Raw genomic sequence first — 69,332 nt, 5'->3', positions numbered from 1 at the left:
AAACCATAAATATTAATATATGTTTTTTAAAATTATTTTATAACCTCAATTTCAAAAGCATTCTTAACCAAACACATTAAACTATTTTTTATTTAACCTCAATTCCAACCACAGTTTTAACCAAACATATATTTTTGCAACCCAACCTCAACTAAAAGTACTTTTTATAAAACAATTTTTTTCAAACCACAACCATAACAACTACCGCAATACCAAACACACCAGACTTTTAACTAGGGATGCGTTTGACAAACACACTATTAATTTTTTCAGCAGTGTTTCATTTTTTCATTTTTTAGTGTTTGCCGAACACAACCTTTTTTTCTAATTAATTAATTAATTCAATTTTATATTTACAAGGGACCTATTTGCAATAATTGTTTTATGTTTCTTATATTTTGTTTCTTATTATTTTATATTTGAGATTGTGATCTACACGTGAGGTGTTTTTCTAGTATTAAATAAACCAGTTTTTTAAGAAAAAAGACAAAAACATTTATTTCAAAAATACATTAAATATTTTTATTGCATATGGCCATATCTCTCAAATAAAAAACATATTTACATAAAAAAATAAATACAAGGCAAGATTTAAAATTTTTTTCAATACAAAAAATTCAACCAAAATAGTTTTGTTTATATCTTTGCATGCATATTTGGATTTAATAACAAGTTTATTAAATGTATGAGAACTTAACCTACATTTCAAAAATACTAAAAAATATATTATATTTTCATTTCAATATCAAGAATTACAAAATTATATGTAATACGTATTTTCAGCATTAAAAGAAACAAAATACAAAAATATATTTAGATTTTAGAATGGCTAGGCTTGACTTATAAAGTCATGGTCTCCTCTATTGAGTGGACCGATTTTTAACCAATAGACAGATCAATAATTAAAAAAACACAACAATACTTTAATAATAAGACAAATAAACAACATAGTTTATTTTAAATAAAGTGTACTAGGGGATATATTATTCTTCTTATACACAATTAATTATTTTATCTAGATTTTGAAGATCAATTATGGTTCGTAGTGATTAAAATAACAGGTGATAATTCCAATCCTTGTTAACTGAAAAACAAATTTTTTATTTTTTCCATCCACATCTAAAGATTTTGATCTAGAAGAATAATTACCTCAACACCGCGTGCATAAGACAAGCCGAATGACTACATTGATATCTAATTGAAATTTCTCGATGGAAGTTGAAACAATCGATACATTGGTGATGAATAGGATTCACCCCAAAACATTAGGGGATAAATTAAAAATTAACTCTCTCTCTCTCTCTCTCTATATGTATGTGTATATATATATATATATGTATGTATATATATATATGTATGCATTAGTGATCAGATGACGAACAACTGAACAAATATCGCTACGGCGACAACTACTTTATCTTATGGGCTGAGGCATATAAAACATTCAAATGACATGGTCCAATGGTCCTTACAGCCCAAAACATTCAAAGTTGGATTTCTGCAAACTTTAGGGGTTCAGCTGGGCTTCATTTTTAAGTTCATTGGATTGTTCACAACTCAGGGAGAGTTTCGTGCTAAACGATACCAATTGACGAGTAGCTTCGAGAGTTTTTATTTTTCGCCTAAGAAGCTTTGAGAGTTTTCTCAACAAGAAACCACCGATGAATTCTACACCAAGGGAAAGCGAAAAATCGCTGACTACAAAGCTCGTTGCCAAACAACAATTTTCACTCGCTGCACCACTTCAATGGGCTGTTTAGAAGATATTTGGGAATGAAGTGTAAATTATTTTTTAAGTTTTTTTTAAATTTAATATAATTTATATATTTTGAATCGTTTTGATATACTAATATTAAAAATAATTTTTTAAAAATAAAAAAATTATTGAAATGCATTTCAGCATGAAAAGTTATTTGAAAAGCAACCACTACCACACTGCCAAACATACTCTCAATTAAATATACTCAAATGATTAAATTATCTTTATAAAAAAATTTATTTAACTAATATTTATGGTTTTTTTTATATTTTCATTCTAGTTTTTTTTAGTAATTATAAAATTGATTTTTCTCAAGCCTTCATGCATTTTCTCAGATCTTAATTAAATTTTTAATTCATCTCTTATTCAGCTTCAGGTAAGCATCATAAATTATGCTTTTGTTTTTCTAACAAATTCAATAAACTCAACTAAGGACATGAGATTACAAGGTTCGGGGTAAAGATAATCATCTTTTATGTATTCAAAATGTTTTTTGTCTATATATATATATATATATGATGGATATTTGTTTTCAGGCACATGATAAATAATGTGCTAAACAGAAACAAATTTTAATACAATAAATATTAATTATGCAAAAATATTTGAAAAACTAATTGATGAATCATGAAAATGATATAAAGTTCAATATTTGAAGTGGTGATCTTATAATGATTATAAATAATTCAGTATTCAGAACTGACCCAGCCATACGGGGCCATGCCTCGTGAAAATCTAGCCAGGAAAACACATGGTCTCTCTCACCGTAATTAAATACAAATATCATGCTGGCATAATATAAAGTCATCGTCCCCTTCCATTTTACGAAGACCAATTTAACGACGGTTGCCATGGGACCCTGGTTAGCGTCCTTTCGCTGATGGCAACAATCTCTTGCTTAACGGTCGCTGAAACATCTAAAAAAAAATATTGTAAATAGTTTTTATTACCTATTTTAGGGTTTATATAAACAAAAAACAAATGAAAAAAAAGAAAAAATTAAAAACTTTTTGGAAGAAAATAAAAAAATATCAGTGAGCAAAACATACCAGAATGCTGAGAAAAATGTCAAGGGCTGGTTAAGAAAGATCAAAATATACAACATTGAAAAATTTAACATTGTATTTTCAATTGATGAAGGCTCTATTGATAAATAAAATTCAAAATTGAATATTAAAGGACTCAATTGGATTTTGCAAGGTTTTATTGAATTTATTAAGGGCTTAATTGCAAGAAAAAATGATTTTAAAGTCAATTTAAGCTTTAATTGGAATAAATTAAAGTTTGGGGGTCGAAATATAATTTTTAAGAGTTAATTTGATCAAATTAAGGGCTTAATTGCATAAATATTAAAGTTTGATGGGCAATTAAGGACTTGATTAAGAAATCCAAAACCAAGGACCAAACTGAAAAGGGCATGTGAATGTAAGGGTTGAAATTAACTAAATCAGGGGCCAAATTAAAAAAACTAAAAGTTTGTTAGTCAATTGAGGGTTGAAATGCACAAATTCAGAACCAATGAAAATAGCGATCAACTTTGAGGCCAACTATTAGGTTTGACAGGGAAATTGCATGAAAATAAAAGTCTGAAGGCAATTATAGGTACAATTAAAAGTACTTGGAAGAATAGGGACCTAATTAAAATTTATCAATCCCAAATTAAGAACACTAAACGACTTGTCGTTCAGACATAATGAAAAGAAGGTGAATGACATGTCATTCGTCAGCTTGCATCTCTATTTTGATTGATTGAGTCGACAACTTTAAACTAATAAATGTGGAGTTACAGACCTCTAAATTGAACAACGTTATATCTAAATGAAAGCTGTGCACCCCCTTTACCAATTTCAGGTGGTCTTAGGCAACGATGACGTCAAAATTGCGCCGACAAGGCCTCGAAAGTGGGCAACTCACTCAGCCCTAATAATGAACTATCATGCGAAAATCGACCTTCTTTTCATATGCTCAGGTCCTCCAAAAACCCTAGCAAGTTTGTGAATGGGAAGGAAGGATTCAAAACCTCCAAAAATCCTAGCAAAACCCTATAAGTACACCTTCAAGATAAAAAAAAAGGAAACAGGGAAGAAATAAAAAAAAAGGAAGGAAAAGGAGAAGAAAAAAGTAGAAAATATTATCGGTTCAAAATACCAAATAAAAAGTTTTCTAAAACTTTGCAAGTTTATGAGAGGCAAAATTTTTTTAAAAAAAAGCTAAGAGAAAATAGTTGTTCTAGATATACCTTATTAATCCAAAAGTATATCTTTTATGGCCTGTTTTTTTTTTATATATATTTATATTTACAAGTATAGAAAAAAGGTTTTGAATGCTCAACAAGTGATGCTACATTTATCTTTTTGTTGTTGTGTTTTTTATTTTTTATTTAATGATGTTTTTTTGAAGTCTTTTTATGTTTTTGATATATTAAAGTTAAGTATTATCTCTCTCTCTCTCTCTCTCTATATATATATATATATATATATATATATATATATATATATATTATCTTAGTTTTTATTTAGCTTAAGCTATGTATGTTAAAGCAAGGGTGTTTATCCTAAGTTTGCTATGTTTGTTCATGCACAAAATGGGCTCAAAAACCAAAATTTGAATCCATGTTGCATTAATATGTAGGTTGTTTTAGGTTGGTAGTTTTTGGATTGGGTATTTCATACTTGATTTTGGTATTTTGATTTTTTCTTGTTAGTTTTTTGGATTTAAACATGTTTGTGTATGGTATTGTGACTTGTTGGGATAAGAAAAACATGTTTTAGAAGCAAAAAATACCCATTTATGTGGCTTGGCAGTGGCTAGGCATTGCTGGGTTTTTTCTGGGTTTGTGGGCAATGTTCTTTGAGTTATTGGGAAGAACATTGTCTTAAACCCTTGATTTGGATAAATTTTGATCTATTTCTTTGCACATAACTTTTTTTTATGCATGATTAATCAATAATCTAGTGTTTATTTGCATCAATAACATGATTTTAATAGTTTTTAATCATAGGGTTTCGATTTAGAACCAAAACTTATTTTGACAAAATCATGATGTTAAATAGATCATCGAAGTGAATAGATACCAGATTATTTATCCTTGCATGATTTTTAACATGTATGTGCCTTCATTTTGACCAAATCTGGTTTGTTTTGGAACCCATTTTCTGGGTTCATATTCGGTGTTCTCCATCTTTTTTGTGTGTTATCCGTTTTGTTCAAGAATTTTTATGCCTTTTTATTTTTTGGATGTTTGACCTATTTTTTAGCTTTGAGTTGTTTTCAGGTCAAATCAGGATTTTTGGTTCGGTTTATGGTGAAACCAAAAATTTCAGGTCAACTCATTCGGATCAACTCTGTTGGGTTGTCAAATTAGGTTTAAAGGTTTGAGACCTTGTTTGATTTGCCATATTTTTGTTAAAGGGTTTTTTTTTGGTTAAAGAGTATGTTTGACAAACACCTCTTAGGCTTATTTTTTGTAGTTTTATTATAAAGAAAAATGAGTTTTTGCCAAAGCAAAACCTAAAAAATATAAAAAAATAAAATATTTTCTTTTTTCTTGCATATGGCTAAAAATCTTAAAATTATTCGAACATTTTTTTTCCGGAGAAGATTCAAAATACTTTGGCATGTTTTTTTTATTAAATATATTGCATGGATTTTACAATAATTTTGTAAAATTCCAAAGGATTTTGATTTATATTTAAAAAAACATTTTGTAATGTCTCTTGAAGATAAGGAAAAAGAAGAATAAGATGAAAATAATATCAATGAATTCATAAAATTAATAGAGCAACATAAACATACCTAGAAACCTACTACAAAAGAACCTTTGTCATGTCTCTTGAAGATAAGAAGAAAACAACCATTGTTATATCCTGGGGAAAAGTCTGCTACAATGTTATGCCATTCAGGTTGAAGAATACAGGGGCCATCTACTAGAGGGCCATGATGACTCTATTTCATGATATGATGCATAAAAAAATTAAGGTGTATGTGGATGATATGATTATCAAGTCCAAGAAAGGAGAAAGTCATGTTTAAGTTTTAAAGAAGTTTTTTGAGAGATTAAGGAAATACAAACTGAGGCTTAACCCTGCAAAATGTTCATTTGGAGTTAAGTTTAGGAAGTTGCTAGGAGTCGTGGTAAATGATAGAGGGATATAGGTGGATCCTGATAAAGTAAAGGTCATTTAATCTATGCCATCTCCAAAAAAAGAAGAAGGAGGTGAGGGGATTATTAGGGAAGTTGAATTATATTGCCCGATTCATATCCTAGTTAATAACAATATATGAGCCTATATTTTGGTTACTGAGAACAAAAGAATCCTAAAACTTGGAATGAAGAGTGTTAAGAAGCCTTCAATAAAACTAAGCAGTACTTACTATCGTGGGGGGCGCGACGTCGTCTAGCGACGGTGAAGGATCTCTAATGTGCCTCCTGTGTGAGGTGTGTTGTGTGTTGGGAAGGTTTTTTGGATTTTAATCATAAAATTATGATTAAGGTTCAGGAGTTGTCACCTAGTATTATGGTCACTAGGAACCTATGGTCTGCGAGAGTCTGGGTAAGAGACTGGTTGTGCAAGGGGAAGATGCATCACCCCCAGTACACCCTACCAAAGGTAAGCTGCATTGTTGTTTGATTGTTTTTTTTTTTAAGTCGGGTTTCTATTCGTTGGCCTTTTCTAAAGCTCAAGACAGAACTCTCTTTATGAGAAAGTCTCTCCCTTATTGGGTTAAATCCTAACCGTTCTAAAGTCTGAATTTTAGCATTGCATTTGTTTACACCTTGTATCTTTAATACCCGAGGGGTGTACTTTATCGTGTAATTTTACACCCTACAAATATTAAAGTCTACATCTGGATCCTAAAAAAAAAATTAGAGAAAGATTTTTGACATGTTGGCAAAATCCTAATGGATAATCATCAATGTCATCACCTAATTTTGGATGATTCCCCAAAATTCACTTTTCTTTCAAAATAAAAAAAAAATAAAATAAAGGATGGCAATGTGGAGAAAGCTGACCAAGAAAGGCTACAAAACAGGCAAAAATCAAGCTGCAATTTTCGGAGGAATTTCAAGGCCTAATTGTACGTTATTATGCCCAAAAATAGAAAAAATGCAAATTCAAAGGTTAAATTAAATGAGTATTGGACGAATTTGCATAAAAATTAAGTCCAATGACATAATTAAATTTTTAATGGGCCAATTTGATTTAATCATGGGCCAAATTAAATTTTAATTATGTTCAAGAATTAATTTGGGTCCAATTGAAGGAGTTAATTAAGTGCAATGACTTAATTATACTTTAAGCAGGTCAAATTAATTGGAGGACTTAATTGGTGAAAAATTAAGTTTGGGAGCTTAATTTGGACTTAATTGAAAAGATTGGAATTTTAAGAGATCAAATTTAATTTTTACCAAGTGAATTGATTGAAATTAGGGGCCAAACACAAAAGTTCAGGGACCAATATTGAAGCCCGAAAAAATATTTTGCCTATAAATAGCCTACAATTTCAGCTAAGCGGGGGGGGGGGGGGGGATTTTGACAACATAAAAAAAATACAAAAAACCCTAAACTAAAAAAAAACCCTAAAACCATCACTCTTTTCTCCATTTTTGGCAGCAGTCGCCGCCCCCCATGTAGGATTTTCTGTTCTTTCCTCCTCAACCCGGTCTTATCCCCTCTTCCAGCTGCACACAAGACTCCCCTGCTCAGCTATTCCCCCATCTTCTCATGACCTCCAGCTCCACCCGACAGAGGCCGGCCGCTGCTCCTTCTCGCCCAAACCGGTCAACCGTGAACAGACCGTCCCCCTCACTCTCCTCTCAGCCGGTCTTCGCCAGCTCACCACAAGATTATTCCCCATGTTCCTCTTCTTCCCTCTCAACCGCTCATTTGTCTCGGCCAAAAACCAAGAGGCAGTGGCTCCATTTTCCTTCATCTTTGCATTTCCTCACTATCTCCTTGGCTGCTCCCACTCCAGCCTTCACCCAACGCCATTTTCCTTCACCAGAACAGTCGGCCGAACAGCCTCCATCGGCAGCAACAACACAACAGCCCCATCTCTCCTCAGCCAACCGGTCTCTCCCCTTGCCTCCATCATTGCTTCAGCGGCCACAGACCCACGTTCTTCACTATCGGTCGCAGCGGCGGCCGAACACCAGCAACAGCACCGTCCGTCTTCCCTCTCTCCACTGCAGCTCCAACAGCCACAGACGACAGCCGCGCTAGATTTGTCTCCGGAGCAAACCATAACTTAAAAAAGGATCAAGAACAGATCCGAAAACAAGGAAAGAAAAGATTAAAATCAACTGCCATCTGTTGTGTTTTTGTTCTTTTGCAGGTGACGGTGGGTGTCACCACTGGCAGAGAAGGGAAGAGAAGGAGAAAGCAGGGCAGATCCGCCCATTTCCGGCATCAGCGGCGACGCGTTGGAACACGCGCTATCAGCGTTCCTGCACGAATTTCTGCAGTTCCTAAAGCACTTCCTTTGCAATTCCTGGATTTTTGAGGACTGTTTTGTAAAGTTTGAATTATTTGATGTAATTTTTATTTATTTTTGAATATTATAATTTGTATTGTGGATGTAAAAAAAAGAAAAAAGAAAAAGCAAAGAAAAAAAGAAAAGAAAAAATTATAGTAAAACATGTATGTGTGTGTTTGAATGTGTGTATATATGAATTATAATTCACGTCCATTGTTCACTTATGAACAGTGGAACTTTCATGGAGAAGACGAAGAACCAGGGGAAAGGTAGCGAACCACCTGGCGTGGCGGTGATGGCTGGCTGGGGGAGGACGACCTGAAGCCAGCGATGGAAACGACGGTGGAGTTGGCTGGAGTGGTTGCAACTGGAAGAGGAAGAAAAGAAAATCTGTAGAGGAGAGGTAGGAGAAAGTCGCGACTGTTGTTACTGAAAGAAGGTGTTTGGGCGACGGCTTATAGTGGAAATGATGATTTCCATACCGCTGATGGTGGTGGTGGTTGCTCAAGGCGGAGTTGGAGGAAGAAATGGTGACGGTGTTGGTTTCCTGTGGCGGAGGAAAAAAGAAGAAGAAGTAGAAGAAGAAAATCTGCAGCAGGGAGAGGGAGGAAGGCTGGTTTTTTAGCTTACTTTGGACCCGATTTTCTCCTCCCTCATGTCATCAATGGAGCCTCTGTTTATAGTTAGTAGAAGAGGGTAATCTCGTCTATACCGGGATAAAATTTCAGCCCTTGATTTTGTTGGGAAGGATCCCATCCGTTAGCTCAAAGTAAGTATGGTGCACTGTCAAATCTGTAGAAAAAGCTGCATGAGTTGGCATGTTTAGGTCGACGCCGACGCCGATTAATTGTCATTCACACTGAACTATTGACATGGAGGTGTATAGGAACTGCAGAGGATCATTTTTGTGCATGTTTGGTTAAATTTGGTGGATGGTAGGTACATTAAATGCACCTGCAAATTAGGTAACCTGAGCAGTTATTTCAGAGATTTAAAGAAGATGAACAGTATCAAAGTTCTGATTTTGACCAAAGTTCATTTTAATCCTTCCTCTTTCAATTGCTTTCAATTGAACCTGTAATTGACCCTAAACTTTTGCAATTAAAACCTTGATGAACTTCAATTGGAGCCCTGAAGTTATGCGCCTATTGCAATATGGTCCTTGGTCTCGGATTTCTTCAATTTAGCCCCTAATTGTCCAAAAAACTTCAATTTTCTTGTAATTTTGCCCCTGATTTCAATCAAATAACTTGGTAAAAATTAAATTTGGTCTCTTAAAATTCCAACATTCTCAATTAAGCCCAAATTAGGCTCCCAAACTTAATTTTTCACCAATTAAGCCCCAAATAAAATTAATTTGACCCATTTAAAGTATAATTAAGCCTTGCACTTAATTAAATCTTTCAATTGGACCCAAATTAATTCTTAAACATGATTAAAATTTAATTTGGCCCATGATTAAATCAAATTGGCCTAGTAAAAATTTAATTATGTCCTTGGACTTAATTTTTATGCAAATTCATCTAATAATCATTTAATTTGACATTGAATTTGTATTTTTTTTCTCAATTTTTGGGCATAATGGGGTATAATTAGGCCTTGAATTTCCTTCAGAAATTACAGCTTGATTTTCCAGCTTGCTTTCTCCATATTGACAGCCTTTATTTTATTTTTTGATTTTTATTTTGAAAAAAGGTAAATTTTGAGGAATAACCCAGAATTGGGTTATGACACTTACTAAACATGTATCTGTGTGTTCCTCCTATATCTTTTGATATTATATTTGACAATGATTGAAGTAGATATGAGATGTGTACTAGTTCAACATGATGAAACCATAAAGAAAGAAAAGCTATTTATTATGTGAGTATGAAGTTCATAGAATGTGAGTCTAGATACATAATGTTAGAAACGCTATATTATACGCTAGTATGTGTGGCAAAAAGATTACGACATTATATGTTGTATCATATTATGTGGTTGATTTCAAATGTGGATCCCTTAAGGCATATTTATGATAAGCCCTCTCTATCAAGTTGAATTGTATGATAAAAAGTTTTGTTGGTAGAATACGACATAGTGTATATGACGACAAAAGCTGTGAAAAAGAGCAAAATTGCTAACCATCTGGCTGACAACGTCATTGAAGATTATGAGCTATTGGATTTTGATTTTCCCAATGAAAATGTACTGTTAGTCGAGGAAGGAAAAAAAAGACAGATTGGTGGACAATGTATTTTGATGGGTTAGTAATTGTATATGGTAATAAAGTTGGTGTAATAATAATATTTCCTGATATCAAGCAGTACTTGATTTTAGTTAAGCTAAAGTTTGAATGCACTAACAATATAGCTAAGTACAAGGCTTGTATCCTTGGTTTGTAAGTTGCATTGCAGCTGAAAATTAGAAAGATAGATGTGTATGGTGACTTAATACTGATTATCTATCAGGTGAAAGGAGAATGACAATTCAAGGAAGAAAAGTTGAGACCCTACCAAGAATATCTATCCAAACTAGTGAAAGAGTTTGAAGAGTTAGAGTTCACCTATCTTAGAAGAGAAAGGAATCAATTTTATGATGTTTTGGCCATACTGGTTGTCATGGCTAGAATTGATTTTGGATATAAGGTATAATTGGTAGACATTGATATATGAAAATTTCTCAGCTCATTGTCACTCAGTTAAAAGAGAGATAAATGAGAACCCTTGGTACTACAATATCAAGAACTTTGTGCAAAACTAGGAATATCCAATAGGAGCATCCAAAGTAGATAGAAAAACCTTGAGATGATTGACTATGGATTTTTACTTAGACGGAGAAGCCTTATATAAAAGATCATTTGACTAAACTTTACTAAGGTTTTTAAATGAGGTTGATGCTAGAAAATGCATTGCGAAAAGTCCATGAATGGATTTGCTCAACACATACTAGTGGGCATATGATGGCAACGAAAATACAAAGAGTTGATTATTTTTAGATGACATTAGAAATAGATTGCATCGACTATGTCAAGAAATGTCATAAATGTCAAGTGTATAATGATAAAATCAATGTACATCTAGCTCCATTATTTAATCTAACATCTTCATTGCCATTTACGATGTAAGGAATTGATGTGATTGAGCCTGTTAATCTAAAAGCTAGTAATGAGCATAGGTTTATCCTAGTGACTATCGATTATTTTATAAAATGGGTAGAAGTTAATTCATATGCTCATGTAACACAAAAGGTGGTGAAAAGGTTTATAGAAAAGGACTTGATCTACTGATATGGTTAATTGGAATAGATAGTAACCGATAATGCTCAAAACTTCAACAAGATGATAGTGGAGCTCTATGCCAAATAAAAATCAAGCATTTCAATTCCTCACCGTACAGGATGAAGATGAATGGTGGTGTAGAACTTGCCAATAAGAATGTTAAGAAGATTATCTAGAAAATGGTGATCACTTACAAAGATTGGCATTAGATGTTGCCATTTGCCTTTCACGCAAATTGTAATACAGTCAGAACTTCAACGGGAACTACCTATTATTCTTTAGCATATGGAATGGAGGTTGTGATGCCTTTAAAAGTGGAGATCCCCTCGTTGAGAGTATTGATAGATTCTGGGTTAGAAGAGGTCAAATGAGCCTAAGTCAAATATGAATAAGTAAACCTAATCAGTGAAAAAATAGTAGCTATGATTTGTCATCACCAACTTTACTAGAAAAGAATGGCTAAGGCATATGAAGAGAAAGTTTGACCATAGGTGTTCCAGGAAGGAGATTTAGTGCTGAAGAAAATATTTCCCTTACTAGGAAAAGATCAGAGTAAATGAGCACTAAACTACGAGAGGGTCTTTATGTGGTGAAAAAGGCTTTCTCAAGAGGAGCTCTAAGATTGTCTAGAATCGATGGAGAAGATCTAGTTAGACCTGTGAATTCTGATTCTGTAAAAAGATATTATGCCTAATGTATCATTTCCTCCCAAGTTAATAAAAATAAAGTTTGGCCATGATTTCTTGTGTAAAGAACCTTTCTTGTTCTTTTTAAATTGTAAGATCTCATAGCATTCAAAATCCTTTTCCTAAAAAAAAATCTTGAAAGAATTGATTTTGAGCATAAGTTCGAGAAATGGATCATAAAAACATTCAAGATAAGTTTTTTAAGCAATTCTCGATTAAGAGGTGACCAAACAAACCAAACCAAAGCCAACTATAAGATAAAACCTTGTCTCTGGTAGTATTTTGAATTGCATGGATAAATGGTTGGTAGTCACTATAATAATCCACAAATTCTTTCAGAAAAAGGACAAGTTTTAGCAATACTAATGATGTATGTTTGAAATAAGAAAATGCCATCTTTGTTATCCTTTCACTTTCTAAAAAATATATATCCCTTATGGTCCCCATTTGAGCTTAAATAAGTCTTTTTTCATAAAACCCCTTGACTACGATCACATCCCATAATAGGGGGCAAAAGAAATGTGAGCAAAATGCCAAAATAAATACATGGATATATGAAACTCCAAACCTAATACTAGGAGGCAATATCATAAAAGAGAAGGACAAGAAAGAGAAAACAAAAAAATGTATATAAGAAAAGAAGGAAAGGAAGAAGTAAAGGAAAGGAAAGGAAAAGAAAATAATGGTTTGATGACGCTTTAAGACTTAGGTAAAGATACTGAAGGATGAATCTTTATTAAGAAAGGGAGTTTATCCAAATAAAGTTCATAAGACTATTTCACAAAGAAAAAGAGGCAGAAGTAAAGCGATCCTAAGTCTTTTAACCTTCAAACACCTTTTGAGCGTAAAAAAACATCTATTTCTTTCTTAGCCCATTACCATAGCCTGCGTTACATACCTTTAGAAGTCTTTTCTAATCAAACGCACATAACCTAGGTTGATAAACAACGATCTTACCATTCATGCAAAGTGATAAATGAGTGGCAACCCGCTTTTATTTATGTAAGAAAAATATAAATTCTAACATGAAGCAAAACTTTTTTTCTATACAAATTTCTTCAAGTAAATACTTGAAATCTTTTTAAAAAAACTGAAACAAAAGGTCACCTCTAGTAAAAGTTTGACCTAAAGGCAAACTACATTATGAAATCTGATAAAACCTTTAGTAGGAATTGCATAAGGAACTGTTTTGAAGCATACATTGAAAGTTTCAATTTTCATGAATAAAACCAAGCCTTTTAAAGTTTTTCTTCTTAAGAAATATTGATGTGTTTGAAACAAAACCAAAAAAGCTCTTAAAATGGAAAAGGCAATTAAAGCATTATCAAGAGCATGATAGAAAGTAATGTCAAATTATATATTCAATGGAGTAAGAAAGGGCCTAACAAGAAAAAAAAGCTGGAACTTTTTCCTAAAAATGTGTTGGATAAGAGGGGTAGCATAAAAAACAGATCCTAATTCAAGCATACAATTTCGAACACATAAACGAGCTCATACTAGAAAACGAGTTAATAGGCAACCAAATAAAGGGTGGGATCTATGTTTCCAAACCAAGTAAGAATGCATGCATTCAAACCCAAAACATAGCACAAGTTTTTATTTTAAAAACAATTCTTAAAATCAACTTCGACGAGTCAAAAGACTAATAAAGAAGGAGTCTTTGGGAATGCTCTAGTTGAAGGGATCATTGAGATTCAAGGTTTCAGGTTAGCTAAGCTGAAAAAAAAGAAAAATTTTGGTTCTGATTAAAGGGAATCACCAGATTGAAACTTCAAGTTAACCGAGTTGTAGATAGAGATTTTAGCCCTGGTTAAAAGAAATCCCAGATTAGGGTTTCAAGTTAACTAAGCTACAACATAGAATTTTTGTTTTAAGGGAACCATTGAGATATGAAATTTTAGGTTAACCCTGCAATTAGGAAACATAAAGAAATTTAACCCTACAATCAGGAAGCACCAAGTTTTTAAACCTTATAATCAGGAGGTATTAGAGATCAAGGTTTTGTTTAAAAAGAACCATCAGATTGAGATTTCAAGTTGACTAACCTATAAATAGTTTTATCATAGTTCTACTTAAAGAGAACCATCATATTGAGGTTTCAGGTTAACCAAGCTGTAAACAGTTTCATCATAGTTCTGGTTGAAGGGAATTGCTGTAAAGATAGAGTTTTAGATCAATCGAACTAAAAGTTTTGAGAAGATTAGTTTTGAAAAAAAATTTGTTTATCTTTCCAAACTTACTACGCAAAGCACTCAACAAGTATTTACTCTATAAGTATTGTAAAAAGAGGGAATCTGTATTTACTCATTTTAGGGCCCCACATAAACAACAAATTCAAAGAAAAGGAAAAAAGAGAAAATGCAAAAAATAAAAAATGTTGGAATAAAAAAATATATATATCAATGAAAAGAGTATACAAGAATGCATAGGGAGACTGATTGAGGAAGATCAAATATATAAGATTGAAAAATTTGACAATGTATTTTCAATTGATGAAGGTTTTATTGATAAAGAAAATTTAATTTGAGAAGAAAAATTCAAAATTGGATGTTTAAGGACAATTAGAATTTTTAAAAGTTTATTTGAATTTATTGAGAATTTAATTGCAAGAAAAAATGATTTAGGGTTTAGTTGAAAGAAAATAAAGTTTAGGGGTCGAATTGCAATTTTTAAGAGTTAATTTGATTAAATTAGAGGTTTAATTGCATAAATTATGAAGTTTGATGGACAATTAGGGACTTGATTGAAGAAATCCAAAACCAATGACCAATATAGGGGCTGAAATTGACCATATTAAAGGCTAAATTGAAACAATTGAAAATTTGAACCAAATTAAGGTAAAGAAGCAGAAATTCAGAACCAAGGACCAAAAGACAAAAGTTAGCCAACTTAGGGTCTCACAATCTAGTTTGACGGGGATTAAATTGAACATAATTAAAAAGTTTTTGTGTCAATTAAAGGGGTATGTGCCACAATTGAAAGAATAGTGACTGAATTGAAGGTTTGCCAAATTCTAAATTTAAAACCCTAATTTCTAGGATTTTAACCTAGATGATTCATTTTCTTCCCTAGCAGTTCATAATGATCAGGTTGGCACCTTCCATATGGCATGATATTTTTTGCGATTGAAAGAGGAACATCCTTTCTACAACCCTATTACCATGAAATTAGACTTTTACATCCCAATGTTTCTATAGAAGTCCCTAATATCTTGTCCCTGATCAGCCATCACTCAATTTTCAGACTTGGGGCTGATAAGGTTAACAACTTTAAACGCATGAATATGGAGTTACAGACCTCCAAATTGAGTAAAGTTTGATTCAAATGAAAGGTGTGTGTTGCTACCCAATTTTTGACCCATGTTTTAATAAATTTTCAGAAAAAATCCAAAAATAGCGAAAAGCATTGAAAACTCAAAAAATACATTTTTAATACATTTGCATCGTTTTTAGCATTTTCAGCGTCGTCTAAAAAGAATTTAAATTTTCAAAGGTCTTTCGAACTCGTTCAACTTTTAACGCGTTAATTTTAAAATCATTGATTTTCCTCATTGAGTAGACGTTGATATTGCTCGTTTTCAAAAATACAAAAAAATTAAGAAAAATCAAATTTACAAAAAAAAAGAAAGTTGAGGAATCAATTTTGAGGCCCAAACAATATTTTGCCTATGCATAGGGAATTTTGAATGTTGGAGGGAGAGACAACACAAAAAAAGAGGAAACCTAAAAACTTTTTTTTCTTCACCCGAAACCAACCGCTCCCCCTGGCCCAAGACCATTTGATCCCTCTCTTTCAGCTGAAAATCAAGAACTCAGCCCCCCACTTCTTTTTTTCCAGCCGATAATGGAGGCTCCTCACGAGGGAGAACCAACTATTTCTTCTCATCCCCAGCTACACCAAAGGAGAGATTTTTCCATTTACTTCTTCCCCACAGCAGTGGGTAGAGACCCACGGTCTCCTGTCCCTCTTCCTTCCCCTGGCACACAAGCCTCATTTCTCCCCCTGCAGCCACCCAAAAAGGTAAAAAAACCAAGCTTTCATCTTCTCTGCAGCGGTCACCCTTGAAACCAAGACAAGCCGCCACCTTCCCCACTTTTGGCCTTGGGGACCAAAACCAGAGAAACCCCTGGCTGAAGGGGGTCCTGATTTTCAGTTTCTTCTCCCTTCAGCCGGGCAAGTCTTCCTCTCCCTCACTCAAAAAGCCAACACTCCCCCACCGTCTCTGCTCACTCTTTGGCCAAAACACAGAAGGAACCCAAACAGCCGCCCCCCTCTCCTGGGATTTTTTGCTTCCTTCCTCAGCAGCCGGCAACAAGGGACAACTCCCTCTCTTTCAAAACCAAACCAGGGCAGCTCCCCCTCCCTTTCCTCTGATATTCAACAACAGCCGCAACAGTTCCCTGTCACAGAAACCAAGCCGGTCGTCCCCACTGACTTCAGCCTCTTCTTCTCCATCAGCGAACGAACCAGGTCCTCCCTCCAGTCGGCCTCCAGTAACAGCGGCCAAAGCAATAGCCACAACAGCGTTGCCATCACTGGAGACCCAGTAGCTTACGGACTCCGTCTATTCCCTCACCGTCGACCTCAACGACGGACCAGCCACGACATCCCTCTCCCCGTGCAGCGCCGTCGCCCTCTACACACTGCAGTACCGCCTGATCCGCCACCCGAAGCAGAGGAGAAGAAGATGAAACCCATACCAAACGGACCCGCCTGAAACGAAGAAGAAGGTGAAACCAAAAAAGAAGCAGATCTGAAGAAGAAGAAAAAACAGATCTGGAAGTAACAAAATTGAAAACGACTGCTTGTGTTTGTCTTTCTGCAGGTGACGGTGGGTGTCACCGCGACAGGGAAGGGAAGAGGGGAGGAGGTTGTTATAGACCCCCTGTTTCGCTGTTGTGTTTTCACGGCGGCGCGTGAACCCACGCGCCTCCAGTGGCTGAGGCGCATGGAGGAGACGCACCGCCACTGTCCCGGCGCCCAGAAGCCTCCGGCACTGTTCACCCGTGGCTACACTGTTCCTGATTCTGTTTTAGGGGTTGTTTTGTAATTTTAAATTGTTTGATGTAATTTTAATTTTTAGTATTGAATTTTTATCATTTGTAGTGTGGATGCAAAAAAAAAAAAGAAAAGAAAAGAAAAGAAAAGAAAAGAAAACGAAAAATATAGTGAAAGTTAATGTGTGTTTGTCTTTTTTTATGTATGTTATTGAATAAAAAAAATGAATTTAATATTTTAATTTATATGCACAAATATCTAAATGACTGATAAAATCATGTTGTATTTTTCATGAAAATATAGAACATGTATCTACATATATTTTGGGAACTAATAACTGATTTATCAAAGCCTTAGAATTGGGCTAAAATTTTATTTTTAAAACTTCTTTAACACATCAAAGTCATGAAGCAGCTTACCTCAGGTAGGGTGCGTTATGGGTGCTAATACCTTCCCTAACCACAACCAGTCCCTTACCCATGAATCTCTGACAAGACCAGTACATCTGGTTTCCTAGTAGCCCGCAATCAATTACTAGGTGGCGACTCCAATGATCAAATCAAAAGAGAAACAAAAAATCACCAGCTGACGCCGTGCGGATTTTACGACGTGCGACAGTGTGCATGCTTGTTACCAAATTTAGGTGATGTCAGGCGACGATGACATTATAATTGCTCCAACAAAGCCTTGAAAGTAGGTAACCAGTTAGCCCTAATAATTTTGGCTAATCGAATTGGCAATTTCAAACGTTTCAATATGGAGATATCGACCTCGAAATTGAGCGAGGTTGGATTCAAATGAAATGTGTGCATCTTCTCTACCGAATTCAAGTGGTTTCAAGCAGCGATGATATCAAAATTGCTTTGATAAAGTCTCGAAAATAGGCAACCCAGTCAGCCCTGACAGCTTTGGCTAATTGAGTTAGCAATTTCAAACACCTTAATATGGAGCTACTAAACTCCAAATTGAACAAATTTAGATTCAAATGAAAGGTGTGTGTGTATCCTCTCTACCAACTTCATGTGATCTCATGCAATGATGTTGTCATAATTGTTCCGACGAAGTCTTAACTTAGTTATCCCTTGATTTGGTTTTCGTGAGTTCACACACAAAGGCTACACATTGGGTCCTTATTAAGGCTTCACAACATTCCTATCAAGATCAAGATGTCAAAATAGATTTAAGACTTTCTAAAACCCTATAAATACCCCTTCTCAAGCATGTTCAACGAGGCAAAAAAAAAACATAAAAGAGAGGGAAAAAAAGAAGAGTAGTAACAGTAAGATATAAGGTTAAAGGTCTAAGAGTATAAACCAAGTTTTTCTTAAGCTTTGTAAGTTTGTAAGAGGCAAACCTTTCCAAAGGAAAGCCCAAAGAGAATAACTTTTTTTTAAATCAAATGTAAGTATATATAAAGATATATAAAAAAAGAAACAGTGTCGGGAAGCCAGCAAGTCATATATACAAACATGTAAAACCTATAGGAACATCTTCCAAAGAAAAGCAAATTAAGTTAACATATACAGATTACAATGCAAAGCTAGAGAGGGAAACAGGATCCCTTAACATAAAAATATAAACAAAATTGGTTAACTAAGAAACCTATTACTAGAACAGGTGCCAAGAGAGAATAACTTGTTATAGGTATACATTGCAAACCTAAAAGTAGGTCATTTGCTGCTTACTTTTGTTGTTTTTATTATTTGTTTTGTTTATGTTTATGTTTAGAAGCATAAAAAGAGGTTTGAATGCTTAACAAGAAATGTTGTATTCACTTCTTTGTTGCTTTGATTTCAATTTAATACAATTATTTTAAAGTTTTTTTTTATGTTTTTAATGTATTAAAGTTTTTGTTTAAGCTTTTTTTTTCTTTTGATATGTGTGTGTGTGTGTTGTTTAAAGTTTTGGTTTGGTTTAAGTTTTGCATGTTAATGCAAGGATGTTTATCCTTAGCATGTTGAGTTTGTTCATGGACAAAAAATAGATTCAAAAAACCAATTTTGAATCCATGTTGTATGAATATGTAGATTATTTTAAGTTGTTAGTTTTTAGATTTGGTATCTTATGTTTCATTTTGGTTGTTTGAATTTTTCTTTTGTTAGTTTTTTAGATTTAAACATGTTTGTGTATGATACTATGACTTGTTAGGATAAACATGGCATGCCTCATAAGCAAAAAATACCATTGTTTGGGCTTGAAAAGGGCTACCTTTGCTCGAAAAATTTTGAGCTTTCTGGGTATCTTCTTTGTGTTCTTGGAAAAGACCATTTCTTTGCACAAAATCCTTTCTTGTGCATGAATAACCAATAACCTCGTGTCCATTTACAACAATAACTTGTTTATAATGATCTTTAATCCTAAGGTTTTGGTTTTGAACTAAAAACCATTTTGGCCCCTGTGCTTTTGATTTCTTGAAATTTGATCTAATTTGGAACTCATGTTGCTGGGTTCATTCGGGTTCATGTTTAGTGTTTTTCATGTTCTTCATTTGTTTTGGTGTTTAATCCATTTCATTCAAGAATTTTTTTTTAGGTGTTTAATCTATTTTTTTACTTTGGTTTTGTTTTTTGGGCTTTTTTGGGTTAAACCAAGATTTTTCGATTGCTTTATAGTCGAACTAAAAATTTTAAGTCAACCCGGTAAAAAAAACTAGTTCTTTTTTTTTCTTTCATATGGCTAAAAATCCTAAAAAAAACAATTTAAACATTTATTTTAAAAAACTGGAATATTTTGAATAGATTTTACAACAAATTTGTAAAATCCCAAAGGATTTTGGCTTACATTTCGTAAATACCAAAACAGTTTTTATTTTTAATATATGAGATTATAAACTTATACGTAAGATATATTCATGATATTAAATAAAATGACAATTTATTTTTTATTTTTTATTTTTTATTTTTTATTTTTTATATTGACATTAGAATGATTATGTTTTTTACCTAATAAGATAATAACCTCTTTACTGGAGAGGAGTAAGGAGAACTTCTATTCAACCTTAAACATAATAACAGTTAGAAAACACAATATTTTCTTAGTTTATATCATACAAATAAACAATGCAGCTTGCCTCAAGTAAGGTGTATTAAGGGTGTTAATACATATCATTTACGCAAACAGTCTCCTCACCCGAACTCTGAGAGTAGTTAGGTTTCTAGTAACCAAAATACTAGGTGACGACTCTCATTCTTTTTTTTTTACTAACAAGAATATCTTGTCCTTTCCTCCCACGTCATTCTCGACTATCCCGATCTAGAAGGATGATCGTCATGATGTTGCACACGTGCGACCTACGATGTAGGATATAAGATAAGGATAAACCTATAGAAAAGAAATTAAAATAAATTATAAAGCTCAATCACCAATACATAAAAATATTAAAGGATGAAATTAAAACAAATTAAAAAATAAATATAAAATATTATTCAAATGAATAGTGCTTTATGAGGAGGTTCTCTTTTAGTTTGTATTGAAAGTTTTTTGAATTACATAGTTAATCAATAATTTATGTTATTCATATATCAACTTCGGTCATTATTCTTTTGATTTTTATTTTTTGGTATTAGCCGTATTGTAAAAGTTTTATTTGTTTTTCAATTTCATCCTTCAATCCTAATTCATAATATTTTATTTTTTCTAATTTGGTCCTTATTCTTTTGATTTTTTTCTTGACCCTTTTATACAAGTTTTTTTTTTGTTTCATATTTCATCCTTTAATTCAAATTTATGATATATTATTTTTTTCAATTTGGTCCTTGTTTTTTTTTGTTCTTTTGTTACATTAATTTTTGTTTTCAATTTCACTTTTATAGTCCTCTAATTTATGTTTTATTTCAATTTTGATCTTCATTATTTTAATTATTTTTTTTTTATTTTGGATATTTTTGTATAATTGATTTTCTTGTTCTCACTTTCATCTTTTAATATTTGATTAGTTAAAGATTGGGCTTCACAACTTTTCTGTGTATGGTGCTTTTAGTCTAATAATCCGGGTCACGAGTTTGAAAGATTAATGTAAGTTGATATCTTCTTCTTTTTACGTATTTTATTTTCTGATTGTTCAACAATTTTATTTTTTTAAAAAATAGGCTTTATGATTGTCTTTGATTTATTTTCTATCGGGTTATTCCGATCTCATGATCTAAACTGTAGGTTTTGATAGATTAACTCGGGTTAACTAACCCCTTATTAACTAGATTACATGTTTATCTTGTTAACTTGAGTTGACTCAAGCTAATTTATATTTATTTTTTATTTTTATCTAATTTTATCATTTCATATTTAATTGAGTGAAAATTGAACTACATTATCTTTTTTTTTAAAAAAAGTTTTTTTTCCCAAATTATCGTGATTGTTATTTTAACTTTCGGTTCTATCATTGCTATTTTTTTTATCTTCTGATTTAAATAAAACTAACTTAATTATTTGACCCATTCCAAACTATAACCCAAATAGAAGTTTTTTTTTTTCTTCTCATTTTAAAACATACGTGCGACATTATTTTTATAAAGAATAAATAATACAATCCTGTAACATAGCTCGAGCAACATCTAATTCAGAATCTATGGCTCAAACATCATGTTGACATAATATAAAGAATAAATAATTCAATCCACGTTAAACTAAAAAAAAAAAATTCAATCCTCGTTCCCTTCCATTTTAATATCAAAGAGACGAAGACCAATTTAATGAAGGTTGCCATACATGGACCAGGTGCAGCATCCTTTCACTGGCAGCAATTTTAAAAGACTCAACGCATTAACTCTTGTTTTACGGTCGCTGAAGCATCTACAAAAATATATTGTAAATAGTAATAAACAAAAGGAAGGGAAATCTAAGAAGCAAGAAGAAGGAAAGTTCTCATCAACTATCTTCACCTAACGACGGCTTGGCCATATTTGCTCGTGAAATTAACTATTTAATTCTAATGTCAACAGAACTTTTATAGTCTTAAATTAGATTAAAAGTAACCGCCAATTCCTTGGATAAAATTTATTCACGCATTGGAAGAATTCGACCAAATCCAGTCACATTGATCAAGGAACCAGCCAAAGGTAGTCTGGCCAAATGGGAATAATAAACTATCTCCATATAGGTCATACAAGGAGCAACAATTATTTGTTGAAAAATCAATATTACAAATGCGTTTATTGTATAAATCCAATTTTAAAATTGTTTTTACTTAAAAAATCATTAAAAACACTGAAAAAACTTTTATAAATAATCTATTAATTCTAAAAACACCCCAAAATCATTCAAAAACATAAAAATAAACTAGATCTAAAAAATCTAAATTTAATGGAACTCTTTACTCTTTTTTTATTTTTGCAAGATGAAAGCCAAAAACCATCACAATCAAGCTTTTTTTATTGAATGAAACTCTTTAACATCAAATTTTATTATTTTAATTGCTAGAATCATAACAAACAATAACTTTCTCTTGCTATACTATTTTTTAGCGATTCCCTCTTCTCTCATGCACAAACTCTAGAAGCAAAAAATAAAAAAAAAATTATATATCATAAATTTATGATTGACCATGTATTCTCTTTATATTTTATATTTTAATTCTTTATCTCTTAATTTGATGTTTCTATTATAATTTCAAACTTAATCTGATCTAATTAGACTATAAAAAGAATTAAATGAAAAGAATTTTTTCTTCTAAAAATAGGGAAAAGAAAAATAAAAGGGGCAGCTCCTTCACTGAGGAGCTGGGAAAAACCTCGGTTGTTCGTCTAGTTATACAGATAATTTTTCAAAGGATGTAGTTTATTAATTTAATTAGGGAGCTACACGTTCTCTTTTGTTTATTATATATTAATTCAAGTTGCTTTACAAGGCCGTCTATAAATGTGGAAGTTGTTATCCATGCACATGAACAGACTAGGCCTTCCTTGCTTTATTTAATCCCTAGTTGGTATCCCACTCGATCTCTCCACAAACACACACATATTCAGAATCATATGGCTCAAACATCTCCAGTGCATACCCAAGAGACTTGTGAACACACCAACATAACCTCTGTCCCCTTCTCCAACATCAATATTCCCATGGACTCCGTTTTGGCAGTCGATGAAGATATCCCAACCATCGACTTCCTCATGCTTTTCTCTGATGATCCCATCCAACAATCCAAGGCCCTCGACAATCTAAGCAACGCATGTGACGAGTACGGATTCTTCTATGTATGTACCCTCAAAACTCTATTTTCTCGATCAATCGTAATAATTGACAAAATTAAGGAGTGAAAAAGAGCTCCAATATTATATGTAAGTGTGTGAAAATAACTAATCCACAACCTAGCTAGAAACTTTTTCTACGTCAAATTATGGCCCAATAACTTATGTTTTTCTATCATGAAACAACTTCTGTTCTTAATTAATTATATACGTTAATGCCTCGCAAATTAACTATACGATGTGCAGTGACTGTACATGCATCATGGTTACCATGTCATCTTTTTGACGAATAGCTATAATATCTATATATAAAAACGTGTCATGCATGGTTATCGATTAAGCTTTAGTGATCTTTGCAGCTGGTAAATCATGGCGTCCCCGATAGTGTGATTGAAGGTGCATTGGAGGGAATTGCTGATTTCTTTGAAGTGACGAAGGAGGAGGAGAGGAAGGAGTACGTGAAAAGTAGCCCAGCAGATAGGATCATGTGGGGTTTAAATTCCCATGCTGAGGAAAATAGGGAATATCTCAAGGTGGTAGCGCATCCCCAATTCCATTGCCCTGCTAAACCAGCTAGCCTCAGGTACAGACAGACCAGTGGCCTTTTCTTTAAGAAATGAAAATTAAGCACAAAACATGCAATTTTGCGTCTTGCTCTCAGGACTCTATCTATACGTGCCCTAACGCTAAGCCCTTAATTTTCTGTTAATAAATTACAGCAAGGCCCTAGAAGAGTACTTCAAGAGATTTCAAGATGTTAAAATTGGTTTGGCGAGGGCGATATCCAAGATCTTGGGACTTGAAGAGTTTTACATCGAGAAGTTCTTCAATCTGAAGTCAGGATTTGATGTTTCTGCCATGAATGTCTATCCACCCAATTTCCAGTCAAAAGGTTCTATTGGAGTGCCTTCGCACACCGACCCTGGCTTCTTTGTTTCTCTCATACAAGATGTGAATGGCGGTCTCCGAGTGCTATCGCACAAAGGGAAGTGGATCAACGTATATATACCTCGTAATGCCTTCCTAATTCAAATCGGAGATCATCTGGAGGTAACTGAAGTCCTCTGCGACACAATCTTTTTCCCCTCTTAATAACTAGTCGCGATATAACCTAAAGATCATTAATTATTATCTTGATCCACTACCGAGGAGGTTCAATAGATTTTGTGCTATAGGATGGGGATATAGCGCCATCTCCCCTCCATCTCTAAATTTTTATTCCATCACTTCCAAAATATGAGATTTGAAACTTCCAAGTATCAAATTATCAACGGCTTGGTGTTCCGTTTGAGAATAACACATATATCTAGCTAGTATATACTTCGTTTGTTTTAAGCAAATATCTGCAGCAGGATAAAAAAAAATTCATATATAATTGAAACTTGTATTATAAACTCATCAACATATATTACATACTAAATTTTTTTCATTATTTTATGTTTTTATTGCACAAATACTTTTAATAGCCGCGTAAACTTATATAATTAGAATTTTTAAGGGGATGCTATATTGACTGGGATCTGAGAATTTTCTTGGAAAGTTTAGAAATTTATAAATCCTGATAAGAAAAAATATATCCCCAAAATTATACATGTTCAATCAATTAAAATCTAATTAATATAACATGATTTTGAGTGCGTGAAAGTTATTTGATGTCTGATTTTTAATTTTGTTTAAATAAGTATCTGGTTTAAAAAGTGTGAAATGTGAAATGATTTTAGATATATTTGTATCCTGTGGATGTCAATTATTTTAAACTTATTAATGTATGTTTGTACCAAAACTGTTTTAGAAAAAAGACAATTATAATAAATAAAAAGAGGTCAATATTATTGAATTGGTCAAATAAAAAAGAAATTGAGTTATTTTATATTTTATTTTTATAAGGGAAAAAATTAAAGTTTGAAAGCAAAAAATATTTCTCATAATTTCTTATGCTTATTTATTAAATGTTATCTTGATATTTTAATGAACACATAAATATTTTAATTAATAGAAATCCGCTTAGACACTTCATTATGAAAATCATGCACTCACTTAATTATGGAAATCAAATAAATTCAAGCGTTCAAAATCACTCTATCCCTGATCTAATTAATTTTCTCATGGTTGGCCGTAAATGCTGTGTTCTTACTGCAGGTTCTAACCAATGGCAAGTATAAGAGTCATATTCATCAGGTGGTGGTGGACACCAACAAGGTCAGAAGAATCTCTCTTGCCACACTTCATGGACCATCTCTAGACACCCTTGTGATTCCGGCGACAAAGTTTGTGGATCATTTTCACCCATTGGGCTACCGAGGGATGACGTACAAGGAATCCTTGGAGGCTAATGGCCATCACGAGATAGAAGTTCAATCATGCCTTGAACAACTTAGGCTATGAACGAACAAGTAGTTGTTTACTCCTGGCTCTTGTGAGGAGATGACCGTCGTGCAGCTGGTCTCTGTGTGCTTTTACTCATGTTAAGGTTTTCTGTGTGCTTTTACTCAATTAATTACATAAATTGTCATCCTAAATAAACATTACCAGCTGCACCATTTATGTGATAAAATGGTGTTAATCGCGAAGTTGATTTATAAAATGTAATTGGGGTTGTTTTCTTTTTTCTTCTTTTTCTATGTAAACTAGATGTGTGTTCGTTCTGTGTTGTGTACGCAAGATATGTATATTACTTTTAATATTTAGAAAAATTAATTGAGTAATTTTTTCTTCATGATTTTAATTTTATTCCTTTTCATTTTTTTTCCATTTTCAAATTCATGAATTCTTTGATTGAGGATATTTCTATTTCTACTAGTTGCTTTACTCTTCAATCCAATTATATTGGTGAAACAACATATTGGTTACAATTGCTAATGAATTATTCAATCTAATTAATAATACTTGTGAAATAAAAAATCGATTAAGATGAAACAACATAATCTTTTAAAGAAGCACAATTGTTCAAGAAAAAAAAAAGAAATCTCCTAGATTTTATTTTTATTTTAACAATGACAATATAATTAAACATGAGTAATTACTGTATAAAACAACATATTAATTAAGATGAAACAAGATCTCCTTATGATTCAGGGAAAAAAAATATTATAAAACGTGTCTCCTTAATTCGTTTTTTAATGATGTTTTAATTAAACATAATTGATTACTTGATGAATGGAAACGTGGTTTGCCGTGTTTTTAAAAAAAATTATTTTTTTTATATGTTTTGCATCGTTTTGATGCGCTAATCTTAAAAATAATTTAAAAAAAAATAAAAAAAATATTATTTTGATGCATTTCAGTACGAAAAGTACTTTTAAAAATAATCGCAACCACACTTCAAAACAGGTATTTAACACAACCTTTACGAGAAGCACAATGATTTAGAAAAATGAAAATCAAAAGTGTCTTCTTAATTAATTTTATTTTTTTGTTGACAGGGCATTTTAATTAAACATTTGAAAACAACAATTTCATTAAGATAAAATAACATAATTTTTCTGAAGAGCACAATGGTTCAAGAAAAAAGTCTTTTTATTTTTACTTTTATTCGGATACGAGTCTTAAATTGAATGTAATTCATTACTATATGAAACAATAAAAAGCAAAATGGTTCATAAGATAAAATACAAAAAACTGTACGTCTCCTTGTTTTTATTACATAAAATTTTAATGACATATAAATGATAACTATGTAAAACAACACATTGATTAGATGAAACACAACTTTTTTCGAGAAGAATAATTATTTGGAAAAAATAAAATATAAAAAGTATCTTCTTAATTTTTTTTCTATGTTGAAATAAAATTTTAATTAAAAATAAGATTTCAATAATCACTCTAAAAATGAGAATTTTCACAATTGAATATTATATAGATTATCATAATCGGTCATCTACTAACCTGACCTTAAAGTCTTTAACCAATAAATTAGCTTAGTGACTACTAGGGATGTTAGAAGTTAGAGCCTGGAACTGGAATGGAGAGGGGAAGCTAAGAAATTTATTATTGGTTCAAAGTAGATTGGAGTGAATTTTATCAATATAATATCTTTTTTACTATATTTATTAATATAATATCTTTTTTACATTATCTTAATATATATCGAGTGTTTTATATACAGAAAAAACTGCAGTAAAAAAAAAAAAAAAAGAGCTTGCATCCTGGTTAGAGGAAATTAGCTCAGTGATTGGACTATACTAATGAAATTAGCTCCGTGATTGCGTCGGATGTTAGAAGTTAGAGTCTGGAATTGAGAGGGGAGTTAAGAAATTCATTTATTTAGTCCAAGTATCTCTTTCAAGCCCACAGGCCCAAGCCACACAGCAGATACTCTAAGAAATTCTTTCAAGCCCACAGGCCCAAGCCACACAGCAGATACTCTAAGAAATTGAGTATCTTCTGTAATCACTACTCAGCCCACAAAAGAGGCACAAGACAGTTTCTAAAAGGATCTTGCCACGCTCCAAATCAGCCTTGCAATATAGCTAACCAATCTCCACAAGTATTACCCTCTCTTTACACTTGCTTGAATATAAACTCCCCCGATTTTCAACTCGACTGTCTTATTTTGCAGAAAAACGGAGAGTTGGGTCCAAGTCTTTGAAAGACCAAATATATATATATATATATATATATATATATATATAAAAGAAACCAAACCAAACCAAATTGGTTCAACCAACACTTATTTATATACACACACACTCAATTTCCTTCCCAACCCTAACCTAAACCAAAATAATCCTCTCATCACGTTCTCTCTCTCTCTTAAATATATTTTGTTTTATTGCCAGGTCAAGATCTGGGTCGTTAATGTCCAAGTAGAAAACGGTAAACAATTGCAGAGTCGTGAGGGTTGATAAATTATGAGCATCTCATCAATCATGAGTTATATAATTAGCATAAATGATTGTAAATGTCATAAATTCTTTGTTTTTTTATCATGTTCTTTGCGTCTATTTTTCAGGGTTAGATATGGTTTAGGATTTTAAATAGCATTTTGTTGAGGGATGTAGATGTGATTGTGATAGCCATAAGGCATTTTAAAAGTGTTTTATTTTTGGGTCGGTGTTTTTTCTAGTTTTTTTGGTTTGTAACTACATAAATCAAACCAAACTAAGTTGGTTTAAACTAGTTTTTATATTAAATTTTAAAAAATTAATTTAGTTATTTTTTAAAATAAAAATTAATCCAAACCGAAAATACTGTTACCTAAACCAAGAGCCTTTGCTAACAAATCATAGCCGACATCTAATAGACACAACTGCTACATGACAAGAAAATTTGTTCTGTTTTTTTGTACTAATGTATCTTCCTACTTATCCTACTGTTTGATGTACACATTCCTAAATTTCCATTTTATAAATTAATACTTTTACTTTATTATTATTATTATTATTAACAAAAACTACAAATGGTTCCACTAAGCATCATTTCATAAAATGATATCGTGTTATTTTTATCTTTAATTTTTATTATTTTAATCTTTAAACTTTTAATTTATTAGAGATTGAGCTTCATGATTCAAATTATGAGCTTAACAGGTTAATTCAGTTGATTTCAGTTTTTTTTAATTGTTATTTTTTTTTATTTCATCTTTCAACATCATGTTTATTTGAAATTAGGTTTCATAATTTGCTTTGTTTATTTTATATTAGATTATCTTAGTCTCATTACCTGAATCACAAGTTTTACAAGTCAGCTTGTGGTGACTTGAATCGTTTTATTATGTTCTTTTTATATATTGATTTTTTTTCAATTATTTTTTCAACAATGAGTTTGTTGGGAATTGTGCTTCAATTTTTTTTTAATTTGCTTTATATAGAGTTATCCTAATCTAATGAACCAAATTGCAAGTTCGTTAGAGCAACTCTGGTTGACCTAAGTTATTTTTTTTGTTTGTTTTTTATATGAGATTATCGTGGTATCATAACCCAGATTATAGGTTTGGCAGGTTAAACTGGGTTGACTTGAGTTATTTTTATATTCTTTTTTTAATTGATTTCTTTTCAATTTTATTCTTTAACATTGGGTTGATTGGAAATTAGGTTTCATAATTTGTTTTGATTTAATTTTTATTTGATTATCCTCATTTCATGAATCATGTCATGAATTTAACATGTTAACTCGAGTTATTTTTTGTTTTTTTTTAATTGATTTTTTTAATTTCATAATTTAATATTAGGTTCATTGAAAATTGAATTTTATAATTTTTTTGACTTGCTTTATGTACATCATGATTTTATAACTCATGTCACAAATTTGATAGGTTAATATAAGTTAACCTGAGTCAATTTAATATGTTATTATTTTAATATTAAAAAATATCATCTTAAAATTTTTTTAGTCAAATTATATTAGTAATGTTTAAATACTTTTTTATGTTAATAAATAATTTGATCAGGCCTCCAATATAGCGTGAGTCAATAATCTAGTATTGAGCTAAATAAACTAATATTCTCTTATAATTATTATAATCATCATTATTATTATCAATTATATATTTAGTGGGTTTATGAGTTTAATCTTTTTAATCAACAAATAAAGATTAATTTAGAAAGATCAAAAAAATTATTTTGCTGATTAATTTAGAAGAATCAAGAAAATTAGGCGCCCTACTAGCAGCAACAAAATTATTTTCTCATTAAATATATTGAATCCCAAAACCAATTTTTTTTAAAAAATAAAGATTAAAGAATAAAAAAATGGTTTTCTTATTTTTGGAAGGGCACAAACATAGTTTTCAGACCCGGCCTGGTTTAAAGCCCGGGTTCCGGGTTTTGACCGGGTCACTGGGTCGTTTGGGAAAAAATCAAAATGACATCATTTTAATAAAAAAAATCAACGTGTTGTAACCTGATTTTTGATCAGGGTAACCTGATTTTTGATCGGGTCAATTCACCAGGTTACATTAAATTTTTTTTTTCTCTATTTTTTTTAATCCAGCTCAATTTTAATTTGAGATCAATCAACGAAGTCAGATTGGATTTTAAAACTAGGAGCAGAAGTGTACAGCTTTCTAGAATGTTCAAAACACTGTCACCACCGTCATACAGCTAATTATGACTTTTTTTCAACAAATGCTTTATTTAATAATGTTAGAAAAGTGAGAAACTCAAATTATGCTGAAATGTGACCGTCAATTATGATGACAGGTAATTAGGCAAACTCTTAGCTAAGGCAACCTTAACAATAAAATAAAAGTCATTTTTATTATTTATTTTATTGGCCACGTTTTAAATAAATACAATTTATAGGACATAACTAGTAAGTTTGTCGCATTTCATTGTGGTTGGAATAAGAAAAATGAATGTGCTAGCATTTTCAATTGTGTTTTTTTGACATTAAAAAAATTCAAAACTGGTTTCATACATTTAATTAAATGAATAGATCATAAATTATATCTGATAAAAAATAGTAGCTAAAAGTTATATATATATATATTGATGTCACAACAAGAACTATGGATCTGATTGTATTTAATAATTTTATTTTTTAAAATTAATTTTTTATTTAATCAAATAATAAAAATAAACATGTACATGTTAAAGCGATTGCATAAAATTCATGAATAAAATATCATGTTATAATCTTATTTGAAAATATTTGAAAACAAACTAAAAAATTAAATAATATTTTATTAAAACAATTCTCTTTTTTATTTTTTTAAACAAAAGATATATAAAAAAAACCGGAGTTAATTTGAGTTAACCTGTAATCCAAGTATTAAAATCGAGATAATTTTATAGAAAACAAACCAAAAACAATTCTGAAACCTAATTCCAAATGAACTAAATGTTCAAGAATGAAATTGAGAAAAGAATTCAACTAAAAAAATAACAAAAAGAAACCTATATTGACCCGTTAAAATTATGACCTGAATTATAAAATCGAGATAAATAAATCTATTAAAGAATAAAATTGAAAAAAAAAACTAAATCATAAAAAATAACAAAAAAAAAACAAAAAAAAACATTGTTCAAGTAAACAATGCTTTTTGTTGCAGGGGAAGAATGAATTCTCTTTCTCAATTAGTTTATGTTAAATTTAAGTTTATTATAAAATAATTTTTTTGACTCATAAAAATTATTTTTTATCATCTTATCTCATCACATAAAAAAATATATGTTAAATTCAGGTTTTTTTTTAAAAAAAAAATGTTTGTTTTTCTTAATTTCTTTTAGGACGGTTAATTAAGATAATTAATTTTGGTTTCAAAATCTACCATGAAAAGGACGAAATAAAAGTATTATATATATATTTTTTCAAACTCGTCACCTAAACTATAGGAAAAAAAAACGTAATATTGAAAAATAGATAGATTTCATTACCCACACTCAAACATGGTATGCAAGTCGGTATAGAAACTGAAATAAAAATAAATAAATAAAATTCGTAGCAGATACTTAAAGCATCAGCAAGCAAGGATATACATTGCTGGAAATCTTAGCTGACATTAGAATCTTTTATATTCTGCCAGATATTTCAACATTATTTGCAGAGGGATAGCAAAAACATTACGTGCAACACACCCAGTCTAATTTACACAAGACGGATCATATATTCATTTTGCTGCTTTGCCTTTCTTGGCAAAAATGAAAGACCAGCAACCACCTCTTCCGTGCCTGCATTGCAATCAAGAACCCCAAGTTACAAACAAAACATTTGGACATCATAGACTCAAAATTAATTGCTTTCTCTTTAACTACAGCTGCAAAAAGAAACACACAAACTTAAATTCCTAGTCCTTGCTGAGTTAAAGGGTTTGGACAGAACAGAAAGTTACATGGAAATCTTGTGTGGTTCATTTTTCTATTTGTCATTATTGTGTTTCCTCAGCGAAGACTTTTGACCGGTGGGCTGTTGCTTTTTAGTTAGATGACACAAGAAGAATTCTATACAAAATTTTACTTTATAGTGCACGAACTGATTTCAGAACCATTGATTAATTACTTTGTTTATTAAGGGACAGCTCTATATAAGGTTCTGTTCCTGCCATGATTCCCCTGTTTCGTGTCAGAGTAGTTACATTCAAGTTCTCCTAGCATCCTCCTAGTTCTCCAGAAAAATACTCCTAGCGTTTGATCTAGGATTTAAGTGAGTTAGAATTGGAAATAGCAGATCAAATTTAGTTGAGTCTGGCCTTTTTACTACTAAAAAACACCATCTTTAGATTAGACTCCCTTCCCTTGGGTAAAATCAGGAAAATTGTGTACCTTTGTCACTTTGCAACAAGGTTTTTAACGAAATAAGCAATTAAACAAAAATTTCATCCATGGCAATATACCTGCTGCTGTTTCTGCTGCTACTTCTACTGCTGCCGCTGCTGCTGCCGCTGCTTTTTGAACTTCCACTATTACTGCTACTCAATGCAGTACCACTCTCACTGTCCCTAGATTCTGGGAATTTATTGTTCCACCACTCTTCATCGGCGCTTTTTTCAGATCCATTATCATATAGCAAAGGCCTCGGAGAAACCCTTCCATCTCTTAAACTGTTATTGATGATCGGAGGATTACTACTATTATTTTTCTTCTTCTTTCTTGAACCAAAAGAAATTGGAAAAACCATCTTCAGAAGAAACCCTTCATTAATTGAGCTTCCACTTCTATTCATATGCACTTTTTTTTCAATCTTCTTCTTCTTCTTCTTTTTATCTTGTTCCCTTCTTAATATATGCATATCTCCTTGATTGATTATGCTCCTATCTTCGCTAAAACTTTCTTCTTTAGCATCAGCAACCACCATTGGCTGCTCCACAATATCTCTTAAAGATAGCTCATAACATCCCTCAGGCATTCTACTCACCATCTCCATGAGCTCCTTTTGGCCTCTAGCAATAGCTTGAGTTCTTGATGAGGGAGAAAGACTACGGTAATGATTTTGGCGATGCTGGGGGCTTCTCGGTGGACTAGTCCTCCACAAGGGAGGTGAGCAAACCCCAGACTCCTCAGCTTGTACATCCTTTCTTTGAGCTCCAAATATGCCCATGCTATTCCAACCCTGGTAGTTGCCATAGTTATCTGTTGTTTTTCTTGATAAAACACCATAACTTAGGATACCATTACTATTATATCTGTCATCTGAATGGACTTGGTCATCGGGCGATTCTGTGCCAGGGTTTAGCATGATTTTTGTTGTTGTTGCTGTTGTTGTTAGGGAGAAATTGAATGGAGGAGAGGAGAGGAAAGGGAGTGATTGTGGTTTGTTTGGTTGAAGGGAGTTGGGTATGGGGGGTAATATCATCATCGACCCTTGATAGTCAACATGTCATTTTCTTTGCAGGTAAGTTTTAATTAACAAGTGGTGATTCACGAGGGTATGTATGTGTTAACTGGTTACGGCTTAAGGCTCACAAAAGTCAATGTTTTCTAGATGATAGGTTAGCACGGTCCATTTTTTATTATTTTTTTTATTATTTTTATTAATATAAATATTCAAATCAGCTTATATTTAACTCGATTAATTTCACAAGTTTTAAAAATAATAACCATTATAAACACACTGTAAACTCGAAATTTACGAGATGTTTTTATCATTCTTGTCCTTTGAGGACCTTCACTTTGATTTTTGTGTTGGGGAGGGGGTACTGTGTAGCCTTTTTTTCATGGAATTTGACCTTATCTTTTCATGTCCATTATTTATCATATAGTCTTGGTTTGCACATTAAGTAAAATAATGGAGACAAAAAGAAAGGGGAGTGTGATTGCGAGCAGGGTTATCGTTGTTGATTGTATCATATCTTTCTGAAAGCTAAGAAAAAAAATGAAAGAAAAGCTAAAGAGACAACAGCAAAAAGCACATGCGCTCCCTTCTGCAATGATAATGTCTGAGTGGGTCTCGACCGTTTGCAAGTTTGGAGGTATCCCTCTCTTATTTTATAGTGTCCCTCGTTATCTTTAATATCACTTTTACATACTCATTTTCCTTTGCTTTTATATCTCTTTTACGCCTTAATAAAGTTCCTTCATCAATATCTAACCTACTAGAAATCAATCTTGGGGAGTTCAAGTGATTAGGTATTTTATTTTAAAATAAGATTTCAAATTTCAGTCGGGTGAATAACCATTAATTTTATTTTATTTTTTTTAAGTAGACTCGGCTCGACCGGATTGGTCGAGATTCATTGGACTTCCAAATACAGGCGCTTAAATAATTTTTTTTTTTTACTGTAAATTGATCTTTCAGTGCAAGTATTAGAATTAAATTTTGATTTAACTTTGGATTTGCCGTTTTGCTAGAGATCAACCACACACCTGTGAGGTCGAGAGAGAAAATCTACACACCCAAGGAGATAAATTGAATGCTTTAGTGTTAGCTGGCACCATATTTTAATAGATGAGCATGCCCTCGTGCTACCATTTAATATTGATATATACTTGGCAATTATGGATACCTTCTTTTCAACGGCCAGGGTAATTTAATGGTCTTCTCCGCATCTTCGAAAGGAAAATCACCAGTGTATTCAAAGACTTGGGATGGGGATTTTGGAGTTGCCAGAGCTTTCTCTGTTGTTATCAGCTCAAGACTTGGGGTTGGAATTTTGGAGTTGCCAGAGCTCCAACGGGATATATCTAAGTCAAGATAGCTAAAGATCCTTTTCTTCTAGATTATAGAATTAAATTGGTGGTTAGATTGGAAAAAACTTCAACAAAAACGACAACCATCGGGCGCTTAATTTTCCTTCGAGAATCCCAGCAAGAACCTGACGTTTCGTAGCTGAGTTCGATGGATGACTTTGTCATTACTGCCTAGCAATTCTGTGCCAAGAAATATATTTGAATTAGACATATATATATAGAATTTGTAGTCTTAGGCTCCCATGCACCCTCATGGTTTCCTTCAGTGATTAGGAGATCCATCGAGCCTTCAGGCAGCCAGATGCCAAGGTGCAGTAAGACCAGTGCTCCCTACCAACCTGACATCTTTCTGTTTCGTTTGCAGACATTAACAAGAACTGATGTGATAAGACAAAGCAAAGGTTGATCATGTCCGGCTTTTTAATTCTTTGTGTGTTTTCTTTTTAAGAAAAAAACCGTCTTCTTCCTGTCATGCCTTTCTCTTCACTCCAGTGTAAAGGGAGCCTAATCAATTACAGGTGCTCAATCACGCAAAATCCATCACTTATTACCGTTCTAGGGTTGTTAGGTAATAGATACACTTCAAATCTTCCGCTATACTCAATACACGTTAAAACTAGTCATTCGATTTGCGTTTTATTTTATTTTTTTAATAAAAAAATTGAACATGCATATCTTGTCAACGTATTTTTTTATATAAAAGAATATTTTCTAAATATATATATAAAATATGCATGTATCTAATTAAATAAATCAATAATTATTTGTATAAATTAATGATAAAAAAATCATTAACGGTAAATAAAAATAAAATTGAAAAAATTGAGAGACAGATATAGATCAAAATATTTAATCTCGCAACACTGGTCATTTAGCTGGTTGTTTTTAATGAATTTGTTTATTAAAATTATTTTTTTATTAAATCAAATGATAATAAAAACTAACATGCATAAAATTTATTGAATAAAAAAAATTATTATGCAAGGCTTCTCATATTAGAAATAGACATATATATATATATATATATATATATATATATATATTAAATTGATTGAATAAAAGAAAAGAAAAAAAAGATTATACAAGGTTGCATATATTAGAAATATTATCTGAAAATAAATATTTTTTTATTTTCAAAACTAAATTTCATTTATACAAAAAATTTTAAAAAATTATAGATGAATGAGAATAATCTTTTCAAATAAGAAGAAAAAAAATGACAGAAGAGGGATATTAATTGAAATATAAATTTAAAAATCATTTTAAAAAAATTAAAATAGATATCAAATTAAAAAAATAAATATTGGAAGAAAAAAATAATAACCCGAGTGTTATGGCTTAACTCGTTAAACTAATGATTTGAGGTATGAACTCAACTGTGTTTAAAAATTTATTTTAATTAAATTTATATTTTGTTTTAAAATATGCTAAAAAAGAGCCCAAACTCGTGGGCCGACATGTTTTAGGTAACATAGACCTCATCAACACCTTTAAAACACATACAAATGAACTCATCAACCTAAAATAATAAAAAAAATTTAAAAATCCAAAATAAAAACGGGCTAGTTTTGGCTTCCTCAGCTTAAATCTATTTTTTCAAGTAACATTGAGGCTTTAAAACATCACCATCAATCTCCTCTCATTGTTGGAAAATAACTTGAACGATAATTTTCTCTTTTATAACTAGAATCTAGCAACCATCTCTCTCTCTTACTTCTAACTAGTGATTGAAAAATAATACAAATGAACTTATGTATCAAAAGTGAATTTTATAAATTGAAAGGAACCTAAATTGTATAAATTGTGTTATTTTAAAAGATTGAGGACTTAGGTATATTTTTTTGCGAAATCTTTAGCACGCCACCGATGTGTCTCGTCTTTTTTCATCGTGGTCCCTCATCTTTCAATTTCATCATTTTCTAAGAAATTAAAAGCAATTGGACTTAAATTAGGATCAATCAGAAAAAAATTAAGGACCAAAATGAATTATTAGAAAATGAATAGTATGTCCACAACATTTTGTAAGTGTATGACCATTGTTAATCTATAATAATCCATCCACACCTTTTAATGTATTCTATAATATAATAATGTAGAGTAGTAATTACAAAAGGAAAAAAATTAATTAATTAATTTCTCCCCCAAACATCTCTGTATCAATTAATTCTCGATCTTCTTGACACTAAAAAATCCAATGCTTGCTAGTGAGGAGAACTATCAGTACATGTTATTACATGCTACTAAAGTATGATGAGATCTTCGTTACCTTATTGGAGAATATAAGAACAAGAATAAATGCAACAAATATCTTTATATAATATCAAAGTAACGCTATTTTTACTCATTAAAAAATTAAAAAAGAAATAAAATTATCAAATATTATAATATTTAATAAAATCATGAAAAAACTTCACATAAAAATCAAGTTTTCCATGGCTAGGTTGACAGCTTATGTGATGGCTGTGTGATTCACCTAAATAAAATAAATCTCATGTTTAAGTTAGTATGTGTATATAGAGGAAAAAATATACAAGAAGGGAAAAAATAAAGTGAAGGTTAAGAAATATATATCTAATATAAAAATTATATGGTTGGCCTTGGTTTGACTAGACGTTCAATTGTTTGCTCTAGTTTTCATGATTTTTGGCTTGTTTTTATGGCATTTGTTGGATTTTATGATCTACATGTCTTGCTAGAAATTGCTTCTTAGCTTTTAGGTTTAGTTGTGCTCTAACTTATTTGCCTGGTAATTGAGTGTATTTATACACCTTAGCCTTGAAAGTTTTTCAAGGAAAAGCAATTGTTTCATTGGTAAAGAAATTAGTGCTCAAGCTAGTCATCCATTGACTAGCCATGGTTGCTCCTTAGTTGATGTTTCATGCGATGGTTGTTGTGTCATTAGCGTCATTGGTCAAAATGATGGAGATAAGCAATGTTATTAGTGTAGAAAATGATACTTGTTCTGCTAGAAAATATTTGTATGTGCACATAAAAGTTTTGTGCGTGAAAATTCTAAGTGGGTGGCTCATGGGAACCTAAATAAATGCATTGAAAAACATTTAAGGTAGGATTAGATAGACCGAGTCAACATCAAGTCGAAAGTGAAGTTTTGGGAAAAAATCCTAGCTATTTAGGCTCAACCATATAGATGGAAACATAATTTCTTTGTAGAAAAACTTATTTTTTAGTGCATCATCATTGCCCCTCCCAAGTCTTTTACATATACATTTTTGGAAAACTTTAATCAATAAAAATATAGAAATACTTGTATAAATTTTACCTTATTGGCTAGGATAGCATGAAAATATTTATCGTAGCTATGTATGTAAGAAGGACGGGTGCTTGCCTTTTGTAGCTTTTGTTAAAATTTTATCAACATCTTTTTAAAAGAGTTGAGAGTTTAATTATTATTTTTGTGTTTGCTTGTTAAAATAATCTTGAAAAAGTAAGAATAAAATTAAGTGATATAATTTGTGTATGTGTTCAAGGATGCATAAGCAATCCCAGATATTAAAAAAGGATCTCTGACCCTTAGAGATAAGTGGTCTAGAGATCTAGAGAAAGATTCTTGGTCTTTTTAGAGATAAATGGTCTAAAGACTTGAAGAATTTAAAAAGAGACACAGGGACCATTTCATGGATATTTCATTGGAGCATAGAGATTCTTATAAAGATAAGGAGAAGAACAATTATTTTTATTTGAAAAATTCAAAAGACAATGAAGATACTATTTCTGAGGAATTATCTTATCTCCGATAGTGTATCATAATGATATTTTCTTGTTTGTTCTAGTTGTATTTTTTTCTTCAAAAATTAGTGAAGATATCCTTTGGAGATTAATATTTATATCTCTTCTTTTAGTGTATGGCAATCAGTGTCATGCTTATATTCATATATAGTGAAAGATACAAGACTTGTTAGGGTTCTTTGTATTTGAATCGCTTTTCATAGGAGGTGGTATTGCACGAAATACTTTCCTTAGATGATGGTCAATACCTTAGCACATGTGGTGGTGAGAGGTGTGGTCAGGAGCTCAGATAATATCAAGCAATCACGAATATGCCTTTTGGTGTTCTTTTTTATGCTCTGGTGGGGGATTGATGATGTCGTGGAGATTCTGCTATTTGAAAATAAATGTGTTTTTGTATAGTGACACTTGCTTCTTCTACTTAAATATGATTCTTTATTGTTTGTCTTACATTAAGAAGAGTTCTGTTAGAGAGTGTATACAGGCGTTCCTATAATTAATAGTTATAGATTTTCCACTTTAGCATTTTCTCACTGAATATCTAAAAATAAGCTCTAGTGCTTTCATCTTCTCGTTAGGTGATGGCAAAGAGCTTAATCATGCTTCTTTTTTGTTTTTTAATTAAAATGCTAGTATTAAAATGAGAGATGAGCTTCACATAGATATTGTAAAGGATAATGATAACGTCATTCCAAAGCTGTAATACCACACCTTAGAAAATTCATGAGATATTATAAGGAGAATGTTATATATAACATCACTATTTTCTGTTATAAGTTCTAGGATGCTTCTAGTGTTTTGTATGTGCTCCTTGGGTTTTGTAAGGTCATTATAATTGTTCAAATTGACCTTCACAACAATATGGAATTTTAAGAAATACAATGACATGGAATTTTAAGAAATGAGTGTGCAACATTCTATGACAAAGAGGAGAGTTTCCCACCTGATTGGAATGATGTTTGTTTTTAAGAGTTAATCTCATCTCATGTCTAGGTTTTTTTTTTTTGTAAAAGTGTGCGTGTGCGTGTGCGTGTGCGTGTTAGGGAAAGAACGATGAAGATAAACATTCTTGTTGGTTAGGATATGTGGAGGAGTGCTCTTCATAGTGAGAGTGACCTCTTTGTAGAGTTGAAGTTTCATGTATACTTTGCACGCTATTTTTTCCTATTCCTTCATGGAAATGGAGTTGCTTTTATGCATCTAAGGAACATAACAAAGTTGTGTATTAAATTTCATATTGATGGAATATAACAGTGTGAAGCTATTTTTATATGGCTAGAACAACATTATTGAACACTTACACTTGTTAGGAGAGTTGTTAAAGACATGAGGGAGCTGAAATCTATATTATAGGGAGATCAATTACTCTTCATTGTCCAAAAGTTTCATCGGTCATGGAAAGAATTTTAGTGAATAGTGAAAAAGAACAACTCTATATTAAGAATATAGAGTTTTAGTGAATAGTGAAAAAGAACATAAATGAAAATAAAAATAAAGTGAATGTTAAAGAATATGCATCTGGCCTAACCTGGTTTGGCTTGATTTTCAATGATTTGACCTAATTTTCATGGCCTTTGGCTGACTTTTATAACCTTTATTAGGCTTTATGATCTAGAATGGGGACTTTACTTGTTGGAAATTGTTTCCTATCATGTAGGTCTGGTTGTGCTATTTGCTTAATGGCTCGATATATTTATACATTCAGATCTTGAAATTTCTTCATGGAAAAAAATATTGTATCATTAATGAAGAAATTGATGCTCAAGTTGGTCATGCATTAGCTAGCCATGGTTGCTCGTTGATTTATGTGTTATATGATGGTTGTTATATCATGCAAGCTATCGATGAAAATATTAGTGATCAATGGACAATATTATTAATACGGAAAATGATATATACTCTTCTGGAAAAACTTTCTGCGTGCGTATAAAAGTTGCATGCAAGAAACGTTTGTGTGAGTAACTTGTGAAAAACCAAGAAATGCATAGAAAAGCATGTCATGTAGTTTTGGATGAGAATTCCAGTTGTTTGAGCTTAATTTGCCCACCAACTTGGAAAAAGAAGGTTTTTTTGGAAGGAAGTTTTTTTTCCCCGATATCAATTACAATTAATTGTTTAACATTTTATCCAGTACCTTCCCTGATTTAATATATTTTAACACTGAATGTTTTTGTTTAACTTTGTTTTCTTTTTTATTTTGTTAAGACATGTTATGAAACATAATTATAAAAAAATAGTAAAAAAATAGTTATTTAGATGAATTCTAAAAAAATAAAAAAATTTATTATCTTTTGATTCATTTTTTAAATAATTTTTTTTAGACTTTAAATTTGAATATATCTATATATATCTTGTATTTAATTTTATTAATGTAATTAAAAACAAGAATAATTAAATTTAAATTTCTTACTGTTTGATTATTAATTCTCTCATATTATATATATAAAAAACTATCATAATACAAGATTTTAACTGTGGAATGAAGTTTAGGATCAATAGTTTTATATCATCTCATAGCTTTGTTCAAGTTTTTTTTTTTAGATTTACTGAAATTAGACCGGAAAAATCTGGGTAAAATTTGGTCATATTCTACATATGGTGTCTTAATTATGTACCAAAAGCTAGTTTTAATTCGAACAGGACCGCTATATATTTTGCTATAACTTTATCGTATATTAATCACCAAACAATGAAATTGTGAAGGCTTTCCGCCAGCCACATGTACAAGTCAAGTGAGAGCAGCAAACCGATGTATTTGTAAGAGTATTAAGTGAACATGAAATACAATTACAGAATAAAGCAACATTGAAGAGACGATACATTGGCATGTTGTGTTAGAATTATGAAAATATCTTAGTGAACGATGAAATAATGAAAAAAAGTAAGGATTAAATTTCATATAAAAATAAATTAAAATCAAATAATGAGAGATCAAATTAAAAACAAATTTCAATTAAAAAGAATAAAAAAAATAATAATGAAAAGAATAAGGATCAAATTTGATATAAAAATAAAACCAAATGATGAGGGAAAAAATTGAAAAAACAACAAAAAAAACAAGACAAATAACAATAAAAAAATACGTACTAAATTGGAAAGAAAAAACATATGACAAGACACCTTTATATTTTTGCTTAATAACATGAAACTTGAAGAGAAGAGAGAGAAAGAAAAGGGTGGAGAAGAAAAAAATTCATCGAAGCCCAATCGATACTTTGTCGTCTACACTCGCATGACCACTAGGATGATATTGAACTGCTTCCAACATCGTCATGGAAGGCGGCATTTGACTGCTAGGAAAAGCTTCACGTGTTGCCTGAAGACCGTAAAGGCACTCCACACATTAGGACTTGCGTTGTCTGCGCCAACCTCTTTTATTTTTTAAATTATATTTTATATTTATTAAAATACCAAATTTCCCCTCAATCACTTGATTATAACTAAAATACCAATTTAAAATATGAAAAACATCTCTAGCATGAATTTTAAAACAAAAATTTAGTCATTGTATAATGATTAAAAAAAGTTACAAGATGAATTTGTCTCTCATCAATCCAACAATAACTAATGGGTAATGAGAACAAAAAATTACTCTCAATATCAAATTCATTGATTTTTGTTGAGAAAAGTACAAATATTATTACATGTTACATCAAAAGTCATTTATCTAGTTGTAGTTGTGTTTAATGAATTATTACATGTTACACCAAAATAACTAAAAACAAAACTAGAAAAATTGAGCAACAAATATAAATCATGATATTTAATCTTACAACAAAAGTCATTTATCTAGTTGTGTTTAATGAATTTATTTATCAAAATTAAATTTTCATTCAATCAAATGATAATAAAAATAAACACACACATGAAATTGATTGAATAAAATTAAAAAAATATCATGCAAGCCTGTATATATTAGAAAATTTTATTTAAAAATAAATATTTTTATTTTTAAAAATAAAGTTCATCTGTATAAAATATTAAAAGAATTCATAGATGAATCAGAATAATATCTTTAAAAATTAAATACATATAAAATAATAAAAAAAAGCTAAATAAACAAAATATAAAATAATAGAAAGGGATATTAATTAAAATATAAATAAAAAAATATTTAAAACAAGACATTAAAAGAAGGTATCAATTAAAATAAAAACTAAAATTACAATAAGGAAAACAAGAAAAAAAAAGGCAATAATAGTCTTAGATGCTACAAGCATGTTTTAAAGAAATAAAAAAAAATAAACGACTTGATTTTATTTTAATGAGATAATATAATTTTATTTTTAAAAAATAACGATAACTTGGAAAATAAACCTTTGAAACTATGAAACTGGATAAAAACAAATGACAAAAGAATCGGTCCAAGTCGACCCGAGGTAACATGATAAACACATAACTTGGATAATAAGGGGCATGCCAACCTGGTTTAACCCAAAGAACCTATGGCCTAAGTGATGAGATTGGAATAACCCAAAATGTTTTTTTTTTGAAGAAAACCATAAAGCCAATCTTAAAAAATAAATAATGTCAAATGATGAAATAAAAAAAATGCCTAAAAAAGAATATCAACCCGCGTTAACTTTTCAAACCCGTGACCTGAATTATTAAAACAGAAACACCATACATGAAAAAACCAAGAAGCCCAATTCCTAGCAAATACAAAATTGAAGTATGAAATCAAGAAAAATAATCATTTAGAAAAATGATTTGAAATAAAAAATGATAATTAAAAGAATGAGGGTGAAAATCAAAATAAAAAAATATATTAAAGGGAAACAAAAAATTTTTGATTGGAGGGTTAAATTGAAAAGAAAAATAACTTTAACAAAAATAAAAAAAATAAAAAAAATGAAGATCAAATCAAATAATGTAATACACAAAAACTTGGATTAAATGATGAAATTGAAAATCAATAAAATTGTTAGGAAAGAGCTAGGGAAAAAAGAAATAAAAAGAATAAGGACTAAATTAAAAACAATAAAAGAAAAATAGGAATTGAAGGACTACATTGAAAATAAATAAAATTTTATAAAAAAACCAAAAACCAAAATTAAAAATAAAAAGAATAATGATTGAAATTGAAATACCAAAAATAAAAAGGGTTAACTTATATTTTTAGGGAGAAGAGAGAAAAGAAAAAAAAGAAAAGAAAGGTTCTATGATGACAAACCGCCTCACTATCACCGACTTACACCATAATAGAAGAGAAAAAAACACAATGACACTTCCAACAATATGGCTAATAATCATGTTTTATTACAAGGAGACACCGAATGTATCACCTAAAAGGTGCGTGTGTTTCCAATATACCGACACGTGTACTGCATATATCAATAACTTTTTGAATTTAAATATTAATTAATTAAGTGAAAAGGACCAAATTATCCTCCATAGTTTTGTAATTAACATAAAACCAAAGTGAAAGGATAAAAATACCTCTTAATGCATATCTTATTTTTTATTGAATATAGGTTTAAAAAGTTTGTTTATTGTAATTTTAAAAAAGAAGATAGAAATACTGTAAGTTAACAACTTTATTTTTTTATATTATAGGATATTTTAGTTATTTAACCATTTAAAAAGATTTATATATCTTTCAATTACCTATAAGCTATAAGATAAGATTAAAGCACAAACCATATCTTTTAAAAGCAAAAAAAATACATGCTTTTCATTGAAAAAAAAAAAACAACAATATCTCCAACTCAAACATACACTAAATTACCACTCACAAAGGTACGATATTTTTTCTTTGCAGGGCAAAAAAAAATTAATTTCAAGATATTTTTTTGTGTTTGGATGTAAAATGTATTTGCTGCATCTTTTAGGATTTTTGTAATTATTACAGGAAGGAGAGGAGAAGAAAAGACGGAGAAGAGAAGAGAAGAGAAGCAGTCACAAAACCTTATTTATAATTTAATTATTATATTTTATCTTTAAATTATATAATAGGAGCAAGGAATTACACACTTGATGTATCACCACACCCAGCATTTGTATGTACCCTTTAATAAAGCAATGTCATAGAGTTTCAAGAACCTCACTTTCATATTACTCCTACCTCATAGACCACTGTTTCTCATTGAAGTCTTTGAGTTTTGCAAGAATTACTCATGCCCAGTTGATAAAAGTGGGGTTGAATAGACATACTTTTCTAGGTAATCGGTGTCTTGATTTGTACTCTCAGTTTGGCAATGTTAATGATGCTTTGAAAGTGTTTGATGATATAAGTAGCAAGAATATTGTATCCTGGAATATTTGCTTGAAGGGGTTGTTGAAGTTTGATAATTTGAGTTTGGCATGTTCCGTGTTCGATGATATGCCTGAACGAGATGTTGTTAGTTGGAATTCTATGATTTCAGGCTATGCTTCACGTGGGTATTTTGATTGTGCATTGGAAACTTTTTGGGAAATGCAAAAGTTGGGTGTGAGACCAAGTGAGTTCACGTACTCGATTCTAATGTCCGTGGTGTTTGGGGTTCGACATGGAAAGGAAATTCATGGTAGCATTGTTCGGAGTGGTTTGGGTGCATTGAATGTGGTGCTCGGGAATTCTTTAATTGACATGTATGGGAAGTTTAGTTCTTTAGATTATGCTCTTGGGGTGTTTTTGACAATGGAAGAGTTAGATGTTATCTCTTGGAATTCGTTGATTTCGGTATGTTGTCAATCAGGAAATCCAGAGCTGGCATTGGATAAGTTTTGTATAATGAGATCCTTAGGGTATTCACCTGATGAGTTTTCAGTTTCTGTAGTGATCACTTCCTGTTTGAATTTGCGAAATTTGGAGAAGGGTAAGCAGATTTTTGCTCTGTGTGTCAAAGTGGGATTTCTTTGTAATACCATTATATCCAGTGCCACAATTGACCTGTTTTCCAAATGCAACAGATTGGAGGATTCAGTTCGGCTTTTTGAAGAGCAAGATCAATGGGATTCTGCAGTTTGCAATTCCATGATTTCAAGCTATGCACGGTGTGGCTTTCGGGAGGATGGTCTCCGACTTTTTGTGCTAACCTTGAAGAAGGATATTAGGCCTACTGAGTTCACACTAAGCAGTGTTCTAAACTCCACTTCCATTCTTAAGTTGGAGCAAGGAACTCAGTTCCATTCCTTGGCTGTGAAATCAGGTTTGGAGTTGGATGCTATTGTTGCCAGCTCGCTGGTGGAGATGTACGGCAAATTTGGTTTCATTGACTGTTCTATAAAAATCTTTAATAAGATGGTTGCAAGAGATTTGATAGCCTGGAATACCATGATTATGGGTTTGACTCACAATGGTAGGGTGTTCGAGGCCCTGCAAACCTTTAAGGAACTAATTAGGACAGGTCTGCCACCAGATAGAATAACACTAGCTGGAGTTCTGTTAGCCTGCAGCTTTGGGGGTTTTATCAGTGAAGGAATGACCGTATTTTCATCCATGGAGGAAAGGTACGGGGTTAAACCTAGCAATGAGCATTATGCTTGCTTTGTGGACTTGTTGTGTCAAGCTGGTAGGCTTGATGAAGCATTATATGTTGCAGAATCAATGCGTTATGAGCCTGTTTCTTTAATCTGGGAATCAATACTTCATGCCTGTTTGATTCATGGAGACCTAAAACTCTCCGAAAGAGTAGCCGAGAGGTTGATGGAACTGGAACCGAAGTCATCTCTACCTTATTTGGTACTGGCTCGGATGTTTGAAATAAGGGGTCAATGGGAAGGTGTGGTTCGAGTTAAGAAAGCCATGAAAAGGGGAAAGGTGGAGAAGGTGATTGGATGCAGTTGGATTGGAGTAAAAAACCAAGTATATGCTTTTACGGCAGACCAATTACAGCATCATAGAGGCAAAGAGATTTACATGGTACTGAGATTACTGAATTGGGAGACGGAGGCTAAAGGTTATTTGCAGTAGCATGATAAGATGAGATGAGGAGTTCTCTTCCACGGAGACACCACGTTAGAATTCTGAGATTCTCAAGTACGGTTATACTTGTGGATGTCTCTGTCTTAAACCCATATATGCTCACCTGACACCGATTCTTCAAGATTCTGGTATGGTTAACTTCGTACTAAAAGTGTTCTTATCAATTGCTCTTTTTCTTTGAAGAAAGTAAAACAACTACATGGAAAAAATGCGTTCCCTGAAGGGCTATTGAACTCCTGGTCTCAAATGGAGCTTACCTGATGTAATGGGATCAACTAACCATGTATCTTCTCAACTGGTTACATTATTTCGTCAACACACAGATACTGCAATTTATTTCCATGAATTAGCTTGTTCTGAGCAACCAAAACTTTAACGTATGAAGTTAATAACAACTTTTCATCATTTTTTTCTACAACAATCAAATTTCTTCCTATTTATGTTTTTTGTTTTTCTAAATATTAGATTAAACAATTATAGGGATTTTGGTGAAAACTTCACTAACTTCCTTTACTTTTCAATGGGTGTGACATGAGAGATTTGTCTCTCTAATTTTTATCACTTTCACAGGGCATTGGTAGGCATTTAGGTAGGTTGTTTACATTTTAGTTGAAAAGTTATCTTTTGTTTTACCCTTCAACTGTTTTTTTTTTTCTTATTTGTTTGGAACATGCAAATTGTTGTATTTTGTTATCTCTCAATTGGTTTGGATAATCGGTTGGAGTTTTCTTTGTGTAGTTTTTTTTTGTACCATTTTTAAAAAAGGTATTTTCCTTCTCGCTACATTTGAACTTCAGTTGGCTTTATATTTTTGTTTAATTGTGTATTTTGTAATGCTTTTTTGTTGTTCAAATGTGAAAAAAAAAGTCTTTATAACAGTGTCATGATGTTTTAACTTGTTTTTTTTTTCTGATTAAATTTAAGTGCTTCCCTCATTCTAAATATTTGACCTTTTCTCATTATATATATATATATATATATATATATATATATATATATATATATATATATATATTAACATGAATGTCTAGACTAACTTGTGCGTACTTCGACTAATCCCATGGACCCTGAAGTTAACGACTATGTAAGCCTTCAGTGGCCTCGAGGTTTGTGGGACTCAAACTAGTAACCTCTAGGTAGCAAACCTAGAGTCTGATCAATTGAGTTACATTCTTCAGGGTTACATTTTGAAATGTCTGGTGGTGTGTGTGGTTGTTTTTTATAAATTTTATTGCTTTAGCTTTTCTATAGTGTTATGCATCCTTAACAAGGTGTATTCTCTAGGTTTAATTTTATAGGTTTTTTTTTTTTTTTTTATGATTGTTGTATCAACTATGATACTAGGAAACTCTGAACTTTTTAATATTTTTAATTTCTCTTTATTTTTTTGTTTGAACTCATTGCTAGGGAGGTGCTGGACTTTTAATTTCAACATTTTCTCCACTTTATTGTTTTACATTTTGATGCTTAGAAATCCTCATCTTCTAGATTTAAAAATTCTCTACTCCCACAACATTCTACTTATATTAAAATGTATTTAATTATTATAGTTATCTAAATAACTAATTGGATTTCTTAAAATGTTCCATAATTCATATTTGACAATGAGTTATTGATATTAGAGGAGTACTTGATTTTTTGTTTTGTTCTTTCCAAGTGGTTCTAGGAGTAGAAAATGTTACAATATGATGGTCTCAAATGTACAACTATTAATTATGTTATAATCTAATTTTAGATCTCCTAAAATTATTTGTATATTTTCTTTTTTATTCAAAAATAAAATAAAAATCAGAAATTTAAATCCAAAAATATTTTTGGAACACGAGGAGATAAGCTTTCGAGCTGTAAAATATCAAAATACTATAAGAATAGCAAGATCAAGAGATTTCGATAAGATGAGATGAAGAAAGAAAGAAAATTGAGGTTGAGATCTAAACATGATCAAAACTAGAAGAATTAATCAAGTTTAAGGACTTATTTAAATTTTTAACTGGTTTAATTGACTTATTTAAGAACTTAATTGAAGCAAAAAATAAGTTTGAAAGTCAATTAGACAAAAAAATAGAAGAATTAATTAAGTTTAAAGATTTAATTAAACTTATAATAGGTTTTGTGGATTCAATCAAGGACTCAATTAAAAAAAAATCAAGTTTGAAGACGTAATTTAGATTAATTCGCAAAGATTAAAAGATTAGGAATATAACTGAAACTTTGAAAGGCTAATTTAGTGTAATCAGAGGTTTAATTGAAAGAAATTTGAAGTATGAAGTTTAATTAAAGACCACATTGAAGAAATCTAAAATTAAAAACCACTTTGTAAAAAGCGCTGAAATTTAAAGGTTCAATTGAAGAAGGCTAAGGGTGAAATTGCAAGGAATCTGAAAGATTAGGGCTAATTGGGGGATTCATTGCAAAGTTCCAAATATTCAGGGATCAAATTAAAAAAGACTATAATTTTACTATTCATTATCTTCTTCCCAAAACTAAAAAAAAAAGGATGTCTTAGTATCTATTTTCCAGTTTTAATTTCTCCCTCACCTCTTCATCATGCCACACAAATATAATGACAACTTGCATTCTTATACTTGTACTTTATTCTAAGCTAAAATTTCAGCTTTTATTATACAGAAAAACACTTGTAGATTCTCTCCTACAAATATTATAAGCTTTCATCCTTAATTTCAATGAATTTACTCAATATTAAAGTTCAAGATCCCATCAACCTATAAATCTAAAACCTTCAAGTTTCTTCTATAAAAATCCTATAAAACCCTAACTCAAGCTTTAGTGGGTGACTAGTTGTATGTTAGAAAATAATATAAATCATATTTAGTGACTTTACCTAACAATTTAAGTTATGGTTGAGATGGTTCTTTGATATGGTATCAGAACCTTGATAATCAAATAGTTACGAGTTCGAATCTCACTACTCCTATTTATTTGATAAAAATTAAGCACAACATCTATAATATAAGTATTTTAGGGTCTATATTACAAAATAATATAAGTCATATCTTGAAATCTCATCTATTTACTTAAGTTATTGCTCTCAAACTGTCCCTCTCGCCATCTCCTCTCATCAAACTGCCACCCATAGCAACCATGAACTCCACCATCCAAGACAGCACCGTGACCTTCTCCCCTTGATAAGCAATCTCTGTTTTCAACCAAAGCTTTATTCATACACCAACGTCCATCTTTCTTCTCCACCGTAAGCAGCGCACCAAGGCCAGTAGCTTTGCTCCTCAACCAGCCATCAACAACCCAGCAGCTAACCCTCTATCAGCACTGACTAGCAGCGCCAACAACATCAGCAGCTCTCGTCCTAGACCCACGGCCCCTTCACTCTTCACTTTCCTTATGCAAGAGCAGCTCCTCTAAATTAATTAAGATCAAATAGAGAAAGGAGGCTAGAATTCTGAATAATTGGTGTATTATGAATGCTTAGTGTTAACCTAAATACAAATAAAGTATATATAGGTCAAACTGAAAGTACTATTCTACCCTTAATAAATAAGATTACATAAATATTATTTAACATCTCCCCTCAAACTCACGATGCGGCAGCTACAAGCATCGAGAGTTTGCCAACCAAAAAACGAAAACGAGAGATGGAATGCGCCTTGATAAAGAAATCTGCAATCTGCAATGAAGAAGGAACAAAAGGCAAAGCAATGGTGCCATATTTGAGATGATGACGAGTAAGATGACAATCGATCTCAATGTGCTTAGTGCGCTCATGAAAAACCGAGTTATGAGCAATCTAAATAGAACTCTGGTTGTCACAATACATAGGAGTAGGATGAGAAAAGGAAATTCCCATATCAGCAAGTAACCAACATAACCAAACAATCTCTTTGGTAGTAGATGTCATGGCACGATATTCTGCTTCGGTGGATGATTGAGAAACAATAGATTGTTTTTTGCTCTTCCAAGAAATAAGAGAATCACCTAAAAAGATACAGAACCCGGTAACAGACTTGCGATCTGTGGGATCACTACCATGATCAGCATCAGAGTATGCACCCAACTCCAAGGAAGAGGTGGATGAAAGTAAAAGACTCTGAAAAACTGTACCCCGAAGATATCGCAAAATACGAAGAACAACTGCCCAGTGAACAGTAGTAGGAGAAGCAACAAACTGACTAACAATATGAACAACATATGCAATATATGGACGAGTAATGGTGAGATATACCAAACTCCCAACAATAGTGCGGTATAAAGTAGGATTTGTCAAAGGTAAACCATCAGAAGAAGAGTACCTTGCGTTAACCTCAATATTCTTAGGTGCTATATAAGTTCCACTAACATACCCCCACGTCTTCTTACCCTTAAGAAAATTTTGCATTACATAGCTCCAATACGAATAGTTCTTCCCATCCAACCTCACACTCACAGACTGAAGCGAATCATCTCTTTCAGTAGCCATAATTAACAATCACAGAGAACCAGAATGCAAAAGCAGCGGAAAACAAAATACCAAATTGCAGAAACTGAACAGAGATTGCAGAAACTAAACAAATATCTTCTCAAAATTATACGATTACTCCAAAACACAAAACCAATTTGCAGAAACTGAATGCAAATACCAAATTGCAAAAGCTGAAGGGTAGACGAAATACCAAAATAATTACAGAAACTGACGAAATACCAAATTTTGCAGAAGCGGAAGACAAAATATCACTCCAAAAAATTTCATAAAACCAGTTGGATCCGCGAACTTGTGCTTGGGATTAAGCCTCGTTTCATAAAACCAGCTCTGATACCATGTTAAATTAATTAAGATCAAATAAAGAAAGGAGGCTAGAATTCTGAATAATCGGTGTATTATGAATGCTTAGTGTTAATCTAAATACAAATAAAGTATATATAGGTCAAACTGAAAGTACTATTCTACCCTTAATAAATAAGATTACATAAATATTATTTAACACTATTTTAATCGTGAGCATTAGTTTCTCCGCTGTCCAAAGTCACCGTGAGCAGCAGCAAACTTCAGTAGATCCTCTGCTGTCCAAGGTCAGCAACATGAGTAGAAGTAGACCTGCAATCCCTCCGCTGTCCAAGGCTACCGTGAGTAGCAAAAAACTAGCAGCAGAGGATTTGCTTCATCAGCAATTACCAACAGCTGATTCCACCGTGAGCAGAAGTAGAAGATTTTCTTCATCCACAGAGCTTCAGTACCAACAAAGCTTCAACCGGTCAACCGGTAGCAACTTCTTCAGCCCACAGTAGCAGCCTTGTGTTAACAGTAGCAGCCTTGTGTCAACATCAACAAGGCTTCGATGACTCCAACTAAAAAAAAAAATCATACGTGTAGGTTTGAATGACCGGCGCGGCTGGGCCAGTAGGATACAAGCTCAACGGACACACGCCTTTGACACTTGAATTATGGATTTTGTGTTGAAAATTGAAACTAAATTAAGGCTTCGATGACTCCAACCAAAAAAAAAAATCATACGTGTAGGTTTGAGTGACCGGCGCGGCTAGGCCAGTTAAAAAAAATCCTAGAAGTGTGTCCAGAAACAGGTTGTCAGCGAATACATGATTTTTTATGGGCCACATATTGTTCAGACCAGAAGGAAAATCAGAGAAAGAAAGTTCAACATTAGTAAATAATAGTGCTAATGTGTGTGTATATATAACAAAAAGAAAATGATAAAAATAATTGTCAATTGAATTGATCACAACAAATGATTTTTTTTCAAAAAATAGCAAATTTATGATAAATTTTAATCGGTCACTCTAATTTTATCAATATCATCAACTTTCTCATTTGCTATATTATCATTAAAAGTGATAATATAGTCTTAAAGTTGCTCATGCAAGCAATATTCTAAAATATGTTGGGAAAGCATGATAGATTCTATACCTAGTTACAATGCTCTCTTTTTTGCGTGTTTTTTTGGTTTTTTTCCCCAATTTTTTTTTTCATAAATTGTTTTTTGTTTTTTTTTCAATTTTTTTGTTTTGTTTTTCAATTTTTTTTTGTTTTTTTTCACAAAATTGTATTTATCGATTTTATTTTTTAATATTAAGTAGGTTAAGAATTTAGCTTTATAATATTTTTCTTAAAAACACTGTGAATTGACAGTGTTTCCCCACATAGTTTTTTTTGTTATTAATTTTTTTCAAGATTGTTCATTGATTTTTTTTCTCCAATTTGTTTATATTTTTTTGCACAAAATTATCTTCGTCGATTTTATTTTTTTAATATTGAGCTGGTTAAGAATTTATATTTATATTTTTTTCTTTAAAACACTGTAAATTATTATAGTGTTTCCCTACATAGTTTTTTATTATTATTATTTTCAAAATTGTTTGTCAATTTTTTTTAATATTGAGTTAGTTGAGAATTACAGCGGTAACTTTTCTCACAAAACATTGTGGATTGTTACAATGTTTTCCTACATGGTTTTTTTTATGTTTTTTTTTATGATTTTGTTCAAAATTGTATTCGTCAATTTTATTATTTTTAAATATGGAGTTGGTTGAGAATTTAGCTTTGTAATGTTTTTTTTAAAACATTGTGGATTACTACGATATTCCTTCACATGATTTTTTTTTGTTTTTTTATAATTTTTTCTAAAATTATCTTTGTCAATTTTATTTTTTAATATTAAGCTAGTTGAGAATTACAATTACAATATATGGGGAAAACACTGTAGCTTTCCTCACAAATTATTGTGGATTGCTATAACATTTTCTTCACATGTTTTTTTTTCATTTTTTTATGTTTTTTTTTAATTTTCTTTGTTGATTTGATATTTTTTTAATATTGAGCTGATTGAGAATTACAATTACTAGTAATTACAAATAATGTTAAATTATGTGGGGAAAGTACTGTAACTTTTCTCACAAAATACTGTGGATTGCTATATTGTTTTCATATATTATTTTTTTTGTGTTTTTTTTATTATGATTTTTTCTAAAATTATTTTTATTAATTTTATTTTTTCTAATATTTATTTATAATTATAATACCATTAAATATATTTATTTCATAAACCGCAGTAGCGCGCGTGCATACTATCTAGACTATAGTCTATACGAAGAAACTTTCTTCTCCAGTAATCTAGCACAATAGTTTTTGGACATCAAGAAGCTCATATCCAGCCAAAATACACTGTTGAACTCATGTTTCTTATTATTTGACTGGAATATACCAGTCCCACCTTTTTCTTCTTCTTCTTTCTTTTTCGCCTCTAAAGCTTTTTTTCTTGTTTTATTTGTGAATGTATTTTCGGATTTATTTTCACTTTCTTATAAATTACTGTTTCTATTGGAACTATAAATTATACCAACATAGCTTGTCAATAAATCCATAGTGCCACTAGGCTAGCTATGGATCATTCGCTCAAACCTACCTTGCTAGCTAGATGTTGTAACGAAATATAGCAAGACCATGTCATGTGTATTCACATGTACTAGTAGTTCGTAACTAGATCCAATATCAGTACTGTGAGAACTGAACTGAGATGACCTCAACTTCTATATATATAGAGCGTATATTCGAAATGCTGATGATATCTTGTGCTCAAATTAATGTTCATGAATTCCAAGTTGCCACCTATATAGAGAGACTAATTATCTATTATTTTTTAGGGTGGTTGATTATAACACTCAAACCCTGGTGAGATAAACAATTGCTTTCATGAATTCCAGGTCAAATATAACTTCCTATGGTAGACAAACGTACTTTTCAGTCCCTCGCGACAGCTCCTACAAAATAAAGCACCCATTATTGCAGCAATAAATGAAACACAAAAGCATTTGAGCAGAGCCCAGAACCAGGAGGACAAGTCGTCTTTAAAAAAGAAAGAGAACCCACAGGACTACTTGTGAAACAGGCAAACACAACATTGCAAAGGAAAGAATAAAAAAGAAAACTCGTGTCATCGTACAAGAAAAGGTAAGGATTAAGGAGAATGCTTACTTGGTTAATATAGACAGATAGAGAGAAACCAAACAGTACATGAGAGAAGATAAAGAGGTTTATAGCAGTTTATTGAGCTATAACAAGCATCAAGCAGTGATAAAATACAACTCGTATCTGATGTATTATAAGACCAGAGTGAACTTGAGTAAAGCAAAGCAAAAGCAATAGACTGATTAATTAAAAAGAATGAAAGAGCTCAGCAGGAGGGTGGGTGAGGCTGACTTACATAAATGAGACAACAAAATGAAGGCACAATACAATCCAAACATGCACACCATAGAAGGATACTCTTCAAGAAGAAAAATTGTGTCAATTTATATTCATAATACATCCAGAATGCATATAAAATATAGAGATTCTCTAAATGGTAGATTGCAACATATTATATTTCTTCGGAGAAAAGCTTTATTGTATTTTTTCTTCTTTTTAAGTTTTAAATCAAAATACATAGTGAGAATAAAAAAAATTAATGGTTAGATCATTTTTCGACGATTAAACTCATTGTTCTTGCTACTAATAGATGTCATTTGACTATAGGGGTTTGATGGTGACTATAGAGGTTTGCTGGTGATGATATATTTGGTATAATATTATGAAATGTAATCAATTATAAAATACAATAAAAAGAAAAGTAATGTAATGGAATATCTAGGTTGATATATTACTCTTTTTTTTGGTTTGGTTACAGATACCAGTAAAGTAACCAAGGCTTTTTATAAAGTTTCATTGCATCCTTTGATTTTTTTTTAAAAAAATTATTTTAGTCCCTATGTTTTATTTTTATTTACAATTTGATCTTTATTTTAAAAATATTTGGCTCATGTATTTTTAAAATTTTACAATTTAGTTTTATGATAAAATTTTAGAATTAAGTCCTGATGATTATTCTTAATTATGTAATAGTCCAATATTACATATATTCTTTATGTAATGAGTCATGGTTTGAAAAAAATTACATAATTAAACATAAAAATGCAACGAATCATATGATATATTACATTTACAGCTGAAAATGGTTTTTGGGATAAGAAAAGAAAAGAGAGAGATGGCGGGCTGCAATGACCCCATGGAGGATTGGAACAGGTGATCTGTCACATCCAGCAAAGTAAAGACGTGTGCATAGCCTCCAATCCTAGGGTCGGGCCTGACCATTTCTGGCCATATTAATGTGAGACTGAGATAGGCACAAACGAGGACTTCTCCACCCCAGCATAAGGATGGATATCTGTCTGCAAATCATCACTAATTGCATTCCCTTCCCTCTTCTGTTTTTGTGATCGGCAGCATTTTTATTCACTGACTAAAAAAAAACCCAACAACATACATTTTTCATCCCTTCTATTACCATGCCTGTTTGGTTCGCAAAATCTAGAGCCATTTCCCATCACTTAAACAGAAAGGTCATGGGTTTCATGGGAATTCTCCACCAAAATTTTTGGACTTCTTCTTGTTCGAGGCACCCAAGTTCTTTATCATCAATATTTATCCCAGCAGGGATTCACGAGGATCATTCAACTCCACATGTATTTCCATTCAACTCATCAATCACCACCCGTTTCTCCCTCCAGCGATTCAAATCCACCAAAGCTGCAAGCCAACTTGAACAGCTCTACTCTACGGATGACGACGATCATGATACTAGCCAGGTAAATCTAATATCCAACCCGTATTCTCTAGTGGGCCTGTTTATTTATGTTCTCCTCTTCTTTTGATCATGAATTGCTTCATTTTACTCGATTATCGACTGTTGAGCATATAAGACAATTTTGGTTCACAAACATTATGGCCCGCTCGCTTGCATGTGATTATGTGCAATATTGGGAAAAAAGAAAAAACAAACCTGGCACCTAATATCTTACAACTGATAAAAGGAGAGAGAGAGAGAGAGAGAGAGCTACATGCATATTATTTGCAAATTTGAACTTAAGAATCTAGCATCATTTCAAATCCAGAAATTGTTGACGAAATTCTTACGTTGCTTTACGGACTGTCACACCATCTTTGGAGTTTTAAAATGTTCTGCAAATTTTATACTGCCACATATTTACTCTAAGAACAAAGATGTTTTTAAGATGAACTAAAGATTTAACCTGGATTCTAGCAGGTTACAAACAGTAATTTTTACGTAGTTTGAAATCAATATAATGTAAGATTTGCGAAAATATCATTTTTAGTCTTCTAGAGAGAGAGAGATGCTCCGACGAGCGAACTTAGCGTGCTTTTCAATATTTTTATATTATAAAAAAAGAAAAAAGAATCCCATCTCCGATTATCCATAAAGACAAAAATTAATCCTCCCTCATCTCTTCTTAATTAAAAAAAAATCCTGATAGAGAAATCATGAAAAGAACCTTTTTTCTTACTAAAGCAGAATATGGATACGAAGATTGTCTACCCTAATGATATCTAACCCTAAATATCTGTCTCAAGAAAGGTGGAATTAGCTACCCTTCCTTTGGGGATGGGGAGGGGCAGTGATATCATTCCTTTTCTTTTTGGATAATCATCCATTCCTATCTATACCTCACCCTTATCCATATATAGGTTCCAATCCTATATTTCGGCGTTCTACCTTTTTAAATAAAATATTTAGCACTCAGGAAAAAACAAGAAGACAGAGAGATGATAATATGAAGACTAGACGTTCTTGTTTTTCATGTAGATTAACATTGTAATCAGTGCCAGCAAGACATGATTTATTGTCCTCGTCGTTTTTTTCTGTTTTTTAATTGAAAAACAATCGTGTTAATGTCTTCTTCTAAAAGATTATTGCTACTTCAAAATAAGGTAATTGATTTTATTATTTTTTTGTATTATACTATACATTAACATTAACAAATATTTTAAAATAAAGTACTGTAGCTTTTCTTGTATATTTTTTTTGTTTGTTTTGTTTTTTATTTTTGTTTATTTTGTTTTTTTTCCTTCTATACCCATACTTTTTCCCTTTTCCCTTTTTTTTTGTTTTACATTTTTTTTTACCAAGATTTTTTTTAAAAAAATTATCTTTGTTTTTTTTAATATTGAACTGGTTAAAAATTTAGTTATGTAGTTTTTTCTTTAAAACATTATGGATTACTACAATGTTTCTCTACATGGGTTTTTTTTTTCCCTTTTTTTCCCCAAAATTGTCTTCTTCTTTTTTTATTTTTGTTTTTTAAATTGTTTTTGTTGATTTAATTTTTTTAATATGGAGTTAGTTGAGAATTTAGCTTTGTATTTTTTTCTTTTAAAACACTACAGATTACTACAATGTTTCTGCACATGATTTTTTTATGATTTTTTTTTAAATTGTCTTTATTGATTTTATTTTTTTCATATTTAGCTGGTTGAGAATTTAACTTCGTAGTTTTTTTCTTTGAAACACTGTGAATTGCTACAGTGTTCCCACATGATTATTTTTGTTATAATTTTTTCAAAATTATATTTATCGATTTTATTATTTTTAATATTGAACTAATTAAGAATTACAACTATAGATTTTCTCATGAAACACTATAGATTGCTACAGTGTTTTCTTATATGGTTTATTTCCTTTTATTTTTTTTGTTATGATTTTTTTCAAAATTGTTTTTGTTCATTCTATTTTTTAAATATTAAACTGATTTAAAATTAAACTTTATAATTTTTTCCTTAAAAATATTATAAATTACAACAGTTTTTTTTCATATATTTTTTTTTTATTTTTTTCATAAACTTACAACCATGTATAAATATATCACAAGTCCCAAGCATCGCACTATCATGACATCTAGTTATTAGCCAGGTGATGTAAGAATATTTTTGGAGAACCAGTACTTTCTATATTGCGGACAAACATAGTTCAAGCTGTTATGGGTCCCCAAGTTAGTGATCTCTTACCAAAAACATCTTGGTACGCTGCACAAAAACGACGGCATAGCCTCACTCTCATATCGTTATCCAAACTCTCTGTTTCCATTGACGTTGACCAGTTGGGACTCGATCTCTTAGAAATAATTGACTGGCTGAGCACATATCTAAGGTCACAAACTCGCATCGCTGTCAAAAAAAGAGACCCTTCTGTGATTTTTACACCTATTTATTTGGAGGCTGGACCAGCAAAGGCAAAAGCAAAATATAAACGACAAGGAAAAAAGACGTGTATTAGGGGTGCTGATTCTTGAAAGTTGTATTGGAGTTCCACACTTCCAGCTAATTTAGGCCTGGGCTTTAGTCTGTTGACTGTCGTATGGGTACCCCTAATTGAAGTTCATCTTATTGGTCCTGGCCTCTCTGACTCAAGTTTCGTACAGTTTAAGCTCATCTTGGTCCAGAACGTTGTGCCCAATTAGTACTCTCGCTAATAAAACTAGATTGGTGAGCCGCATGAGTGGATTAATTTGTTTTTTAGCATATAAAAAAAATGCTTCTACGACGATCATATTTTTAAATGAACTTATTGTGCAGACACATACCTTATTGTAAACTCACAACTTTCTTCTCTTCTTAGTTTTTAGAGAGTGTGCGCCAAATGGATGGTTATTTAATCAAATCTTTCCTTGTCTCTCCTGTTAGTTCATGTGAGACCTTTATGGATTTTGAAAATTGAACTCATGATGTTCCAATGACTTCAAAATTGAAAAGATATCTTTCTGGTTTAGGCCTTGGATTTTCCTGGCGGGAAGGTCACGTACATACCTGAAATGAGATTCTTATCGGAGTCCAATGGGAAGAGAGTACCCTGTTATCGTGTTCTTGATGACAATGGAGAAATAATCATAGGCAGTGATTATGAACAGGTATAATTTTTCCATCTAAAAGAAATAATCCACGACCGTTAAATCTAGCAGCAAGTACAGCATCACGAGTTGTTTAATGTTTGCTGCTTGTGCATGACGTTTTTTTAGTTGAGCGAGGAAGTTGCAGTGAAGATTTATAGTAACATGGTCAGCCTTCAGATGATGGATACCGTATTCTATGAGGCACAGCGCCAAGGGAGAATTTCCTTCTACCTGACCTCAACTGGTGAAGAAGCAATAAACATTGCATCGGCAGCTGCACTAAGTGCAGATGATATTATCTTGCCTCAGGTACAACATTTGTTACATTAGATGCTTAAATTCCCAGTTTCAGGCCAAATTGTCACGTCAATAGTATTAAGCAAGGCATTGATCCATCTGATGCACTGTCAGTACCGAGAGCCTGGGATTCTATTATGGCGTGGTTTCACAATTCAAGAATTTGCCAACCAATGCTTTGGAAACAAGTATGATTATGGGAAAGGGAGGCAGATGCCCATACATTATGGGTCTAAGAAGCACAATTTCGTCACAATTTCGTCACCTATAGCGTAATATATCCATCCCATAAGCAATTGCAAATAACTTTCTCATATGATCTCTTAATGTCAATCAATGTTACGCTCGTAATATAATCAAATGTTCTTGATTACTATTTATGCTGCTTGTCAGAACTCAACTTCCTCAAGCTGTAGGTATTGCTTATTCTCTTAAAATGGACAAAAAGGATTCATGTGTTGTCACATATACTGGAGATGGTGGTACCAGTGAGGTAATAACACAACAAGTTCTTTAGCCTTTTTACTTCTTCCTCTAGGATTTTGTGATTTTGCAGTCCAATTTCTAATCGGTAACTAATTTGTCAGGGAGATTTTCATGCTGCTTTGAACTTTGCAGCAGTGACAGAAGCCCCAGTGGTCTTCATCTGTCGCAACAATGGCTGGGCCATTAGTACCCATATATCAGAACAATTTCGAAGTACTATTTTGATCACTTCTCTTCTTCCGCTTCCAGTTTTATTTTCAAGTACAAGATTTCCTTTGATACAGCTTACAAGTAACTTCTACAGGTCCATGTAGACCAAACAAATCACATTATCTGGACCTGAGTAAACTAACCATTCTTTTTTTTATTTATTTGTCTATGTAAACTGAGTGCATACTAGTTTCTTCTTTGTTTAAGTAGTTTACCTCTCTTGTCACCTGGAATAGGCATATACTCTTGGTCATGTCTATCAAGAGTCCTGAAAGGGAAACTGGGAGCATCTTCTGATCCTGAATTGCATGTAAAGTATACTGTGTGATAAATAATTTTCATGCTTGCTTATATAGCATATGTTCTGCAGGCGATGGCATTGTTGTCAGGGGTCCAGCTTATGGAATCCGAAGCATCCGGGTGGACGGAAACGATGCTCTTGCTGTCTACAGTGCAATTCATGAAGCTCGCGAAATGGCCATAAGTAAGCAAAGGCCTGTATTAGTTGAGGTGAGATTGAACTTCATTGTAGGATTTTCTTGCCAGCATCCGAGACATGGATCGCTTCTGAAACTCACAATTGCCAAAAAAACCTTTTTATATCATCCTGAAAATTAACAAGCATGTAAACCTTCAGGCCCTTTCATATAGAGTAGGACACCACTCCACATCTGATGATTCCACGAAGTATCGGCCAGTTGATGAAATCGACTACTGGAAAAAGGAACGGAATCCTGTAAATAGATTCAGAAAATGGGTGGAAAGAAATGGCTGGTGGAGTGAGGAGAAAGAATCAGAGCTCAGAAGCAGCATCAAGAAGCAGGTGAAAGTTGACAGAATTTTCCATATAAGCATCTTCTTCATTGTTCAACATATTTTAGTAGGTCACAGTTCAAGTTTTCTTTAATCTTCTCGCAGCTTCTGCAAGTGATTCAAGTGGCAGAGAAAACAGAGAAGCCTCCACTCAAGTACTTGTTCTCTGATGTCTATGATATTCCACCACCAAATCTTTGCGAGCAAGAGAAACAACTCAGAGAAACCATCTATGCACATCCTCAGGACTATCCCTCTGATGTCCCACTGTAGAACATCTGAGACATACTGAGAAGATAAGAGATAGTTTCGTTAATATTCACTGCAATGAAATAGTAAGCCTGTAACAAGCAACATCTAATCAACATCTCACGTAAACAGAAAATAAGAAAATAAAGAGAGGGTGATGCAGCTGTAAAGTTTCGAACTGTAATGTTCATAATCAGGGCGGAGCTAGGATTATTTGTTAGGGGGATCAAAATTTATATAATAAAATATAATATTTGTTTTAATTTATTATACATGAGTTGTAAAACAAAACCTATATAATTTAGTTTTATTCAAATAACTTACTACAAATATATAATAACCTTTGTATAAGGTAAAATGTTTGGAACAATACCAAATTGAGTCAAAGCAATGAAGTTAATTTTATTTTCATAATATATCCATCACTTTAATGTTGTTGGTCTTTATACCTATCAAATATAAACATACAAAGTATATAAGAAACATTAGCTAAAATAAAACATTATTTATGTTTGATAAACTTTGAAATAAAGCAAAAAATAATAAAAAATAATTCTTAAATATTTATTTTAATTGTGCTCGTTGTTCTTTCATATAATAGAATTCATCGATTATCATATCAATTATGAATCTTTCAGCAATTTCTTTTTCTATATAGACAATCAAATAATTTGCAAGAAAATCATCCTCCATCCGATTGCGAAGTCTTATTTTAACAATCTTTATCGCTGAAAAAGCTCGTTCAGTAGGCTGTGAGTTATCAATATTTTTTTCTTTTTTTTTGAAAAAATAATTAATTCTTCTTATTTTGTTCATAGTTCAACCTAAAATCAAAACATATATTGTAAGAAAAAATTGATAATTTTGACAGTTCTGCTAAAAACAAAACATAAAAAAAATCCAAGCATAATCAAAACAAACCAATAAAATATATCTAATTAATTAAAAAAAAATCAATAGAACAAGAATGCAAAAAAAAATTGATAGAACTAGCAAATCTAAGAAAAAAAAGAGCAAAAATGATAGAATTATTAAAAAAAACCTTATTAAATTATTAATAAACATCTCAAAACAAAACAAAAATATATTTTAAATTTAAGTTACCTTATTTTTTTTATGAAAGATAAATTAATTAGTAGCTCTACTTCAATCTTTTTATAGAAAAAGTTTGCTCGCGATTTATGTTTTTGATTGGCTGCATGATTTATATTAGGGTAAATTGGTGGCTCTGTTTTTTATTTCACAAAATAATACCTTTATATTTTTTTCTTTTCCATATATGGATCAAGAATAAATTCAAAGAAAATCAAAAATAAAATCACACTTAATTTAGAAGAGTCACCTTTTTAAAATAAAAAATATAACACTTTCTCCTATTTAATTACCTAATTACTCAATATATTAAAAAAAAAAAAGTATTGCAGGGCCCGGGCCTGATCATGAAATAATACATGAAAACAAACGAAGGAGTGAGACCTGATCATTTTTATAAAGAGAAAGCCACTTCTAATGAAATTGCAAACAAAAATAACCAAAAACCACGCTGAAGAAAATCACAATCAAGCAAATAATAATATAGAAAGATTATAGATTAGTAATTAAACCTCAATTGAGTTATAGAATGATCATTTTTCATAGACCAGGTTTATCTAAATCCAGGGCCAATAACATTGGGTGGTCCTCCAAATTTTCAATTATGATCTTTTTAACTCCTTTACTAAAATGTTCAACATGTCAGCCCTAAAATATGCCAAGTGCAAATCAGCATTCTCCCCTTAAATTTTTACCCGGAGGTCCTCCAAGCTCCAATGGCCTCGAAATGAAATTTAAAGAAGAAAAAAAATAAAAATAAAATCCCATAAGAAGACCATGTCTAGCAGTCAGAATTCAAAAAATAAAAACAAAACAGAGAGTTCGGAGAAACCAAGGAGAAAGACCGAGTGGTAACAAAGCAAACGAAACAAGTTTTTGTCTTTCACTACCTCGCAATCTTCTCTTTGTAACTGTCTTCGACGGCAAAATTACACATCTCCCGCGCATTTTTGGATATCCGAAGCATTTTTGTGGAATATTCCCGAATCTTTTCGATTCTCCGATGAACCAAACACAAACAGTTTCGCACAGATCACAAAGTCTCAGAAACATAACAAAACATCATTGGCTCACCAATCTTAATCTCCATGTCAAAACCATGTGTTTCGACATTTTTTTGACGAACCCTTTTATTATACCTGTCTTTCAAGGCCATACACATCACCAAGTGCCTTAAATACTGGGTGAGGTTTAAAAGAAAATTCAACTTGGGAGTTTAACTTGGTTTTTTCTATACATGGAGAGTCCAATTTCGCCCTCTCATGTTGTGATAGCTTATGATGCTACTAAGGATCGGGGAGTCCACGAGCTTAAGCTCACTATCGATGCAGTGAGAATGAGAGGTGACATTCTTCGAGGTGGTGATACCCTTGTTGTTCATGGAGTTCTTCATAGAGTGCTTCATCCATGTAAGTGTTTGATTTTCTGTCTCGGTGTGTGTTATATTACTCATTGGCTTTTCAATTCCTTTCACTGTTTGTAAATGAGGTTTACTTTACTGAAATGGGAAAGGTTTTCATATAGCTAGCAGTTCCTTTCTCTGGTATTGCGTTATTCATAATAGAAAAATGCCTGGCAGAATGCTGCTGTTGTTTGCAAAATCTTTTGCTATTATGAGAAGGGAGAACGGATTTTGTTTTGATTTACCTTCCATTTTTTTTTCCCATTTTGTGTTGGCATAGTGGGTTATCAACTCAAAGTATGTTCTGACTCTTTTGCTGGAGCAAGCAAACGGCACATAGAAGAGGAAATCACAAAGAAACTTGATGCGTATGTCAACATGCTCCTGCAAAGTGCTGAAGTTTGTGAAGATGAAGGGGTAATTAATACATGTTCTTTTATCTTTAGCATAGATATGATGTTAATTTACATAGGAGCGATCCGAGTGATTCTCCTCATAAGAGCGCTATCAATGCTTTCAACAAATTTTCTACATCATGAGTTTCTTGCTTATTGCATCGTTATCAACCATAAAGTTACATAAACTGCATCTTTACTATGCGGGGGACCTATTAGGGCTTCACTCAGTTATTCTTATGTATGTATTTGTAAGCGTTCCTGATATTAGGACTGATTTCCTTATGGAGTGGCATTCAGTTTCAATTCTTATTTTCCTCATTTCTAGGGATGAATACTTGTTTTCCCTCCTCAAACAGGTCAGCATCGAAGTTAAAATTTCTGCTGGGACTCCCACAAAGCAGGTTGTTGTGCAAGAAGCTGTAGCGTGTAATGCAACATGGGTTGTGCTTGACAGGTAGTTTTTCTCTTTTACTGCTGCGTTCAGCTCTTAATGCCTTCTCCAGTGTTTTCTTGTTTTAATTCCCTCGTGCTTTGCCTTACAATTAATGATAAAGGAATTGAAAGTTTTTTGATTAAAAAAAAAAATTCTTATACCAAACTCAGTTGTTATATTGTAACTTACAATAATCACTTCAACTATAGTCACAGACATTTCAGATAGAAGCAATAAATGACATCAAAAGATATTTTATAATATCCTCTAAATAAGCAAAGATTAATCCCATCAATCCTTATGGATTTTTCTACTCATTTCTTTGTGTTTTTTTGTTTTTTTTCCCAACTCGTGATAATTCACTTTCATGAAAACTGCAGAACTAATCTTCAAGGAGTTCCTTGAACTCATGTTCTAAGGAATTCAATTCACTATTTATTTCTTCATCATCTTTCAATAAATTCCTTGATGTTCATGTATAATTTTCACACCATAGATGTATGCTATTATCAGTTGCTTGAATTATTCTATTTTTTGTTTTTCTTTTTCCTATTGACATCCGTAGTAACTTGCATACCTGGACAGGCATCTTAGAAAAGATTTGAGGTTTTACCTAAAACAGATTCCCTGCAAGGTTGCACTGATTCAAGATAACTTATCGGTGGTAATATTTGAGAAACCTCACACTACAGCTGAAACAGATGCTGTAGAGCAAAAGTTGTTCTATTCCATGTCCAAACCCGTTCCAGTTTTGAATTCTCCAACCAACGAAAGCTACAAGGAGTCAGTAATCTCTAGCGGAAGCTTTTCATCATTTTTCAATTCACTTGAAAGCTCCGATATGCCGGCCAGCTTTCTACCTTCTTCTTCATATAAATCAAATGAGCACAAAAATTCTCTTGATTTTGGTTCTTCTGCTAAGCCAGAAAAATCAGGTTAGCACGCCAATTAATTTTTCACTCTCATACTTGACTAAACATTTTGAATCCATGTCTGCACCTTGTGCCTTCAATGTGCAATACAACCAATTTTTTATGCCATGCAATGCTGTCCCCATCTTAGAAATCTGATATGCTTCATAACTCTTCTTTTGTACAGTAGTTTTCTATTATTCTTCGTCTAGAAATGTTAATGCATGCACTTTGGACTTTTCATGATTTCTACTTGGTGTTAGATTTAGATCTTTCATTTAGTAACTATCTGTGAATGGATCTTCATTAACTAAGAATATAAATTATATCCTAGAGCCGTTGCATTGGTTCTTTGACAGGCTTATCTCTAATATATTCTTATACTAATTTATGATGCATTGATCTCATTTGAAACAAAGGTGATAGCAATTAAAATATCTCTCATAAATCATTGCCACAATGATGTCACTGGAGTAACAAAGAAGTTCCCCGATATCTCAGAAAATTGATAGCTAGAGAGCGAATGCTTTAGAGGTATTTTTTTTGTGTTGTGTTTAATATGTGTAGCATGCCCAAGGCTGTGATCTGTTTTTAATAGATCCTTCATTGTTTCTGCCTCCTCAAATGTACTGGACAGCCAGGCAGTGTGCTTTCTGAAACATCTTGAAAATCAAACCTGTTCAATAGAAACAAACAAGAATGGTGCTTGGATATGATTCTAATGGTGAATAAGTAACAAAATATGATCACTAGTTTGAAAATATGAGACAAATGTATGGAACCACAATTATTTGGGTAGACTAGAAATACCAGATCAAACCAAACTTCTTGCAACAAACAGAAAAATCATTCAGTTTCATTTGAAGGGGCTGTGTTAAGTTTAATATGTTAGTTACTGGAGTGGAACTAACTTATGTTATTCCAAAAAAGTTTATATCCACGCAGCTATTGCAGCAACAATTTGTATGATGTCTGTGTTCACTCGGTCATAGCTCATGCATCTGCAGAGGTGAGAAGTATAGGCATGCAGCGACCGGGAAAATATTTGTGATGCTTGATAGATAGTTTACTTTTCCCCATTCCTAAGGAAGTATTGGTAGTTAGGGCTGCCTATTGACACAAGTGTGCTCTAATTCATAGTTAGTTCTTCAGAAAAATATATAATGATTCTTGTTATAATTAATGCCTTTCAGCTCCATCTGCTTCTAATACAACTATCCAAAAGCACCTGAAAAATGTCTCACGATATAAAGCCTCAGAAGCGCCGATTCTTTGTTCTGGCTGTGGGGCAAGGACTGAACTGTATATCAAGGATTCCATGAGATTCAATTTTTCTGAGATTCAGTTGGCCACGGATGATTTTTCGAAGGATAACTTGCTAGGAGAAGGAGGTTATGGCCATGTATATAAAGGTAAACTACAAGATGGGCAGCAAATTGCAGCAAAGGTACGCAAAGAAGCAAGCACGCAAGGATTTACAGAATTTCAATCTGAGGTATATGTGTTAAATTTTGCCCGTCACAAGAACATTGTAATGCTATTGGGTTTTTGCTGCAAGGAGAACCTTAACATTTTGGTTTACGAGTATATTTGCAACAAGTCCTTATATTGGCATTTATTTGGTGAGTCATTATTGATCCTAGAAGCCCAAAATCATTCATTTCAATCTTTATTAGTTCTTCGAATGACTTTTCTTCTTCACAATACTAATCTAAGCATAAACTTACTACTTGTATCGTTTTTATAGATAAAACTGAAAATATGCTTGAGTGGCACCAAAGACTTGCTATTGCCATTGGAACTGCTAAAGGGTTGCGTTTTCTGCATGAAGAGTGTCGTGGCGGTCCTATCATACATCGAGACATGCGACCAAGCAATATACTTCTCACACATGACTTTGTTCCAATGGTGACATTCTATGCCACATCCTATTATCTTTGTTTATAGTTCTTGCCGTTTTCCTCCAAATATGAGTCTTCATATATCTTGTTTATAGAGCATATGGATGCATGTAAAAAGAGAAATAGGAAAAAACATTTCATGTAAAATGTTAATTTTGGGTGAATACAGAAGGAACTTATCCGTGTGTCATTGACAGTGGTATAGGTAGATTTTATGTCTAATTTTGCCTGTACTCCTGGCTGTTACTTCACTGCACTATAGCTTTTCTCAGTGTTCCATTGGTTGCAGTCTTGCATGTGGAGTGACATGTGATCCTGTCAATGGTTAAATTAACTAGTAATATACGTTCCATAACCTTAATCCATTTCAAATTGGACAAACTTGTGTGTCCTGTCATTGGAAAGCTGATATTTTTTTCAGTTTCATGAACATAACTGTGCTGGAGAAGGTCATCTGTGTATGTACTATGTTATTTTTTACAAAATTATGAGATTTTATGTGCTCTATTTTAAGATATTAACTCAGAAGGAGGTGGGGAGGGGATGTATGATAAATGCATTGATGATAGAGATCTTTGAGTTTGTTTTATTGATTTGAAATACAGTTTATAGATGGAGTCAAAGGTTTGGCTTGGGGTAGTTAATGAAATGATTTTGTCTACACAGCTTGGAGATTTTGGCCTTGCAAGATGGAAAACTGGCGATGACCCTGAGCAGACAAGGGTGCTTGGCACACTTGGGTAGATCTTCTGTACTCTTTCCTATCTTCAGAACTGCACATTTTACTCTTGATGGGCATATTTTATGCCTAATTATACCATTTAAACGATGTCAAGCCAGCTTTTGGTTCTTGTAGATACCTTGCTCCAGAGTACGCAGAGAATGGTATAGTTTCTGTAAGAACAGATGTCTATGCATTTGGCATTGTTCTCTTGCAACTAATATCAGGACGCAAAGTAGTTGATGAGAAAAGGGAGGAAGGAAAACAATCCATTAGACAGTGGGTACGTCAGTGGTTTGTTTCTGTTGCTTCTGGAAATGATAAAGTTTTCTTCCTTTTTGTTTCAACTTCTATCCAATTCCAATACATGTATGCTATATCATCTTTTACTTTTTTCGTCTGACTTGTTTCTATTCTTTGTATGATGAATTTAGGCAAAACCACTGATTGAGCGCCTTGCACTACATGAACTCATTGACCCTCGTATTGGAGATACATATGATACATATGAATTGTACCTCATGGCTAAAACAGCTTACTTGTGTGTGCAAAGAAGCCCTGAAATGCGACCATCGATGGGCGAGGTATTTGGACTTTGATTCTTCAAATTAAGTTGCTCTGAAAAATGTTTGAGCAGGAATGTTTATGAACTATTGAGTGTTTGGGGTATTCATGGAAACATCTTTACCAGGATGTTGCTTTGCTTCACAGTAGTTCATGCACCTCCTTTCTCTATCCACACATTACATGTTTCGATTATATATATATATATTCTGTTTCTCCATGTATTTCCAATCTTTCTAACGCGTTCAAGTACTTTTGTGAACGGTTCCTATCAAGGTGGTGCGCTTTCTTGAAGCAGAAAGTGACTCTGCCCAGCATTTGGGGGAGCGATTTGCACGTCATTATGCAAAGCGATAAGGATGATAATGGTACACATATTTTATGCTCCCTTATTTTCACTATTTATGATTCAGTCTCTCTTGTATGGATGTTTTGGTAGTTGAAAGTCATCATTAGGTTTATATATATATATATCAATTGCAATGCAATAAATCTCAACACCAAGATTGATACGTACGGCTCATATAATATGCAATCGTGTACTCTATCCAATGGAACTAGTGAACAGAAAATCTGCTTGTCATGTTGTTAAC

The 69,332-nt window shown here is 32.0% G+C and overlaps 5 protein-coding genes across 5 annotated transcripts; 4 read left to right on the top strand and 1 right to left on the bottom strand.

Moving 5' to 3' along the window:
• The first annotated feature begins 23,073 nt into the window (after positions 1-23,073).
• Positions 23,074-26,066, top strand: LOC133693213 (2-oxoglutarate-dependent dioxygenase 19-like). Its single transcript, XM_062114386.1, has 4 exons — positions 23,074-23,367; positions 23,721-23,944; positions 24,081-24,411; positions 25,501-26,066. The coding sequence occupies exons 1-4, from the start codon at positions 23,146-23,148 to the stop codon at positions 25,744-25,746; spliced, it is 1,023 nt and encodes a 340-aa protein (XP_061970370.1). The 5' UTR covers positions 23,074-23,145; the 3' UTR covers positions 25,747-26,066.
• A 5,640-nt stretch (positions 26,067-31,706) lies between these two features.
• LOC133693795 (uncharacterized) lies at positions 31,707-33,623 on the bottom strand. The gene is made up of 2 exons (XM_062115117.1): positions 32,633-33,623; positions 31,707-31,970 (listed from the first exon to the last, which is right to left on the bottom strand). The coding sequence occupies exons 1-2, from the start codon at positions 33,592-33,594 to the stop codon at positions 31,910-31,912; spliced, it is 1,023 nt and encodes a 340-aa protein (XP_061971101.1). The 5' UTR covers positions 33,595-33,623; the 3' UTR covers positions 31,707-31,909.
• A 10,708-nt stretch (positions 33,624-44,331) lies between these two features.
• LOC133694316 (pentatricopeptide repeat-containing protein At1g43980, mitochondrial) lies at positions 44,332-47,004 on the top strand. Its single transcript, XM_062115806.1, has 2 exons — positions 44,332-44,411; positions 44,524-47,004. The coding sequence occupies exon 2, from the start codon at positions 44,674-44,676 to the stop codon at positions 46,564-46,566; it is 1,893 nt and encodes a 630-aa protein (XP_061971790.1). The 5' UTR covers positions 44,332-44,411; positions 44,524-44,673; the 3' UTR covers positions 46,567-47,004.
• Positions 47,005-55,673: 8,669 nt separating this feature from the next.
• On the top strand, positions 55,674-61,587 carry LOC133693831 (2-oxoisovalerate dehydrogenase subunit alpha 1, mitochondrial-like). Its single transcript, XM_062115163.1, has 9 exons — positions 55,674-56,166; positions 59,143-59,280; positions 59,389-59,571; positions 59,674-59,831; positions 59,953-60,052; positions 60,147-60,258; positions 60,626-60,765; positions 60,893-61,078; positions 61,174-61,587. Exons 1-9 carry the CDS (start codon positions 55,867-55,869, stop codon positions 61,339-61,341), a joined length of 1,485 nt encoding a protein of 494 aa, XP_061971147.1. The 5' UTR covers positions 55,674-55,866; the 3' UTR covers positions 61,342-61,587.
• Positions 61,588-63,211: 1,624 nt separating this feature from the next.
• LOC133693433 (probable serine/threonine-protein kinase PBL21) lies at positions 63,212-69,128 on the top strand. Its single transcript, XM_062114655.1, has 10 exons — positions 63,212-63,818; positions 64,092-64,228; positions 64,566-64,663; positions 65,228-65,577; positions 66,747-67,175; positions 67,301-67,461; positions 68,121-68,194; positions 68,311-68,458; positions 68,610-68,759; positions 69,016-69,128. Exons 1-10 carry the CDS (start codon positions 63,647-63,649, stop codon positions 69,094-69,096), a joined length of 1,800 nt encoding a protein of 599 aa, XP_061970639.1. The 5' UTR covers positions 63,212-63,646; the 3' UTR covers positions 69,097-69,128.
• Positions 69,129-69,332: the final 204 nt, after the last annotated feature.

This window comes from Populus nigra, chromosome 5, assembly GCF_951802175.1.
Source record: "Populus nigra chromosome 5, ddPopNigr1.1, whole genome shotgun sequence".
Lineage (NCBI taxonomy): Eukaryota > Viridiplantae > Streptophyta > Magnoliopsida > Malpighiales > Salicaceae > Populus > Populus nigra.
The sequence above is the reverse complement of the archived record's forward strand: the minus strand, read 5'-3'. Positions and strand labels throughout refer to the sequence as shown.

Excerpts from the sequence above, each read along its gene's own strand:
- LOC133693831 (XM_062115163.1), top strand. The coding sequence starts at position 55,867 with ATGCCTGTTTGGTTCGCAAAATCTAGAGCCATTTCCCATCACTTAAAC. Across the intron at positions 56,167-59,142 it reads ACGATCATGATACTAGCCAG|GCCTTGGATTTTCCTGGCGG; the intron begins GTAAATCTAATA and ends TTTCTGGTTTAG. Across the intron at positions 60,053-60,146 it reads GAGATGGTGGTACCAGTGAG|GGAGATTTTCATGCTGCTTT; the intron begins GTAATAACACAA and ends CTAATTTGTCAG.
- LOC133693213 (XM_062114386.1), top strand. The coding sequence starts at position 23,146 with ATGGCTCAAACATCTCCAGTGCATACCCAAGAGACTTGTGAACACACC. Across the intron at positions 23,945-24,080 it reads GCTAAACCAGCTAGCCTCAG|CAAGGCCCTAGAAGAGTACT; the intron begins GTACAGACAGAC and ends AATAAATTACAG. Across the intron at positions 24,412-25,500 it reads AAATCGGAGATCATCTGGAG|GTTCTAACCAATGGCAAGTA; the intron begins GTAACTGAAGTC and ends TTCTTACTGCAG.
- LOC133693795 (XM_062115117.1), bottom strand. The coding sequence starts at position 33,594 with ATGATGATATTACCCCCCATACCCAACTCCCTTCAACCAAACAAACCA. Across the intron at positions 31,971-32,632 it reads AGCAGCAGAAACAGCAGCAG|GCACGGAAGAGGTGGTTGCT; the intron begins GTATATTGCCAT and ends ATTGCAATGCAG.
- LOC133694316 (XM_062115806.1), top strand. The coding sequence starts at position 44,674 with ATGTACCCTTTAATAAAGCAATGTCATAGAGTTTCAAGAACCTCACTT.
- LOC133693433 (XM_062114655.1), top strand. The coding sequence starts at position 63,647 with ATGGAGAGTCCAATTTCGCCCTCTCATGTTGTGATAGCTTATGATGCT. Across the intron at positions 67,176-67,300 it reads CTTATATTGGCATTTATTTG|ATAAAACTGAAAATATGCTT; the intron begins GTGAGTCATTAT and ends TCGTTTTTATAG. Across the intron at positions 68,459-68,609 it reads AACAATCCATTAGACAGTGG|GCAAAACCACTGATTGAGCG; the intron begins GTACGTCAGTGG and ends TGATGAATTTAG.